The sequence below is a fragment of the Natator depressus genome, chromosome 10 (assembly GCF_965152275.1).
Source record: "Natator depressus isolate rNatDep1 chromosome 10, rNatDep2.hap1, whole genome shotgun sequence".
NCBI classification, from domain to species: Eukaryota; Metazoa; Chordata; order Testudines; family Cheloniidae; genus Natator; species Natator depressus.
Genome location: NC_134243.1, coordinates 68330986 through 68403074, shown reverse-complemented (window position 1 = coordinate 68403074; position 72089 = coordinate 68330986). Strand labels below are relative to the sequence as shown.

The 72089-nt window shown below is 42.2% G+C and overlaps 1 long non-coding RNA gene across 1 annotated transcript; it reads right to left on the bottom strand.

Annotated features, from left to right (window-relative positions):
- Positions 1-47862: 47862 nt before the first annotated feature.
- On the bottom strand, positions 47863-55203 carry LOC141994565 (uncharacterized). Its single transcript, XR_012641168.1, has 3 exons — positions 55086-55203; positions 51470-51597; positions 47863-49249 (listed from the first exon to the last, which is right to left on the bottom strand). It is a non-coding gene; the product is annotated as an uncharacterized LOC141994565 (long non-coding RNA).
- Between the last annotated feature and the right edge of the window lie 16886 nt (positions 55204-72089).

Genomic DNA, 72089 nt, shown 5'->3' with positions numbered 1-72089 from the left:
TGAACTGGTTGCTGCAAATACTGCTTCCGGGGTTCTGTATTCACACGTCAAATGTTTGAACAGTGATTGAGCACATGGTCACATGGCATGTTTCTGACCCTTAAGTGCATGACCAGCCATCTAAGGATATGTCTACAGTGTGTTTTAAGACCCACGGCTGCAAATCTCAGAGCCTGGGTCTACAGCCACTGGCTTACTAAGCTATGTAGATGCTCGGGCTCAGAGCCCAGGCTGAAACACCCACACTGCTCTTTTGAGACTAAGACTTGCGGCCCTGGGTTTTAAAATGCAGTGTAGACATACCCTAAGATGCTGGGTTGAATACCTACGGCTGTGAATCTGAAATAGACTGTGCAAATATGCCCTTAGACTTTCCCCCACGACTCGAGCAAGGGGCAGTAGCATGCTATTGTGTGGTCTCAGGAGCAGCCTGGGAAGCAGATTGCAACTCTGTCACAATCTGTCTCCTGGCTTCCTCCCCTCTTCGGGGAGAAATGTTCTCTACACATACCCTACACCTGGCCCAGCTCATGTTTGTCAGCATGCTGGTGCCATGGGGAAGGGATCTGAGCCAAAGCACCATCCGCTTGCCACCCAGCTCCAAAAAACAGGGATAGTAACTGCTCTTGCGGAGGCTTCTTCCCTCAATGAGGGTAGCTGGTGCATGGGAGTAAAGGGGCACCATATACCTCCCTGCTGCCCTGAGCAGTCCACATCCAGGCCCTCTCTAGTTAGGTGCAAACAGTGAACACTAAAGGAGCATAAATGCTGTGCAAATATACTTAAATTCAAACAACTTCTTGTAGTGCTCTGACTACAGCTGCTGCCTGGGCATCCAGGGACTGGGGTGAGTGCAGCATGACCCCAAGACTACATCATCTTGACAAACATTGGACAGATGCCCTGCATGGAGGGTGAGGTCAGGTTTTTATTTTCCATTACTTCAAAATGCTCCCCTCTGTTATCTAACTCCTATCTATTTAGCCTGGCTTGATTTTGAGCCAGCTGCTCTCCATTCAGGTCCTCATTTCACTCAGCCACAAGCATATGCAGAAGACAGCACAGTCCACAGTGCCAAGGCAAAGAGCTGAATGTCAATGGCACAGTTTGTAGCATCTTGCACATTCTTCTGAAACTTGATAAACCACTCATTCACTCCCTCTCCTCGATTGTTGTTGGTCATTGGATATAGTGTCCTCCTGCATATGGCCATCGAGCTGGGTCTTTTGAAGCAGAGGAAGTTCTCAGCTTGTTGGCGCTTACTCTTTGGAAGGATACATGTACCTCAGCCCCATCACACCGTTATTTGTTATGTTACAATTTATTTGTATTACCATAGCACCCTGATGCCCTCATGATGACCAGGACCCCACCCATGCGAGGTGCTGTACAGAACAAAGACAGTTCTTGCCCCAGAAAGCTTATCATCCAAGTATTAAAACAAGAGACAGATGGAGAAACACAAATAAACAGTATATAAAGGGGTACACTTTCTGTGATGAGAAATTACAGTGCAGCATTCATGTTCCAATAACTATCTTGGAGGGGGGAGAGAGAGACCACCCAGGTCTTGCTTGAACTAATGTCTCTACCACATTTACTGCTAATGTGCGCATTCCACACAGGCAAACCCACACCCCCCTTGGACTTCAGTGGAAAGAAAAAAAAAAAAAGACAGTAGCATCGGGCCTCTGGCATGCAAAGCAGCATTTTTGACTTAACATTCCCTTGGCACACAGTGGGTTGGATTTGTTCTTTTTGATGTGTAGTTTACATGGGGCTTCATTTACAGGGCCACCCTGGCTTCAGTAGCAAACCACAAAAGAACTATTAGCGTTGTGGCACAGTGTGCGACAAGATAAAAGTCCAGCATCCCTCCATACAAAGAGCTACTGCTGGGATCATTGATATCGTACTTTCCGAAAGTAAATGCTGCTGCTTGTGTTTGGGCTGCAGCATGTTTAGCTGTGCGCCTGACTCCACAATACGGCAGAGCTCTTATCGAATAGTTTGGGGAAGTGCCATTAGGAATAAATGTCACGATTTGAATTGTGCTGTTAAATCACAAGGAGTTCCAATGTAGGATGACAAATTTCTTTGATATCAAATGTCTGTCTAAACACTCATGTAAAATAGACAGTACACCAGAAGTCTTATTTCGTTTCACAGTTTCCTGGAATCGAGCAGAGAGCAACATCCAAGACACGCCCAGCTACAGCGTAAGGATAATGCTATGACATGGCTGCCAATTCAGCTCGAAATTACTTAAGTTATAAATATGGGGCTGCTTTGAGAGTGGGCGGTTCCCAGCCCTGTAGGATACAAAATCTCCCCTGTAGCATGTCCATTGCAGCAGCCCTTGATGGGGCACAGTGTACTCCTTGCTGTGCACTCAGCCAGTTCTGCTGGCCATTGTGCACAGGGGTCGGGCAAGGGCTCTGACTTCTCTCTTCTGGCAGTCTTCCACTCCTGAGTGAGCTAGGAGGGAGCATTCCCTGTGCTTGGAAGAATATCAATACAGAGAATTTACCTGACTGCTGTCTAGGGGGTACTTGTGGTTGGGGAGCTTCTTGACTATCTCTAGAGTAGGTTGGTACAATCTAATCCTAAATCAGTCTTACAAACTCTACTTTATAACTTTAGTGAGTTGCACAAAGTCACTCAGAACAGTCAGCATCTGCACCTATAAAACCAATTGGCAATTCCAGTAAACATATGGCAGTTTCAGTATAAGTGTCAACAACCCATACATAGCATTATTGGAATTAGAGTGAACTACAGATTTTTTTAAAAAAAGTAATAAGCCTGTGAAACTAGGAGAAAAATCAGATATGGAGGCAATGATTTTTAATGCTTTTACAATGCATCTTCCTGGCAAAGTTTACCTCTACTTTTCTTCTGATGCATTTCATAATTATTGTGCTTTTTACTACATGTAGTTTGAACAAGCACATCATCTTCAGCTTCTCTCCTTTCCAGCCGCTGCAGCTGCCTCTCCTTTAGACTACCTTCTCTGTACAGTCAGCCCTGGGCATATGGTCAGACTCCTCAATTGCTTCTGCTTTGTGATGGCTTTATATTCCATTACAAAAGCAGAGTTTCAAAATTCCAAATGTTTTTCAGAACTCATCAGCCAGGGCACCTAATGGTTTGTGATTTTTAATGTGTTTGGGATCCTGTAACACACAGGTAGCCATTTTACCTTGGATCATTTGCCTAAGTAGAGTCCGGAAATGAAATGTGTGGTAAACTACCCCTTTCCTATTCCTTTTGTAACTCAGTGCTTCATATCATCTCCCAGGAAAGGGATGTTAGTCTTTAGTGAGAAAGTGGTGGGGTTTAGAAACTCTGGGACAAATCCTGGCCCTATTGAAAAAGAGTATTGAAGTCAACATGAGTCTTTCCATTGGATTTCATCAGGCTTCAGAGGAGGCCCATAATTCATAGGGGGCAAAATCCAGGCTCCACTGAAGTCAATGGGAGTTTTGCCATTGACTGCAGAGAGGCCAAGATTTCACCCATGATGTGCAATTCCATCGCACAGTATTAATTCTGCCTCTGATCCTACAAAACTTTACACAGGCAAGTAGTTCTTACTCACATGAGTAATGCATTCATTTCTGTGGAACTGCTCAGGAATAAGGATTACATGGGGAAAGTAAGGGTTTGCTACATTGGGCTCTGTCATGGGATGGAATTTTTAGACAACAACACTATTCATGATCTCTTATCCTTAAATATTCATAGAATGTATTACAATACAGCCAGAGAAAGCGTCAGTGAATTAAAGTAAATCAACTCACTATAGATGGAATTGACAGCAAATAATTATTAAAAAGATCCATCCTAGACTGGATGACAGTGAAGTGTCTTCAGATTTATGAACTTCCAACTCCCAAATGATTTCCCATCCCCCTACACTTCCCAAAGCCTTCACAGCTACTGTAAACATGGTATTAAACTGAGAACAGGATTTTTCATCTGAAATCTCTATTGCTAGATTTACGTGAAACCAAGAAACTAGAATGCACTCAAAAATCCTAAAATACAAAAACCAGTAATCTGATCATCATTAGAGAGACAAAACAATTTATAGGTTTCAGAGTAGGAGCCGTGTTAGTCTGTATTTGCAAAAAGAAAAGGAGGACTTGTGGCACCTTAGAGACTAACACATTTATTTGAGCATAAGCTTTCGTGAGCTACAGCTCACTTCATCGGATGCATTCAGTGGAAAATACAGTGGGGAGATTTATATACATAGAGAACATGAAACAGTGGGTGTTACCATACACACTGTAACCAGAGCGATGACTTACGTAAGCTATTACCAGCAGGAGGGGGGGAACCTTTTGTAGTGATAATCAAGGTGGGCCATTTATGTTCCTTCATGACTTGCTCCCATGTAATTAACTGGTGCATTTTCAACTTTCTACTCATCAACTCCATTAGCTGTATCTACAGAGGCAGTCATAAGTCCTAGTGTCTTCTTGATGTCAAATGAGGGAAGGATTGAGGTAAACACACATGAATGAGTTAAAAAAAAAAAAAGGAAATAAATATCCACTCCCAAAATCCTTCATGGAGTCATGAAATACTCCAGTGTTTAATCTCTGCTGCTTTATATGCTAGCTTCAGGAAAATCAATTGTAAACATACATTCTTTTGTGTGTCCTCTTTACAAATTGCTTATCTGGAACCTAAATCAGAATTTCCCTATAGACTCTGCAGTCAATAAAATCCTAGGTCAGCACTGGGAAAAATACCACAAAGTTGTTATTTGCTTGAATTTAAAGTGTACTTTGTGATTACTGCATCCCTTTTGTGGTAGCTTTTTTGAAGTTTCAAGCAGTCACATTTGACAGTGGAAAGTAGCACTTAGTCAAAAAAATAAAAGAAAATTCTACTGACTTCTTCCATTTCTTTTGGTTGTTGAAATCTGTTGTTATTTGGAAAAATTCAAGCATTTCTACAGCTGGAAAGAAAATGTCACCAAGTGTCTGTCTGTAGACATTTGAAAGGTCAGTGAAAATGTGTGAATTTCTTTAAATGAAAAAGTAAAGAAAACCTTTCACATTTTCCTAAAATATTCTTCCCATTTCTCAACCAGAGATAGAGATGGAAGAAATATTTCATGTTTTGACATTTTGTCAGTGATGAAATTTTTCCAAAGAGTGGGGAAAAAATGTTGATGAACAATTATGCACAATGTTCTTCAAATCAGCTCTACTGTTCACTAGCAAAACTCCATCACTTGAAACTTCATTGAAGAAGTTTTTAAATTAAAAAAAAAAAAAATCTCAACCAGCTCAAGTGAAATTTGAGATTCAAGCTCACGGGCGGAGGGATAGCTCAGTGGTTTGAGCTTAGGCCTGCTAAACCCAGGGTTGTGAGTTCAATCCTTGAGGGGGCCATTTAGGGATATGGGGCAAAAATTGGGGATTGGTCCTGCTTTGAGCAGGGGGTTGGACTAGATGACCTCCTGAGGTCCCTTCCAACCCTGATATTCTATGATTCTATGTATTTATTGATGCTGGAAATTGTACATTTCATATCGACAATGCAGGGAGTCCCCAATGCCTCTTATCAGAATATACATCCCAGAGGCAATTAACTGAGGCAGGTAAAGATCTGACCACCTGCTACTCAGCTAGGACTGTGCCTACATTTCAGCCTCTGAGTCTGTAAGCTTATTACAGATGGACATGTGTGTCTATGTAGACCACCTTTGATAGGGATCCATCTGCATATAGGGTCTCTTGTCACTTTCACATACTCACTGAGACCCTGATGGATACAGGCAAAGTCAATCTCTTCCTGCCACACGCCACCAAGCATAGCACTGGACATATGAATGATGTATCAAAGTATTTCACATTGATTGGACAGCTGGCAGCTGCAGTGTTTGCACAATATGCCCAGCAAGAATTAGCTGAGATGAGTGAGGAAAGCTGGACAGTTTGGCTTGTCTGCAATTAACACCTTGCTACTTTTCAGAGGAAATGCTGCCTAAAGCAGTAGAGACCTAAACAGAAATGCTGAATGGGGAAAGTGGGAGAAAAGCAAGGAAAATTTAAAGGAACAAATGCCATTAATGCAGCAGTGGTATCCCAGGCTAGGCATAAGTTTGCTTCGTAGTGTATGTAGCATGACACCTTTGTTATGTTTCTCCTGATTACCTTTGAGGCGGTTCTGAGGCATGCATGAAAACTATATTTGTGGCCTCACTATTATCAATAAAAAGCAAGTGACAAAAATTTGGCCCCAAGGAAAAATACTTCAAGTGATTCAAATAGTTTTTCAAGTATTCAGAGCTAGAATAAGGTCATAGCTTATACAGCTAGAAAGTTTGTTTCTGTTCAAATCAAAGAAACCGGAACATTAGAAAAAATTTCTAATTTGCATTCCTAAGATGTGAATTAAAAAGGCAGAATTCTTAATAGAACCTTATGTTCAGAGCAGAATAATGAGAGCTATGCAGGACTGCCCAATGCAAGTGTGGCACTTAGAAATTACAAGACTTCCAACAGAATTAGAGAATAAATAAGAAAAGAATATTTAATACCCTTTCTGGAAAGTTTCAAGGGCACTGACAAACTAGAGCAGCTGGAGGTTCTCAGAATAGAAATTAAACTCAGATAAACAATCATAGCTACAAAGAGTTAATACAAGGGTGCAAACACATGCATCATTCTCATACAGGTCCAGAGGCTCAATCCTGAAGTCTGCTCAGCACTGTGAACAAGCCAAAGTGTCAATGTTCAGAGCAGAGTGCTTATTAAGTATCTGTACAGAGAGGATTCTGTATAGGGCTGAGAAATCTGTGCCGTGCTCAGTAGTGAGAACAGGTTTCTTTGCTGCTCTTTGGCCAGTGCACCACACTGAGTGTGACATCCTGCACGACCAAGTCTCTGGCTTGTCCCCACTCAGTTGCTGAATATGGGTCATGGGAATGTTACTGAAAGTCTCCATTGAGGAGGTTCATAGTTTTCTATGACTGTTGTGATAGTGACGGTTTTTCTTTGGAGCAGTGTAGGTCATTGAATAGGGCTCATGCCTGGGAGTAGGGTTCTATTCTCAGCTCTATCATGGACTGTTTTTGTGACCTTGGGCAAGTCATTTAGCCTCTCTAGGCGCAGTTTCTCCAGCCATGAAGTGAAGACAATGTTGCTTACCTTCATTTGGTAAGCCCCTTGAGGTCTATGAATGAGAAGCACTAAGCAAGCATTCAGTGGTCTCTATCATTTATACCACTGCACTGGCAAACAGGGGGAAAGATGTCAGACAGGCTGGTGTTATTGGGAAGGTCAGGTGGACCAAACACCCATGTTATCCTTTTTGACCCAAGTGGCTAGTCAAAGTTCTGGGCCCTGGACATGTTCCAGCTGGAAGTAGCAATTGATGGTGGAGTCCAGTGTTTTGATATGTTCCTGATCAATAAACAACTGCACTAACATCCAGCTTCTCTGAATGCAAGAGGAATCAAAGGGAAAAGAAGTAGTTTCTTAGCTTACAAGTTCAAGCTTATTTTCAGCCAGCACCCCAGCTCTGAGAGAAACCTACAGGCTTCTGCTTGGATTTCTTCAGGCTGACACTAACCCCCCTGCTCACAGTTCAAAAGCTCCTGGGCACATTCACATAACCCTTTTGTCTTAGGTGGAGGACTGCGATTAATTTGTCCTTACTGTTGTGTTAATTGGAGGGTGTCACACCCATCAATCTCAACAAGGTTTTAACTCCACCCACAAAGTTTCACCAGCTCATAATAGCCTTCCAGTGATTTGATGGGTCAGAAGGCTACATGTATTTGTGCTTTTTAAAATTCTTCTTTATAGTATCTTCCCTCCCCGCCCAAGTTTTGATGTAACTTTAACCAGAAACTTCCAGTTACAATTTTAAGTTTACAAGTTTAAGTATCTACAGAGTACAATTAGGTAACATACTGGCACGTCCCCCGCACAGTGGGTGTTCAACTAGAGAATAAGGCCTACTACCAGCTGAAACAGAAGAGGGCTATACTGTGATGCTACAGGTTCTAGGTCTGAACACTGCAGATGAACTGGTGGGGGAAGGGAAGGTCATTATTCCATAAGCCACCATTTTGGAGATTGAGGAAGACGTGTCTGGAACCCACTTCCTGCACTTTCTCAAGTGAAAAAACAAATCAATTTTGCCCTCAGACTGAGATCTGTGCAGAAACTTGGTACACACACAAAAACAATTTTTTCCATCAAGTTATGAAACCTGAAAAATAGGGGTTAAATGGAAAGTGACTTAACTACCATATCACATTCTTGGATCTGCATGGTGCAAGTCATGTTTTTAGAGGTAATTTTCCAAAGGAATGAACAGGGATTTAGCTGTGCAGCCATGTAAAATTGAATAGGATTCATACTGCTAAAGTCTTGGCTCGCCATATAGCAAAAGCACCGAAGAAAACCTTTAAAACTCAAAAAGGAAGATAAGCCATTTTTTCCTCTCTCCTTCTTTAGGGAGGAGGAGCAAGCAAGATGTAGGGAGCCTGGGCTGATTGTGTGTACCCTGTGGTATACCACAGAACAGTGCTTCATTAGGGAAAGAGGGATGGTCGTGAGGCAGGACAGGACAGGCAAGCAGTGGACAGGCTTGGCCTGGGAATCCATGGGTGTCCAGATCGTCAGTTCAAGCCCCCTGAAAGGGGAGAATGGAACACTCAAAGAACCTATGAAGCTGCGGCTCTGTAGTTGCACCTTTGTAGTCTACGGGTGGAGGTTCCCGTCTCACTCCCGCATCCATCCCATTTGTACTTAGACTACACCTGGGGACTATGGTTTGGTCTCAAGGCCCTTACCACCCCATAGTCGCTGCTCTTTTTAGCCACAGATGCATTAAATAATCCCCCAGTGTTCTTAGTGTTAAACTGGAGTCTGTTCTAAGCCTTGAGAACAAGAAGGGAGCCATTTGATTTTGACTGCCTTCTGTAATGAAGCTGGAGCTTTGAGAAACTAATTTTCCCCCCGAAATGCTCTGATTGAGACATGGTATCACATTTTGACATTACACCAAGCTTCACTGATCACATTACATAACATGATGCTGGTTAATGGTCCAAGATAATATATTCAGCTTTCACTTCCTCTTAAAAAATAAAGCTACAAAATATTTCCCCATAGTTTGAACTGTGTACTAAAGGAGAAACCATTCTAAATACCCAGAGATCTTCTGCTGCCCAAATACTCCATAGGAAATAATTAAACTTAAACAAGCATAATGGACCAGATCCTCAGCTGGTGTAAATCTGCACTGCTTCATTGATTTCAGTAGACCATTATTTCATACCACAAACAACAATGAACAAAGCAGTAGTTAAAAGTTCTTCAATTCAGAGCAAGTTCCTACATTAACATCACTAACATCAAGCAAAGAGCTGCACTCATTGTAGATTAATAGCAATGCTCCCATCAAAGCTTCAGAATACCTCCAGAAGGGACTCTAGGTGAAATCGAGCAGACATCAGTTAGTATTAGTGAACACAAACTGCAGGGGCTCATTAAGCAGGTTGAACTTTATAACAAGGATTTTGCAGATTACGTAAACAGTGGCTCACCTTCAGTTGCCCTTGAGACCAAAGCTGCCAGTGAAACTGGCAATCTACCGTACCTTCAATGAAACTCCAAAATGTCAGAGTTTGGCTGTACACTAACTTTTGCAGGCAATAGCAGACAAAAGAGAATCAATAATATAGGGGAATTGAGGATATTGCAGACCTCATGTAAAGAAAAGAAAAGCATTCATATCAGAACATCAGTATGGTCTGAAACTTTTTCAAGGGGAAAAGTGAACAATACAATCAGGGAGCAGAAAACAGTGTCGAAATAGTGTCCAGTCAATAACAAATGCATTCAGAGAAATGCAGATTGGTTCACAAATGATTCAAGAACAGGAAAAAGAGGGCAACATTTCCAATGAACATCATTTGCAGTGAATAATTCAGACAGGTCTACCTAACATCTTCAAAATACTGTACAAATATTTATTTCGTATACACAAAATAATTACTGTAGTCTACTCAGTAATCATGGAAATATACCTATGAGTGTGCCTGGAGTAAGTGTAAAGTGCTTACTTATGTGACACCATAAACTTTGCACTCAAAGTAGAATGTATGCTCAGAGCTGCTTTATGGTGTAAACTCTTAAACCCTTTTTTATATTTTCCATTGTTATGTACACAGTACGCCCTTGCTTAGATATGGCTAAATGGTGGCTTGGCAACTGTTTGTAAAACACACGACAGCTACAAACGTGTAACTGGAGTGAATGCCTATTGGACCAAAGTAGCTTTCCAGCTTCAGCCTTGGATCTTTGCTCCCTTGAATTCATTTGAAAAGTCTCTCTCTTGGTGCCTATGCTACTTTGAGTGCTCTAATTATTTCATCCCCAGGGGTATGCAATGGGACAGCCATTATTTTCAATGGTTCTAACATGGATGCTGAGCAAAAGTAACATTGACAAGACGAGACTCCTTTACGAGGACTTGAGTCATGAAGTGTACCTGCCTTTTTTACACTACTGCCCCCTCTATGAATCCTGTATACCGCCAGTTGAGGAAAGCACACTTAGGACAGCACTTAAGCACATGCTTAAACACAGTTCTGAATGGGGAGCATCGCTGGTCAGCATGGAATAACTAGATGCACAGTCTTCAGCTGCAGAGAGGACAAAGTTACTTTGCAAACAAGATTACGAGGTCAAAAAGTTTCCTCCAGTCTCCCTGTCCATCTCCCTAGGGTCAAGTGCAATACCACTTACTCTATACAGCGAGCTCATTAGGTTTATTTAATCTCTGGGAGGATGGACACAGATCCTGACATTTAGCAAGGAAAAGCAGTTCTCCAGCTCCAGTGCAGAAATTAGTGGGTGACATTTCTGTCCTTTTACCCCTCTGATGTTTGGAAGGAGGAGAAGGGTGACAAAAAGGGTTGTGGATAACCGCTCAAGGAGTTAGAGCACCAACGTGGAGAGGCATATGCAGAGCATAGCACATCAAGCTCCCCCGGAGTACTAACAATCTGCTGATCATTCTTAATGAGAGCAACAGCAGTGAAGAGCAAGGTGAGATTTACAGGGTCCATCTGAGAGGGAGCACGTAAGAAGTGTCAGAAAAATCCTTCATCTAATATTTCCCTCTGAGCGCGTCTCTGCCAAGGAGAGCTCCTTCATTTGAATGCACATAAGGAGCCAAGACAAAAACAGCGAGCACTGTATAGACAGCCATCCTTTACCACCTCATCCTCTTTGTATCTCCAATGTCTTTTGAGCTGCGAAGCAGTGGAGAGGTAGGGGCAGAGCATGAGGGATGTTAAGGCCACTCTAAACACCAGCAACATGCTGGATCAACAGCTGCATATTTCACAAGAGTAAGGAAGATAAAATTAAAGAACAAAAAATAAAATCACCACTTCACAGTCAAGCTACTATACTCAGCAACACTAAGGAAAGAGAAACTAACGGGGTGACATGCACAGACATCCTGGTCCCGCAGGAGTCCTTGACAAAATTCTCATCGACTTCAGTAGGGACAGGATTTCAGCCATGCTGCTTGGGAAGGCTCAAATATCAGCTTAACAGCCCCTCTGAACAATCCTGACCTTCAAACCCTAGTTTCAGACTGCTTGGACACATGGGAAGATCAGATTCAATCCTGAATAAGAGACCTAAAATGGGTCCCTTTTTTGATAATGGAGCTAGCCAAAATCCTGACACCAAAAAGTACCCCAATTTTTTATTTTTCAAAAGAGAAGTTTGGATCTACATTCCAAACTGAATTCTGTAGCTCAGACCCAAGTCCAATGACAACAGACAGGGTTCATAAAAAAGGGAGCCCAACATTTTAGAACTAGATAAATACAACACACTTTCTATGACCCATTTACCCGTATCACTAGAATGTTCCCTATTTTAAGCCAACTAGACTGTCCAGTAGATTCAGTCTTCAAAACCAGCTACTTTTACAGCTGCTCAAATAGGTATAAGAACGGAACAAGAAGATGGTAGCTCAATATAATGCATAAACTAAATCAGTCAGCCTGGCAGCAAAGCCAGGCAGTCAAATGGATTTAAAGTTCTTCAGGGTAGGAAACAGAGGGAGCAGGAAGCAGAACATGAACAGTGAAGTGATACAAGGAACGGGAGTGAAACAGGACCCATTTTTTTATTACCCTGCACATATAATCGCAAGCATGGCCACATTTGCTGCTGGCATGGAAAGGGAGGTGACAACAAAGATGATGTAGTGTCAGGCTTGTTCTAGAGTGAAGACCCATAGAGTTTAGTGCAGCAATGTGTTAAGTAATGAGACGAGAGAGGGAAAATAAAATCAGGCAACATGCTGACTATGAAAAGTACCAGAAGTGATTAAAGGGAATCTGTGCCATGTACAAGATACCTGGCTGTAGAAAAGAGGGGTGGGGGAAGGAAGGCATTTGCTCTGTGTTGATTCTTGATATCCCCATTTTGTGTATGTGTGTGCACACTCCCAAATTTATTAATGTGATTTTGGCACCACCCACCCAACCCCCTGCCCAATTCTGCCCCGCCAGCCTTACCTGTGCTGTGCCTGCAGCTCCTGGAGTTCTTCACCTCCTCTCCAAGGCCTGGGAGGGGGGCTGCAGCAGCATCTCCTCTCTCCTTTCCAGGCTGGGGGTGCAGAGAGGGAAGGGGAGAGGAGCAGTCCCATTGCTTACAAGGAGGGGAGAAGGAGGAACTGCTCTGAGCTGCTGGGCTTCTCTTTCTCGCCAGTGAGGCAGGGCTGCTGAGGAAAAGTGGGGGGGGGGGAGGGGGAGGGGTGGTTGGGTAGAGGTAGATGTCTGGTTTCTTTGTGAAGCAGCTGATTGGCTGCTCTTCCCCCTGAGGGGAGAAACAGGGAAGGCAGCCAGTCAAAGGAAGTTTCCTCCCCCAGGCAGGGCTTGGGCTGAAATTCAGGATGGGGCTGGAGCTTGTCACACCAACAGGAGAATGGCAGCAGCTCAAGCCAAACTGTAGGACTGGTGAGAGGTCACCGGACCTGGCAATGCTGGATATGTGGTGCTTGCCCAGTAGTGCTGTCAGGCAAAGCATTAGTGAAGCTGTATGAGACCTTGGTGCATACAGCCAAGTCTACACTACAAACTTACATCGGTATAACTAAGTCACTCGTGGGCATGAATAATCCACACCCCTGCATGACACAGTTATACTCGCCTACCCCCCAGCATAGACAGCTCAATGTCAACGGGAGGACTTCTCCCATTGATATAGCTACTGCCTCTCACAGAGATGGGTTAAGTACACCGATAGGAGAAGCTCTCAAGTCAGTGTTGCAGTGTCTTCACTGAAGCTCTACAAGAGCACAGCTGTGCTGCTACATCATTTTAAGCCTTGACCTACCCTAACTGACCCCATTTGGGCTGAACTCCAGACCTTCAGTACTGAAAGCATGAGCCTCGATTGCATGAGCTAAAGAGCTTACTCCTCTGTGTTTAACAGAAGAAGATTCATTACCTTGCTATGTAGACAAGCCGGGAGAGGGGGACAAAGACCCACAATCTCCTAGCGAGGGTCTTGCGCAATTCTAATCACTACCCCACAGGAAAGATTTTAATAAGACTTGTCTAAGATTCTGGGGGTTGCAGATTAGTAAGAGGCAGCTAGATGTGCCTTATTTTTAACAGGCCTTTGAGAAAATACAAAATGGAGGGGCAGTTTCCTCTGAAGACAGAGTAGAACTACTGTTTTATTGTAGTTTCATAAAATCTTTTCTCTTGCATTTCCTGCTGGGGTTCAGCCAGCGCAGAAGATGCCAAAGCAGCTCACTGCCTCCAACCATGACTGTCAGATACTATTTGTGGCACAAGAGCCAAACCTTCCCCCCCAAACAACAGATGTTTGCTGCCTGCATCCTTTTAATACTTCCCTGATCAGTCCATGGAACACTGCCATGAGACAGTTACCGCCTGAAAGTCAAACAGTATCTTCTGTGCATAGGCAGAATATGTGGTTGTAACAATACAGCAGTGTCAGGTGTATTCATTTCGTGATAAAATAGATGGTTTGGAATAATGGTGTTTGATATTCTTTAACACAGGAAAATCCACTCTCTTGCTTGTGTACAAATCTTTAAACGCACAAGAAAATTGTCATTACCATTATTACAGCAGAAGAGAGAACCCTGTTGGACAATACATTAGTGGTGTTAGTTACTGCCATTAAACATTAAGCCAATATAAGTAAAGTCTTGGATTCTTTCCGGGCAGATTGATAAGTCTGCCAGGAGTTGGATTGCTGTCCAAGCAGTGGACTTTAGATTTCTGTAGTAATTTCTAGCTTCCCTGTATGTAGGAGGAGAGGATAGACCTGCCAGTGTATCATCCGCAGGAGAGTTGGGTTCAAATCTTGGCTCGGCCACAGACTTCCTGTGTGGCCTGAGCCAAGTCACATAGGGTTGGTCTTCACGGCTGTGTTAGCTCGAAGTAGAACTTGAGTGGAGCCCTTAACCCAACTCCCATGCACACACACAAATCTCTAGCTCTACTGAAGTGGTGCTTTAAACTCAATCTAACTGACCTGTCAAATTGTGTGGGGGTGAAGCATGAGTGCTGCTCAGGCCGGAGCTAGTTGTGCAGTGGGGACTCAGCTGCTCCGCGCTGCTAATCCAAATACTCCATGCAGCTCAAGTATTGTGTTGCAGGGTGACAGCTCTCATTCAAAGCCAGGCTAATTCAAGAGACATTAACTCAAGTGTACATAACTTGAGCTAACCCTGCAGTGAAGACAAGCCTCTTTCTTTGTGCCGCAGTTGTAAAATGGGGATAATACATCCTTGCGCCTCACTCCACCCTGTTGTTTAGTCTTTTAGAGTGTGAGCTCTTTGGAGTAGGAACTATCTATTATGTGTATGTTCAATGGAACTGAGAGCTCAGTTGGGCCATTAAGCACTACTCTAAATATGCTTCATAATTTAGTCCCCAAGCAGCTTAACTTCATCCAATTCAGGGGAAAAAAAACACCACACATTTGGTTTCTGTATTAGCTATAGCTTTAGTCAGACACACAGTAGTTAAGTCTTGTGACTCTAGCCTGTGTCTTGTCTCAGAGTCACATATGAACTAAGCCGTTCACCTGCCATGAAAGTACAGTTGTGCCAGCTCTTTTCTCTGAATAAAAAACTCATTTTAAATAGTATCCAAAAATTAATTCCCATGACAATACCACATGGCAGAGATTCAACTGCTAGAGCAACCTGGTCAGTTAAAACGATACCCCAAAAGTATGGAGATAAAAGTCAAATACCCTGTTCCCACAGAGCTGCACAGAGCATTCGAGGTGCCCTCAAAGCCCAGTCACAAACCTGTGCTGAAGTATAGCTTTGGGGGAGGGCTGCCTGTACATGCTTCCAATGTGCTGACAGAATATTAAGGGAAGAGGACAGAACACCCATTTGTGCAGCTGCTTTATGTCCCTGGCTATCTGAAGGTATACAAGAGAGAGTTAACTGTCCAACAAATTGCAGGAGCGAGAACATGGTAAAAGGACAGGGTCATGGAGGGGAGAAGGTTGTGGGCAAAGGGGCTGATCCAAAGCCCACTGAGGTCAAAAGGAGTCTTTCCATTGACTGTAATGGGCTTCGGATCAGGCAGAAAATCAATAGCATGCAGTTCACCATAAAAATCTCAGTTGGCCATCAGCTTTCGCTAGTAGGTGGCCCTGAACACAGGAAATGAGAGGTTTGGAAGTGAATCCTTGCTTTGTGTTGCAAAAATAGATTAGGGAAAAACAAAGGCAAGTGCAGTTAGAGGTGATGTTTTATATGAATCTTACATCAGATCTTGTTAGGTCTGATTCAATTTCCTTTTAAAAAATATACACAAAACATAAGTAGAGAGCTAAATTCTGCTTATTTATGCTGATGCATGGTAAGTAGCATAAAATTCAGTTCATGGCATCCTCCTTGAGTTTATTTATTTATTTTTCATCTGTGCTGCATCCTTTTGTGTTTCTGCTTTTAAGGAAGCAGCAGCACCTAGAAGACCCACTTCATTTGCTTCTAAAACAGCTTGACTTCAGTTGATAAGTTCCGCTATCTGCTCCCTGCTCTCACTTGAGCAATCTTGTGGCTGCTGGACATCACTGAAAGCATTTAGGGCAGCATCAAATCTAAATGCAGGTGCAGCGTGTCCCTCAATCTCAGCAGTGGAGGCGGTTTGAGCAATAAAGAGGGACATTGGTAGACTAGGATTTCTCACTGCCACCTTTTTTAAAAGATGGATTCCTTTGTTCAACACATATTTCTGTTCTAGGTAGCAACAGAGCACTAACTGAGACAGACATGACAATTCAAATTAAGCTAAATGGCATTTAGATGAAACTATCCTGAAGGGAAAACTATTGTGTGGCAGTGAGATCAAACAGACATTTTGCATACAAACCAAAGGAACAAACACTTGCAAGGTAGGAAGGGAGGGCAGTGGTTTTACCTCATACTCTACTTTTGCTTTTCAAATGTTTTCATTTGGTGCCAGGCTGAGATATATCCCATTAAGTTGGGTCAATCACAGACAGTGATGTCACCCATCCCATAATTTTGGTGAATAGATGATGCTTCCAAAATTGTGCTATCCTGAGAAAATTCCTTTCAAAGGGTTTTAGTCAAGATGTTTAATTGATACAACAGTTTGAATGTTATTTAGTATTTATAATAGATTAGCACCTAGAGGCCAGCCACATCAGAGCCCCATTGGGCCAGGTGCTGTACGAGTATATCTAACATATCAACTATAGCTAGATCTCTGATATTCCCAGTAATATCTCCAAATTTATTCTCATCATTTCTGGGAGGTGATTGAGTTGAAAATAATTCTTCTATCACACACTGTAGAGCAACACTGTCCTAAAGGTAAATTGGAACTCTGAAGCTGTTAATTGCACAGAAAAAACAAACAAACAAACAAACAAACAAACAGTTTAAGGACACAAATGACTGCTTTCTCTAAGGTCCCATTTCAGCAGAGCACTTCAGCACATGCTTAACTTTAAGGTCTGGCCTTTGTCCTGGAACTCAATGGGACTTAAAGAACATACCTAGAATTAAGCAGGTGCTAAAGTCCTATTGAGTTCTGGGACTCAAGCCCATGCCTTAACGTCAAGGAGGCGCTGAAGTGCTCTGCTGAACAGAGATAAGCCCTGATTTCGCAGCCTAAACTGAACGTTGTGTTGTCACAATATGTCCCAAAGTATGTTTGCACTTTTGCGCACATATGTCTAATGCAGACAAGACAGGGTCACATGTGTGCACAAAATCAGGGTTGCAGGTGTGCATACACATCAGGACTCTGTGTGCCTATGGTGGGCTTGTGCAAAAGCACTTAACATTTTGACCATAATGTTTCTCAACAGGAATTTAACAACCCAATAATAAATGGCCTACAGACGCTCCCTGACTTACACAATTGTTCCGTTCCGGAAAGCCTTGCGTAACTCGAATGTTGCGTAAGTCAGAAACTTATACCCGAATGTTATACAACAAACAACCCCCACACCACTCTTATTTCTAGCTTATGGAACTTTTTCCATAAGTGTGAATTTGCGTAAGTCGGGTCTTGCGTAACCCGGAGAGCGTCTGTACAAGGAAGTCAGGCTGGGATGTACAGCACATGGATACGATGTTGAGCAGGAACACAGAGGCTTCCTTAAGCAGCTAAAGGAAAGAGGAATGAAACGTTCTGCTCATAAATGGCTACTGCAATGGCATTTTACCATATAAAACACTCAAGAAAAACCCTAGCAATAGTGACACAGCAGATGGTGGATGTGATGCTTTATGTCTGAAAATGACCATTTGTATCATTGCTGCTACCACTGTTATACAAACCATCAACTCTTATACAAAGTGCATCACGTAAGGGGTCAATGGAAAAGTTACAATAGCTCAGTGGTTTGAGCATTGGCCTGCTAAACCGAGGGTTGTGAGTTCAATCCTTGAGGGGGCCATTTGGGATCTGGGGCAAAAATTGGGGATTGGTCCTGCTTTGAGCAGGGGGTTGGACTAGATGACATTAATGTATCTGAAGTTATGAACACTGGCTACATATTTGTATCTCAAAGGTATTTGTTCCTGGGTGATGCCTCACAAATAGATTTACATCAAGGCTAGACACTTCACTCTAACAATGGGCCATAGAAGAAACTCATTCCACCCAGATAGTTCTCCCTGAGGATGCCTCAGACATGGAGGGGCCAATGGCCAACCCCTATGAGTCAGCATACCATGAAAGGCCATGTGATATGCTCATGGGACCCTGGACTCCATCTTGGGCCAGCAACTTTCCACAAACAGGAGCTGTGGGCTTTGTTTGGGATAGTAGAATTCTATCCACATGGCAGAGGATCTAAAGACACACCGGAGACATCTTCATTTCTTGCTTCATTTCTCTGGACTGGATTTCTAATAAGGAAGCTCTAAACAAGGACTGATAACCCCCCCAATTTGTTTGAGTGATTCCAGAGAGACTTTTGCAAGTTAACAGTTCATTCCATCACTGCAAGAAATATGATATAAGGACTTTGCAATCTCTTGTATGTATAAGATTCCTTAAACCATTTAAAAGCACTCTTCTTTCTTTTTCTTTTTAATAATAAATCTTAGATTTAGTTAAGGATTGGCTGTATGGCTGTATTTGGGTAAGACCAGAGATTCATATTGACCTGAGGGTAAGTGTCCAATCCTTTGGGATTGGTAGAATTTTAAGTATAGGATTTTCTCTAACTCCTGACTATACTAGACTTGGTTGTCTGCATGGGAGCCAAGGGCTGGAATGCCTAAAAGGGACTGAGTTTGGCCACCAGTGTGGTACTGCAGAAGCTCTTTTGTTACTGGCTTGGGGCATCTAATTATAGAACACACACCAGTTTAGGGGATTGCCTGCCCCATTTCTTGCAGTCTGGCCTGAGTGTAGCATTCTCAGTGTGGCCCACCCAGGCACCAGGTTACAGAGGTCTACTAGGGAGCAGTTTTCCTGAGGTGTACCATAGGCCAAGCAACAAGAAATGGAAGGTAAAAATGGGCATTCAAACAGATTGTAGCACCAACATTGATTTCCTGGTGAGGTAGGGGAAATCAATCTCATGTCACTTAAAAACACACACACACACACCCCCAGCAGTCCTGAAGGTCTAATTTAAAAAATGGCTCTGCCTTGAGGGCAGAAGTAAATCAGTTCCCATGGTGGGACTGAGGGAAAACAATGACTTGCAGGAGTTGCGGTATAGGCTGGAGGCCAGATGTACAGTATGAAGCTGTTGGCTATGGGGCATTTTCACTGAGCGAACCAAAAATCAAGCTCCAACTGGGAAAATCCATGTCACTTATTTCTGAGAGCAAAAAACAGCCTGGAGCGGAGTATGGGGAGAGAAGACCGTGATATCCAAAAAAAATAATTAAGCTATGCTCTTGCTCTGCTTTTGTCAGATGGAGACTGCAGCCTTAGGTCAGAAATGGCAAAGGTACAAAAGCCTAGTGAACAAGGATATGTTGTCAAAGAGAAGCCAGACTGGGAAACTAGCTAAGAGCTAGGAATGCATGAGTGCAGGGGATCAGAGAAATAAGATATATGTGGACTATATATTGTGCATTCAGGGTCACGGTTATTGCAGAAGAAAATTATTTCTTGAGAGGAGCTGGAAGGTTCTTGTAAAACCATCCAAGAGGGAGAAATCTAGGGCATGAGAGGAACATTACCCATAAATACAATGATATTTCCTCTGGGACTTCTATACCTTAAAAATGAACTTGTCTGTGTTTGTCTCCCATGTACATTATCCACTGCTGAAATAATGTTAATTAACACAACAAAAAACTTATATGCCTTTGATATCTGTTTATTACTGCCACCCAACTAAACAAAGCCAACAATTTCTATGTTAAGTGGAATTCTGTATAATAGCTACAGCAAGAGCTTTCTTCTGTTCCCCCAATAAAGGCCACAATCCATAAAAGCACTTAAGCACACGCATAACTTTAAACTGGCGAACTTAATGACTTCAGTAGGACTACTCACTTTCTTCAGGGGATTCACATGCTGAAGCACTGTGCTTCAGTGGAGCACATATCTGAAGGCAGATGTGGAAGGAAGCTCTCAGGGACACACGTATTTCCCTTTTGAATATGCTTATTACAAGCTTATTGGCTTTACACAGCCACACCAAAATTCCTTATTGGTTTGCATTCAACTACTGCCAAATTGTTGCAATCAATAAGTGAGAGGTAGCAGCATGTCTGAGTTGAAAGAACAAAGCCAGGCAAAGAAAGAGAAGTTACTAAAAAAGTTCAAAATGCTGCTTACGATGGTTGCCTCCCCAGCTGTACTTTTTAGTATTTGTGCATGTGCCACATGGCCTAGGAGCCAAAAATAGGAGAGAAGATTTAGAAAAGGGAACTAAATAGAGGGAAAATTAAATCATTAACTAGGCAGGGACAGCTGCCATCCTCCTTCATTTGGGTAGATCTCTACAGTAAGTGCTACAGTCCACAGCTCTGGCGAATTCAAGTAGGTAAGGTTAGAACACTGATGACAGAGTTCAAAGAATGAAAAGTAAGTAACACTGCATACAACGTGCAACCGTTTCCTGTTTTATTGAAAGGCAGGAGCTGCTGGTGCAATACTTTGAAGGTCAGCATTTCAAGAGCTGTGTGCAAAAACTTAAGGACAAGGAGACAAATCTATTTTTTTGGCTTTAAAGAACTCATAACGCTGGAATATCTAGACATTATACATCATAAATACTTCCAATAGTCAGGTGACTTTATTTTTGCCAAAATGTTAACTTTCAGCTTGCCACATTAGTAATATTAATCTATGCAAATTTCATAGTATCCTACACACTGAACATATTCAACTTCTCAATAACCCATTTTGAGAATGTAATTTGAGAATCTGTAATTTGTTTGCAGATGAAAATGCTCCTTATGAAATGGGCTCAATCAACATTTGCAGAAATTGTACTTTTTTTAATAGAGCACATTTATTAGGATTATTTCACATTGAAAACAAAAAGAAATCTAATAAGAGCCCGGCTTCAGGTACTGAGTCCCCTTAATTCCCAGTGACTGCAGTTGAACGTGCTCTATTGAACATGAAGAACTGAGCCCTAAACTGCTGCTGTAAGACAGTGTGATGGGCACTTTAAGGGAAGGGGCTGCCACCTGGATGTTACTAGGACTCATAAGCAAGAGCATGTTGGGAGATGTACCTCCCAGGAAGAGCTATGTAACTATTGTTACATTTCACAACCTCGAACAGAGAAATTAGATTAAAAATAAGATACTCTTGCTGGAACGTTGCTACTTAATTTCTTAGCATTTAGAACACATGGGAATGTTCCCTTTCACCCCTGCCCCCTTGCAAGAGAAACAAAGCAGGTTGCTCCCTAAACAGAGGGGCACAACTCACCCCATCCAAGGCTGTCTGCAGATCATCTGCTGCTAGGCATAGCTCACATGCTTCCCTACAGAACCCCCTAGTCTGCAAGTAGGACCCAGAAACCCCCTGAAATTTAAAGCCTACAATTAGAACCGAGTTTTCAATACATCACAACTAGTAGGACTATTTAAGAAGGCGCTTGTGGCTCATTTAGAGAATCCAGGTGGAGAGTAACTGTCAGCCAAGGGAGCTGCGAAAGCCTTAGGAGGGGCTGTAAGGGTAACATGCAGGAAGCAAGAGGTACTTGAGGAGGCAAGGGGTTGAAACCGGGGGAAGGGGCTTTCCATCAAGAGACAGCAAGGATGAACAGAAATAGTCACAAACCCGCTCCTGGGGGGGACTACATCTCTCAACATGCCCTTCCTTAAAGGTCTATGCTTCAGGAACAGCCAGGAAGCCGCACCTTGCCCTTAAAGGGCCCATCACACCTTGTAACTAAAGTAACTTCCATTACAACTTAAAAAAACAAAACAAAACAAAAAACCACACACAAGGGTTGACTCTTACAGAAGTCCCAGGCTAATAAACCAGCAGCACACAGAATTCTCAGACAGGGCTAGGTTACAACTTGGAGTCAAAGCCTGCCAAGGCAGTAAAGGAGAGTAAGAACCCCCCTTTGCACTCCTGGATGGGGAACCCAGACTTTGGGTCCTGAGACACAGGAGCTAGGGGAGGCTGCACAACTGCCCACTTGCCACAGAGCAAGCGGGAAGGTAGTGAGCAGAGCCGTGGCTCTTCTACTTCTACTCAGAGGGCAGCAAAGCTGAGCAGACTCTTGGGGTGTTAGAGTTAGCTGCTGGAATAGGTCAACAGCAATGTTTCTGCTTCCTTCCCCAAGAAAAAGGAAGCAGGGGAGGACTGTGCCTCACAGGGCTTACACATGGTCTCTTTATTCAGGGGAATGTCTCAGGGCATTGCCTGCCCTTTAGTGTTACACACATCCATCGAGGTAACAAAAGAAAGCTTTATAGACTATTTCTATTGGACTGTCTCTTTTTTTTAATTGTTCAGTGAGGATGAAAACAGCAGCACCCGTGGTATAAGTACATCAGTGATTGATATGTGCTGCGGCATAATAGTTATGGTATCATGATTCCATTTGACAAAAGATGATTTTTTTTCAAAAAGGAGCCAAGAGCATCATGTCAAATATTATGAGACAACAGCAGCCTATTAGTTCCAGTGCCGAATTTTAAACCTCATACCGCCTAGAAACCGGAGGATTGTTTTTATTTTTTTCAAGGCAGCCCGTTACCGCTTCAAGGTATAAATAAATAGCATAGTGATTGGTTCATCTCTGCCTGTCTTCAGACCAGAAAAAAAAAAAGTCAGTCAAGAAAGAGCTAAAATTTCCTTTATATGTGGAGTCTTTTCTCCTCTTGATAAATATCTGCAGTTCCCACTGGAATGCATAGAACACACACATGCATATGGGGCCTTATCCTCTAAAAGTGGTGAGCACCCTCAGTTATACCAAAATTAGAAAAAAAAATCACTAAATCGCTGCAGTTGACAGTGGCCAATGCCAGGTGCCCCAGAGGGAATGAACAGGTAATCAAGTGATCCATTCCCTGTTGCTCATTCCCAACATCTGGCAAACAGGCTAGGGACACCACCCCTGCCCATCCTGGCTAATAGCTATTGATGGACCTATCCTCCATGAAGAAAAGGAGTACTTGTGGCACCTTTTCTTTTTGCGAATACAGACTAACACGGCTGTTACTCTGAAACCTATCCTCCATGAATTTATCCAGTTCTTTTTTGAACCCTGTTATAGTCTTGGCCTTCACAACATCCTCTGGCAAAGAGTTCCACAGGTTGACTATGTGTTGTCTGAAGAAATGCTTCCTTTTGTTTGTTTTAAATTATTAATACAAACCCTTTTGCCATTTAGTAACCATTTCAGGTCAATAGCTGTTGCTGCAGTTATTTATGTGCAATGAATTGGTAGTTTTAAGACTGTTACTAGAGGACAAGTGTTTAATTACAAAATCTCACTACCACCCAGAAGACACTCAATGGCCATAGACAATGAACCACATTGCCCCTATAGACAGAGGGCCAAATCCTCAGCTCGTGTAAGTCAGTCACAGTTTCATAGAGTTTAAGGTAATAAGGCACCATTAGATCACCTAGTTTGACCTCCTGTATAACACTGCCAGTAGCATTTCACCCAAATACCCATACTGAGCCTAATGACTTCAGTGGAAATAGACTCATTTACACCATCTGGTCCATATTGATCAGGAAGTTGTCTCCAGTTACCTGCACATCCCATTTATCTGAAGTTTTTTTAATGTCCCCAGACAATTTTTGTTGAGCAAGATTGTGTGGAACTTAACTGACATGAAAACCTTCCCCTTTAGCTACCTGCTCTCAGCTTTGGTTATTTTAGGCACCAAGTAAAATGAATCACACATCCCGCCCTTTTTTCAAGTGTTTTACATGCTTATCTCTCCGGCAGCCACACTCCAACTCTCCTCAGTGACCATGACTCATGTATATCAGATTCAAGAAGAGATCAGTACATCCAGTCTGAACTATGGGGACAGCTAATTTGTCAGTTGGCTATGAGCTGGAAGTGGGTGTTTTTATGACTCAGATGCATTTACTTAACATTATAAATACAAATAATACTTTTCATTCAAGGCCACTATTTGGGTTACTTATAAATTGCTGTACAAAATATCACCCACTTAGGTAGTGTTTGAATACTGTATATATTAATGATGCATCAAAAATATCTCATTCAGTCAAGATGTCTTCCACTAATGAAGTCCCTAAAGAAAATCACAACAGACTTCCTTAGCTAAGATATTCTGACTGCTTGGTTTTATCAAGAGATAATTAAAATAGCATTAGATATAAGATCTTCCTAGTAACATTCACCAAAGAAGCACAAACATCAAAGAGTTTTAAGTATTAAATTATTCTTATGTTTGCATTGATAAGAAAGTAGGGTAAAGCCCTATATGCATAACTATGAAATGTGCTATGGCTCTTGAACTTGTGTGACTTTCATAAAATGTGAATTTTAAAACCAGTTAATTTTTGCCTTATATCTAATAGAAAAATGGCATGCATAATGTATCTAATATCATAGCATGCGTGATTGCTCACTCTTAATGCACTGACACCAAATATTTTCAAGGAATTACAGTTGTACATGAAATTCAGCTAACAAACCTAGACTAAATTTAAGCACTAACAAGTCATTTCGCAGTTCCTTTTTGTACATGTATGAGGAAAAAACATGGTCAGATCAGACTATAGCTTTAAAAATGTATATCAATTAGAGATCATTCCTTATGATAGAAGCATCAGTTCCCAGTTTAATTTCCTCCTCTGAAATAATTAGAGCATCTTAATTCTGTACCAAGAGTCAAATGATGGCAAAATGCTAGAGATTCAATTATAAATCTGATTTTACTCATGAACAACTCGTGTATTAATATCACTTTTCATGTACTCTATTGAAAAGTAAGATGCATATTTGAGGACTTTCCAGTAACTTCACCGAGTTCTGCTTGAAAGCTTTGCTCTTCCATGGTCAGAAATGAACACCACACTAAAATACTTGTCTTCCATATTGCGTATAACTTTTAATGTATGTACAAGTTAATTGCACATCCATTAAATATTATGACAATGCAATTATAGAAAACACATTTCTGTAGCAACCTTCTCTCTGGGCATTTTACAAAGGTAAAGGATTACTGGAATAGTGACTTCTGATGTCAATACGCTTGACCACGACAGCACTGAATAAATCAAGAGGAATGAGCTGGGTTTAAGGGAGAGTCTCTCTAATTATAGATGCTGGGTTATCTGACTAATACCGCATGCAACCCCATTAACTTATACTTAGTGAAGGAGCTTCAGCTGAGGTTGTTGCTCTGTTATTATTGGAGTTATCAGTAAAGCTAAACCCCTGGAAAAGGGCAAGATCAGACAATATGCCGTATACATACACTCTGTCTGGAGCAAAGTGGGGATTCCATCATCTTACAGTGACATAATACATGGTGATCTGTGACATAAGATACTGGCACTTAACCTGCAACAACAATCCATTCCCCACCCCTGCTCCCCCATTGAAATGGGGCAAAATCCAGAGCCCAGCACCTGAACTAAATAGTTAGGCAGAACACTAGGCAGGTGAGAAGGGGGACAAAGCAAATGCACCTTGCTGTCAAGTTGTTGAGAGTAACAGAGCCACTCCATGAATCTAGTTATGAGTAGCCCATTAGGAGCCCTTATGGCCCTCCGCCTTGGCCTCATTTCTGCTGTGCAGGGGAGCCACCCAGAACTGTGCTATGCCACCCAGGGAATATACACCCCTTGCATGGCCTATCATATCCAGTCCCCCTCTCCTCCTGCCCCTAGTTCTGCTGCAAGGGGAACATCCTCCCCATGGATCAAGTTCTGGATTTGCCCCGCAATAGGTGGATTTGGCATGCTGGGTAAGTGTTCCGAATAGATTGTTTGCCACCATCTCACAACCCAATAAGTTTTAGTTTAAACACATGGCACTTGAAAACAGAGTTATCAGAATTAGCCTTTTAACTATAAATTGCAGGTATTAGAGATCTGTGATAATTGTCTTATCAAGCTCTAAATGTGCTTACAATGCTAAGAGAACAAATTGGTTTAGGTTCTAGACAGGCTTTTCCATTTTCATAAATTGCTCTGGGAAGCAATAGGACTTCTGAAATGTAGGAGAGTTGCTTTTGACAAACGGGTTTTATTCAAGGACCCTTGTGGAAGGGAAAAAAAAATCCACCAGGGCTTTTTAAAAGGGAGGGATGGATAGGAGATAACAGATGTTATCTTAAACAGTAGGGGCCTAATTCTGCTCTCAGCATCCCCACTGCCAATCCAAAGGAAGCCCACTGAATTTAGTGAATTTACACTGGGGTAGCTGAGAGCAGACCTCTCTCCTTGCAGATTAGGGTGACAAGATGTCCCAATTTTATAGGGACAGTCCCGATTTTTGGGTCTTTTTCTTATATAGGCTCCTATTACCTCCCACCCCCTGTTCTGATTTTTCACATTTGCTCTCTGGTCACCCTATTGCAGATGGATATGCAAGAAGTGTGCAAGCTAGACTAGCACAGGGGAGGTCCTTGTGTTTTCAAGGGCACAAGTCTAAAATGGGATTCTGTAGGTCAGAATGTGCAAAGCGTGACAGGTAATGAACACTCGGCATGATTTGGAGAATGGAACACACACACACACAGAGGGGAGGGGAGAAAGCCACAGTGCAGCTCTGCAGAAGCCTAAGCCAAATGCTGCCCTCTCCGCAATGCCATTTTTCTTGCTCTAGAAAGTATCCAGATGGCCCTGTACTCTGTAGAAAAAGTAGACAGGGCCAATGTTTGGAGGGAAGGAACCATACTAATAGCATGCTTAGCCCCTCCTGCTCTCCCCAAGGCTGCTGCAAACCTGCAGCTAATCTGTGGTCTTTGCTCCCACTTCATGCCCTGTGACTCCCCAAGCTTGACCCTGACACATTGAAGTCAATGAGAGTTTTGCCATTAACCAAATGGGAGCAAGATCAGACCGACAGACAGCCAGTGACAGTATATTTACGAGTGCTACCATGTGACTTTGGCTGCAGTGAGGGGAGTGTAGGGCAGCATGGAGAGGGATTGTCTCTGCCTGGAACATACATTACACGGTACTGGGAACTCAGACAGTCCATGCTGTGGAACAGTTTCTTTCTTGATGCCTCTGCACTTTGGGTTATATCTTACCTCCCTGCTCTGGCTTTCATGGCAGCAGAATGTATGTACATTTGTCTGCCCCAGAATTAGAGGCTCTCAAATTCAAAAAACCTGAGATGCACACATTTTGGATTTTGGTGTGTCTCTCTGTTCACTCTCTGAAATGGTCACTGCCATATGCAAAACTATGGACCCAATGTGCTTGGTGTAAGAGGGTGCAACTGGGCCTCAGTAGCATGTTACTCTTAAAATTATACTTAATTTACATCTTTGTTTATATTCCCTGAGTATTTTGAGGAGCACATTGTTATTCTGTGCACACTGGACATTTATGATGGTGCAATCTGATAAAGATCTGAAAACAGATTATCCTATAAGATATTAAGATGCTCTATCCAGATCTATAATTAAATTATAGATTCCCTTTCTGAAGTGTCTAATCTTGCGTCCAAAACTCCTTCAATTGTACAGTTCAGACAGGAAAAAGATGTAGGGATTGTATAATCAGAAATGGATTGGTCACATATCATGAATATACTGAGTGGGGGTAAGAAATGCAAATTTCAAAGTGATGCAGTGTTGATTGCGACATACACTGCATTAGACTTAATCTGCATTTTACTAATTGGGAATAAAGGAAATAGGGGCTTGAATGGGAACAGTCCCAACAGTAGGAAGTTATATATTTGTGGGAATGCTCAAACACCACTTTTTGGAAGCCAACTGTTCAGAACATTTCAGGTGGAATTATACCTGCTTTGTCCCAAGTATATTTTCCACATGATTTCTCTGAATTGCAGAATACATCCAAGATTGGTGCCACTAGAATTTTTAAAAATATTGGACCAAACTCATGCCTGGTGTAACTACTAAGGTTAGTGGAGACAAATTTGCTCCATTCTGGTTTACCAGTGGCAAACAGAGACAAAATCTTCTTTAACTAAGGGAGGCTCTCCTGAAAGAAAAATAGAAACTCTGCAAAATAATGGTGAGAAATACAAAAGCATTTTGGAGCCTGGGACCATATTAAATCTTTAAGGTGTTTGGTTAAAGATACTGCCATATTCCCCGCTTTGTAATTTTTTAGTGTCCCCTTCTTTCTTGCGCCTCTTTTCACAGAAGAATGGATAAAATATTTATCCCAGAACTTAGTCTCTGACTCTGTGGGTGCTTCAGGGCTAGAGCACCTAAGGGGAAAAAAAATTGTGGGGGCTCAGCACCCACCAATCAGCTCCTCTCCCTCCCACCCACAGCCCCATCAATCAGCACCTCCCCCTCTCTCCCAGTGCCTCCCGCTCACCGTGATCACCTGCCTGCAGGAGGCGCTGGAGAGGAGGGGTAGGAGCGAGGGCGGGATATGAAGAGGTGGGGCGGGGTGTGGGCAGGAAGAAGTGGGGCAAGGAGGGCCTTGGGGGAAGAGGTGGAATGGGGGCAGGGCCAGGGGTGGAGTCAGGGTCAAGCATACCTGGGGAAAGTGGAATGTCAGCGTGTATGTCTCAAGAATATGCTGCCTGATGCATAAAGATATCTTTTATGTTATTTCTCTGTCAGAAGACGTTCCACGGGAGATCTGATGTGGATTCCCCCCTCCACTTCCAAACACATATACTCTTTTTGTTTATTCACAATGGCTTTTGTTGAAGTTTTCGCACATAAAATCAATAAGTACATTTTAAAAGGGAAGCTTAAACAAAAGTGAGTTGGTATTAAGGGACATAGCAAAATAAATAAAAATCCTCTAAACAGGAGAGGTTCTAAGGTTTTAAGTCACCCTGGTACTCTCCAGTCCTGCTCTGGATGTATGCTAGCTGCTAAGAGCAAAGATTAAAAACTGCACAAAGGGGAAGCCCTTTGCAGGGCACTTGTATTGGTCCTAGAAAAACAATGAACAATACTGCATAAGATCTATCGGGTCTTCAGCCCGACTCCAGATTCACTAGTCCACTCCCCTTCTATCAGGGGGATTTCTGCCCCACCTTCCCCATTAGGCTGGTAGGGGAACCCAGGCCCTCCTTCTCCAGTGGACTCCAGTCCAAAGCCCCTTTAATAAGCAGCCAAGGTCTATCTAGATAGGCCTAAGACAGGTGAAGGTAGGAAGTGGTCCTGGGAGGCAGCAAGAGGTCTTTCTCACAGCTTCTTCCCAGACTCACAATGTACCACCATGTCTCCCCTCCCCCCGCAGCTCACTGCAGAGCTTCCTAGTGTTTTCTACTACCCAGCTGGCTGTACAGCAGGAGCGTTTTCCCTGCTCCCCTCACAAAGTAGTCCTTAACCCAGCAGGAATCTTCCTGATGCCCACAGGCCTCTCTGCCAACACACAGAATCCTGAGCAGACTCACTTCCCACCCCCCTTTCCCTTAACAGCTGCCCGAGGCTCCCCTCTGCATGCCTAGCTTCCTTGAGGAAGGCCATGCCTGCCAGCAGCCTAGCTCATCACCCCAGCTCCAGACAGGTTTCTCTCACTGAATGAGAGCCAGCAGCCTAGTCTCTTTCCTAGCCAGCCTACACCTGACCTGGGTGAGCCCCGTTAAGCTTCCCTCCAAACTTGACTGTGTACTGCAGGTGTAGCAGGGCAGGACTGATTGAGCACACAGGCTCTCATTAACCTCTTGTGGCCCAATTCGGGATAGGGTTAGGATTACCTTTCTAACTGCTGGTAACCATACCCCTGAGGTCCCACTCAAGGCCCGGCCCGGCCCTGCCCCACCTCTTCCGCAAGGCTGCCCACCGTCATTACTCACTGGATGGTTTTAAGGAGCTTGCCCGCAGGGAGGAGACCTTAAGAATAAGGCTGAGCAAGGGCTGGCGCAGGTTAATGACTCGGCACCTCCTCCAACCCACGATAACTGGACTTTTGGTTCGGGTGCCATAAAAAAAACAGGCACCTGGCAACTTTAAATGGCACCCAGACACAGAAGCCAAAAAACAGAGTGTCTGGGTAAAACCCAGCCGGGTGGCAACCCTAGTTTGGGGTTGGTACACCCCATTACAAGAACACAAAGAGAATTTCTTGAGGGAACACTGGTTAAATCTTGATACTTTGCTGCCTTCATTCCCCACAAGGCATCGCCTTTATTGTGGATTTTGCTCCCACATAAGCCACATCATTATAGTTGTTTACATACCATCACTAACAATAATAATAATGGATACATCATAATTCCTCATTTGAATGTGACAAACGGCTTCTTCTCTCAGTAAAAATAAATACACAGGGTAAGGGAAAATACATCAGTGTTACCAGCAAATGAGGCATAGTGCAAGAAATTAAAATGTCTGGCTGATAGAAAAGGAAAAAACTCCCTTGGATGGAAGCCTTAAACCAAAAGGCAGAAGGATCATTTACTGAACACAAGAAAAATTAATAGGGAAGAAGGCTAATTAAGAGAAATGAAAATGTTTGCTGAAGTTCTGAATAGCTGAGTACACACAGGCACATAATCAGATTCCGAATAAGAACACAGTTTAGGATCAGACAATTTACTTAACACCCATTCACAGGCAACCTGTCTGTGTTTATTTTTTTATTTATAGGTTTCAACAATAAACAATGCCCATACAAAAATGGCTTATCCAGTGGTTAACCTTCCCATGACATAAGGTAGCAGCTCAGGTTAATTTTCACTTGACTGAGACAGAACAAACTGAGCCCTTCACTCTCCCCTATTTGTAAAAACAATGAGTAGTACTTGTGGCACCTTAGAGACTAACAAATATATTTGGGCATAAGCTTTTGTGGGCTAAAACCCACTTCATCAGATGTTAGTCTCTAAGGGTCTCCTATTTGCGTTACAGCTGATCTCGCTCTCATTGAAATCAAGGGTAAATTCTCATTTAGTTCAATGGGAGTGGTTGAGGGGCCCATAACCCCCATGTACATTCTCTATATGTACACATGTGCATCACATAAACTCCATTTATTATGCACCTTTGGTTGCCTCAACTGCACTCTGCCAGGTCTATGCTGATATCCCTCTCCCAACCAGTTTCAGACAGATGCCATTTTTTAGCAGAAAAGGAAAAGAAAAATAACCCATCATAGAAATGATTCCTAATTCCCTTGTGTGACTGGGTACACAGGTCATTTGGTGTTCACAAAGTCCCAAAGCCCGGGCCGGTGCATCCCACTAGTAGAGTCTCTAGGAAGTTTGGCTGAGCCCGTCAACAACCTGGGATTTCAGGGGTTAATTCCTTATCAGGAGTTCAAAGGCAGCACAGGGACGCTACCAGCTGGGAGCTAATTAGGCAGCAGCTGAGCTTATTTAGGACCAAACACCTTAAAAGACAAGGAGAGCGAATGAGGTTGGCAGTAGGAGGGAATAGTGGGGTAATACTTTTTGTTTTGTATTTGTAAGTGTTTTATTGCCTGCAAAGCAAGGATATGCAGCTACAGAGGCATTTAAGAAGGTGGAGTCAATTTACATTAGGCAAAGACTCCTTCAATAAAATCCTACATGGCGAGGTTTCAGAGTAGCAGCCGTGTTAGTCTGTATCCGCAAAAAGAAAAGGAGGACTTGTGGCACCTTAGAGACTAACAAATTTATTTGAGCATAAGCTTTCGTGAGCTACAGCTCACTTCATCGGATGCATTCACTGGAAAATACAGTGGGGATATTTATATACACAGAGAACATGAAACAATGGGTGTTACCATACACACTGTAAGGAGAAAAGGAGTACTTGTGGCACTAAGTACTCCTTTTCTTTTTGCGAATACAGACTAACACGGCTGCTACTCTGAAACTCACCTGACCTGATCACTCTCCTTACAGTTTTCAGAGTAGCAGCCGTGTTAGTCTGTATTCGCAAAAAGAAAAGGAGGACTTGTGGCACCTTAGAGACTAACGAATTTATTTGAGCTATCCTTGATTATCACTACAAAAGGTCCCCCCCCCCCCCCCGGCTCTCCTGCTGGTAATAGCTCACCTTACCTGATCACTCTCATTACAGTGTGTATGGTAACACCCATTGTTTCATGTTCTCTGTGTATATAAATCTCCCCACTGTATTTTCCACTGAATGCATCCGATGAAGTGAGCTGTAGCTCACGAAAGCTTATGCTCAAATAAATTTGTTAGTCTCTAAGGTGCCACAAGTACTCCTTTTCTTTTTACATGGAGAGGGTGATTTGTGCACTGTTCTGCCCTGACCTTGTTACAGTCCCTTCTCTTCCCCTCTTTGCTGCAAAATAGATTACACGGGGCTCAGGCCAAGGATGGGCAATGTTCACAGTGAAACCAGTGATGGTTTTATCTGAAATCTTAGGGCCCTTCAGAGTTTTAGTCACTTGAAAGTCAGAAATCTCTTCACTTCCAATGAAATAAGGCTTTTATTTCTAGCTCAGGCATCTAATAAGATACTGAGCCTTAAACTCATTCCATTCTTATGTAGGCAAAAGCTATTCTACCTAGACAAAAAGGTATTTTATAGGATTTTGGAGGTTTTTTTTTTTTTTTAAATGTATCAGTCAGAATTTACCTCTCCTTCTGAAGGCTTAGACTCATTGTATTGAAAGAGCTTACCTGTGCCAGTGTAGGGGGAGGTGTACAAAAACTAGTACTTATACATTCTTTAAAAAAACAAAAATCTCTAAAACAGCCTGTCCATAAAATGTGGCATATCCAGACTACATGGTGGTGTGAAGTAGGATAAAAGTTTTATTGACATTTGTCTGGGAGAACTTGTTACATAACTCACGAGGTTTGAATCTAGCCACCCCAAGCTCAGACTTATGGTCTCTCTAGACTATGTATATAAAACTTATCAATATTAAAAATGTTTTATTATGCTTTTAAGATCTACTTTAGCAGCCACAACAATAATTTGCCAATGTCTGTTCTGAATAGTTGGGATTTAGTTTGACACTGAAGCAGAAATCTAAGACTTGATTCATCAAAAGGAGTCAAGGTTGCCCAGGTTCTGATTTTCTCCACCTTTTGTGCAGTTTCTTAAGCTGCTTATAAATCCCTGAGGATTTAGCTGCTGCCTTTTGGCAATGTCTCTGGCTTGCTGCTAAGCCTGCAAAGATGGTGAAAAGCACACTCCTTTTCTAAAATGTAATTCTTTTTGCTACTCTAACAGTAATGAACAATATTGCTGAGAAATAGGCAGTGGGGCAGTCATATGAAACCAAATGATAATAAGTGATTGCTAATTTAGTTAGTTGCTAATCACTAATAAGTGATTGATTAATTTTTGGTGTCAGATGCATGGGGTGTCTGTGCAACAACTCAAAACCCTGATTCTCAGAAATGTTGGACCCATTCAGTTATGAGACTGTAGAGCATTCAAGCAACCAGCTCCTTAAAAGAACCTGTAATCTATTTTTTAACCACTATAAAAGGGATATTTAAGTTAAGGAGGCAAAGTTTTCATTTCAGTGAGATGTCTTACGTGACCCTTACTTTGAGTTCATGTCCACCAACTAACCTACACAAGATTAGCTAACATCTGAAGAACAACAAACACAGTAGTTTCTCCTGCTCTTGAGACAGGAAAAACAGCAGCAGAGAAATTGACAACTAGCCCTATCTGAGCAGGCTTATTCATTAATCATTATTGTTGCTATTATTTCATGTGTATTTATGTACACGCATGTACATACCTGAAAAGAACCTCAGACTTGTGTGTCCTGTAGTGCACAATGACAGAGCGAAGAAGGCATCTATATTTAATGACATTCCATTATATTATTACTCACTCTTTTTCCAAAGTGAAATGTTTTGACTTTGTTTTTCTTTTATATTAGAGGGGAGGAGGTATCTCTCAATGTGCATATAATTAATCATGAAATACTGTGCTTTGTTTCAGCCTCATAGTGACTCAGAACTTCCGTGCTCATTAAAAACTAGTTCAACCTTTACCTTTATTTCCGAGTGACTATTAATGTCACTTGTGTGACACGCTGCAATGAGGAAAGGTCCCTTTAGTTCGACAGTAGTGGAAAGGTCTGGATCATGTAGCCAATGTCATTTCACTCTAACGGTATCATCCATTATACATTGTTCTAATGAAAAATGCACAGGAGAAATCAGTGTGAGGCTCTGGCAGTTGTGATTACTTAACAAGTCTAGGTATCATGGGAGAAAACTAAACTTCTGTTTAAACCATGAAAGAAGATACATGATAGAGGGAAACTGAGCCTTCCAGCCAATAAAAAGGGGACAGTGCAAAGTACTGTAGTTGGTAAATACTGCTCAGCAATATTATTCAAAAATAAAAGCAGAGACTGGAAGTTTTATCTTTCTGTCCTGCTAATAGCTCCGGTGTGGGGGAAATTGCTACAAGGCCATTGTAAAAGAGGATGGAATTAAATTCTAGGTGGAAAAACAACATACTGGCTGCAATCTTTTAGAGAGTACAGACAGAACAGGTATAGGTACGAACCCAAGTAATCCTCACTACCAAGTGGTCATCTAGCCTTCCGACACTAATGTACCCATCCAACTCCTTTTGGAGTTAATGGCAAAAACCGTGTCAGGCCTTTAGTTAAACACAAGCTTCATTGGACCACTTCCCAGTAGCCTCTCCCAGTGGGATTCACCATCCTGTCATGTCAAGAACTGCTCCATCTCCCAGCAAACAGAAAGACCATCACCTCTCCCTAACTCTATTCCAAAATAGCTATAGATATTAACTCCCTGTGAGAGTCATCTAGCAGTTGATCACATCAATGATTGCTTGACTGGCACCAAGTGCAGCCATTCAAGAGCAGCCATCCCCTAAGAAGGAATGTATCTCCACGCTGAATCTCTGACCTCAGGGCAGAACAATGCTGGGCTGTAGTAAGAAATACTCTGCATCTGTGTTTCTCGCCATATATTTGGGTAAGCTTTCACATTTCAAGGGTCATGATCTCCTCGGACTGATCAGTTGTGATGGGAGAGATGGCTCCCAACCCCTCAGCTGTGATAGCATGTCCGACCAAGCCCACCTACCCCAGGGAAATAAAAGCCTAACATGAATCCAGTCTCTCTGACTTTAAACAAAAGCCCAAACCCTGAAATGTGCACTGCCATTACATGGAAAAGGGTCACAAGGAGCAGGAGAAAGAGACTTTGTACATCTAGCTGGAGTTGGTCCCATTGCTTGCTCTTCATGTACTCTCACCTTGTGTGAACAATGTTTAAGTTGATGCTCAGCTGTGTCCTTAGCAGTTTCCTGCTGCTCTCCTCCAAATTAGACAGATGACGGTGTTTAGCAATCTACCTGTGCCACCCCTTGTTTGGGTCTCAAAAGTGTTAATAAAAAAAAAAGGGTGGAGAACTAACAACCAGGCATGTGAACCTATCCTTCAGCCTGAATACAAGACCTGCCACACCCCATCCCTCCTGGTATCCTGAATCGTGCAAGTGTGGGAATGAACAAAAGAGACTGATCCAGCTCTAATTCAGAATAATGGATGCTGAAATATTGGAGCATGGGACTCAGAGGATAAAATCTAGTAGAACTCTCCCCAAAATTAGAAGTAGGTAAAGGATTTCCCATTGCCATTGAGGAATAAGAACTCTTCCCTGGGGCGGTAAGAAGGCAGTATGCTTTCCATAGTGTTATCACAGGGCACGCTTGCCTAGTGAGGTGCTTCTACAGTGTAACATTGGGCCCCGCACTCTTATGGTCTGCCATATTGCTTACTAAGTTATGTCATCCTGATAAGGGCACATGCTCTCCCTGTAGCTGCCTCTAGCTGGGCATGCCACTCAGCCTGCCCTACTGTCATGCAGCACTGAGCTTAAGCATCCTGGCCACGGAGGGGATAGAAGCTGCTATATGGTATGAGAAAATTATGCAACCAGCATTTCCTCTCTCTGCTCCATCCCCGTGTGATCAACCCCCATCTATATGATAGTTCCTCAGTTTTCCTTCCCCTGCTCCCAGTTCTACATGGCAGAATAGATCATCTGGGCCTTATGTAATAGAATCATAGAATATCAGGATTGGAAGGGACCTCAGGAGGTCATCTAGTCCAACCCCCTGCTCAAAGCAGGACCAAGCCCCAATTTTTGCCCCAGATCCCTAAATGGGCCCTCAAAGATTGAACTCACAACCATGGGTTTTGCAGGCCAATGCTCAAACCACTGAGCTATCCTTCCCCATACTTAGGACTTATTATTGTCCCTCAAGGACTTTACAACCAAAAACCCAATAGTTAGCTATTAACAGAGGCCACTGTATGAGAGAGAAAGGGCTAAGAGTAAAACTGGGTCTGCAAATAAGAGCATGTAACTGCAATAATTCTTTAATTTCCATGACTGATGAAATGAGACTGCACTGCCAGAGCTGGAGTGAGGATGGAATATACTACACCATACGTTTATAAAAGAGCAGGTTTGCATCATCCACAGGGCTACAGAAAGACAAAGATTTATGCGAGCCAGAATTTTGGCAGTACCTCCACCTTTGTTCTATTTTTCCAGAATTGTTTGGCCTATGATTGTGCCGAGCTCCAGATGGTGGATTCACATCCACACTATGAGAAATTAGGCTTAGATCCCATCACGCCTCTAATTTATACAAGTTTTTGATTCAAGACGGCTCAGAGTAAACAGAATTCCGCAGCTGAGATATTTGGTAATCCAAGGTGGGAGAAAATACACAGAAGCTTTCAAGAAACTACTGTGCTGTGATTATAGATGCTAAATTTAACACTGCAAGAATTTAAAATACATCAGCTGCCTTGGACAAGACAAGAAAGAAAAATACTCCAGACCACACCAATATGTAAGAAAAAAAATCGTACGGACTAAGGCTCAAATTCAGCCTCAGTGGCCATAGGCATCCACCTGGCAGCACATATATCCTGGATCCCTCTCCATCAGGTTCATGGCAAGGCATGGCACGGAGACAGCATTTGCTGCTTTGGTGGGTCACCTACCACTTATCTGTAGGCAAAAGAAATACATCCATATGTATCTCACTTTACCTGTCTGGCATATGGTACTGTAGATCACCTACTACTCCTGTCCCACCTGCAGGGATGAATGAAAATGCCTTTAAATGGCTCAGGTCTCTCCTCTCAGACCAAACCCAAGAAGTCAGTAGGGGCAACTCTTCTTCTAGCTCCAATAGATCTCAGACAGTGAATCCCACAAAGCTCAGTCCTCTGCCACCCCTTTTAATTATTCAACATCTAGATGAAGCCAGTGGGAGAGCTAATGAAACAGCATGGGCTGAAATGCCAGCAGTATACAGAGCTCTCCATCTCCTTTAAATTGAACCTAAACAGCATCACTTCTCCAGCTTTCTCAGTGCCTAGCACAGCAGTTCCCAAACTGTGATCCATGTACCACCCATGGCTGGTCCTTCAGCACCTGCTGGTGATCAGTGGGTAGCAACCTAGACTATGGTGGTGTCTTCTACCCCTTGTTTTCACACGCTGAGTTGCATTAAAAGACAGACACATGAAACACTTCCCTGATATTAATTCTCCATGTAAGCAATTGCTATATTACCACTGGGATGTTACTTTATTGCCACAGGGAGGGGAGGGGGCAGTCTGTGTGACATCTTTATTAAGATGTGGCCCATACTGTGGAAGAGCTTGAGAGCACCACTGAAATCAACATGTAGATGAAGAGCACACAGCTAAAGATAAACCTGTGCAAGACTGATGCGTGTAGACAGAGGGAAGCATTTTGAAGAACTTGCCTCCTCTGCAACATGCTCAACTATTGAGAGGATCTGCATTCACTTTGTGATGTTAAGTTGCAGCTTTGAGGTCCTTTGGTTCTTGTGCTCAGAACTCTCAGAACAAACGTTGCTGGCACTCCAGCTCTTGTTGTCTCACTTGATTTGTACCCTTCTGAGACATTAAAGACTAATACTCATGTTAATATTGCTTTTTTTTAAACCACTAACCAGATCCTATTTTTACTCGTACAACTCTGTTGAAAGATTATCTTTGGAAACAGCTTAGTCCTCTCTGCTCCCAGTTGATCTAAAGGCCTATGATCCGTTCAATCTTGAATGAGCAAATATTATAAGTGGCACAGTTCTTTCACAGACTCACTCTATCCTTTTGATGTATCACGCTCCCAAGTTTATAGAGGTGCTCAGAGATTAGGCTAGATGGAAGGAAATGGAGATGCAGAGCATGGCCTCTGGCCTAACCGATCATTTTGATATAGGAAAGGTGGTCTGATAGTTAGGAAGACAGCCTGGGACAAGAGACCTGCATTCAATCCTCTGCTCTTCTGTAGACACCCTGTGTCAGCAAATCACTTAGGCCCAGATCCACAAAGGTATTCAAGCTCCTAACTTCCACTGAAATCAGTAGAAGTTAGGAGTCTGAATACCTTTGTGGAACTGGGCCTTAGTCTGTCTGTGCCATAGTTTTACATGGTAATGAGAACCATATAAGTATCTAAGGTAGATATGGAAGAATCAAATTAAGGTGTCTAAAAGAAAATTAAGGCTGGCTTCTATTTGAGTTTGATGCTGAAGTGAAGAAATTGCTCTGCATCCTTATTTCAGACTATTAATTTTCTCCTTAATCCATCCTCCCAGTTGTTCCTAGGCATCAAAAGATTTGCCACAAATTTTAGTCCTAGCCTTTTCAGATTGAAAGGGAAGATAATTGGGATAAATATTTCTTCCAGTTTGACAAATTGTAGTGATCTGACTTTATCTTATATTTCCTTGTATTCTGGTAACTCTGATCTCGGTTAGTAAAATTTGCTTCTTGCTGATGATTTGCATGAAATTATCCTATAGCCCAGATCAACAGCTTCCAGGCTAGATCTCTAGTGTTCCTCTCACAATTCTTTTTGGATATTTTTCTTAGGCTCTAGACATAGGCAAAATCCAATGGTGAAGAGGTTCTGTTTGTATCAGCAATAGTCTAAAGTTTGGCTGCTTTATCTCACCTTGCTTCTTGTCCCAGCTGAAATCAGGAAATGAAGAGGCAAAGTGGTTTATTATTATTGTTTATTAAAAGAGAAGTTAAAAAGTTATCCAAAAAAAAAGATTCAGGTAGGGCTTGATTTGGAAGTTTCAGTCAGTTCTTATTTTATCTGGAGCAATTCCTCCATCCCATATTGTAAACATGGAATCCATATAGTTTTTATCAGAATCAGTTCACCAATAGTCTTAAACCATATAATTAATCTCTCTTTGGCTACTTGAAAACTGCGAGCAAATTTGAAATCTTTCATGAAAATTTCAAGGGTAAAAAATTTAAATATAGCAGGAGACGTTGTTAATGATCATGCCATTACTAACCTTTCTTACTTCACTTAAGATACTTCCTAAGTTGCATCCATTCTGTTTTAGAGCCACATGGATCATCAGAATTTTAATTAATTCTAATCAGGATGGGTGACCCAGGACTGCACAGAGATTGTTCTTCTTGATTTAGTAATAAGTGCTTGTCTCGGCTGCTGTCTTTCGATTTATTAGTTGTATTTGGTACCATGAACCACACAGTTATGATGGCCTCCAGTTGGACGCAGGTCTTTCTGAAATGATTGTGGATTGAGTTCCTTGCATTTAATTTGTATCATTAGTGAAGTTTGCATCTTCCCTTTATTATGGGTGTTTTGTAACAAGCTAAATCCTGTTTGGAACCATTCATTATTACCATTAATATTACAGCCAGACTTGGAGTCTGAACCTAGTCCCATTTATATCATAGCCATATTCCGCTGCAGACATTTAGATTCATTTGTTTGCTTCAGCAAATGTCTTTGTAGATTCTCTCTAAACTGCCCATGTGTTTGGCTGGTGTTAAACTTAGATAGCCAAACCTTCTGAGACCAGAGGCAAGAAAAAACACTGGGAGGAACCTTGTATCTTGTAACTGATATTCTAATTATACTTTGAGAATTCAGGCAATTGAATAACACCCACCTCGGTGTCAAAGAATCCTCTGTGAAATATTCAGCTTCACTCTGACAGACCCAACAGTTGGGCACTGGTGTTTCTCCATTGACTTCTCCTGATATGTGTTGATGTAAGGGAAGGGAATCAGATCTCCAGAAATGCTGTTGGCAAGTGTACTAGTATCTTAGAGGGAGTATGGTGGTCTCACAGATTCCAAAGCATTCAAGACTTTGTGGGTTGAACCCAACACATTAGAAGCAGATTGTAATGTAATGGATTTGTCCATGAGCTTGTCCTCAAGTAGCATGCCCACAGGTAAGAAGAAAGACTGCTGCCACCTAGTGCAATGTCCTTTATCTCATATGGTAGAGGCCTGTGGTTTTGGAACTGAAGGAGTAAGGTTCTTGTGCCCCATGCCCAAGTTGTGGGTTTGTGATTTATCTAGTCACTGTGTCTGTGCAGAATGCCAAGGCCAGCAAGAGAGAGTGAGAGAGCATCATGGATTGCCAAAACATGAAATTAAAAGGCAAGACAAGCCTTTACTACAGCTACTGATAGGAGTGTTGAACATTAGAGATAAGAGGAACCACCGCTGCCCTCCTCCCCGAAAAAAGGGTTTGAAGTAGGACATTCCTTTTTTATTTAAAAACAAATTATATCCAATATAATAGAGAAGATAACACTCAGTATAGAGCTGTGCAGAGGACAGAAGTTCTGCTTTGTGAAGGATTTAGCTCTAGTTCTACAGATTCAGCAGGAATAGGGGCACATGTGAAAGAAAGATAGCGGGTGGTTTGGGGAGTCAGGCTTATTAGCTTGGTTTGTCCTCTCAAGGGGCCAGCTGTGGAGTGCTTGAAACATGGGCAAAAAGTTTTATGAGGCGAGTATTGAGAAGTGTAGTGTTCTCTGAAAATTATGCAAATACAGGAACGGCAAACATGTTCTGCATAGCAGGACATCATGGCAGTATGATATTATACGACTGCAGAAGTGAAGTTCCCTAGGAGCTCTCTGAATTTAATGAGCAGCATCATATTACTGAGGCTCTTTATTAATGATATTTAGGCTAACAGAAAACATGTTGTGGGGATAATAAACAATCTGAAGTTACACAAAAAGCAGTTGTGGTAATGCTTCATGTGAAAAAGCCAAGGCCAAGATTTCCTGCAGATAGACTCCTAAACATCGGTGCTGGAACTAAGGGTGCTGCCGCATTCCCTGGCGCAAAGTGGATTCCACCACATACAGGGTTTACAGATTGGTTGAATAACTCTCAGCACCCCTGCTCCTAAATCAGTACTTAGGTATCTAAATCTGTGGTCTGAGCTTTCACTGAAGTCAATAGGAAATGTTAAGTGCTTGGCCCTTTTGAAAAATCAGGTAACTTATTTAGGTGCCCAAGAGTTTCAGTGTAGGCACCTATTTTTGAAAATAATGGCCCAAATGTCCTTTGTGACAGTATCAAAACATTTTCATTCTGAATTCCTGCTTTTAGTAGTACAGCAGTATTACTTACATTAACCAACAGGTGTCTTGTTAAAAGTGATTCTGAATAAGCTGATAAATGTTGCCATTCCATTCTCTGAGGATAGGACAAGAAGCAATGGGCTTATATTGCAGTAACTGAGGTTTTGGTTGGACATTAGGAAAAGCTTCCTAACTATCAGGGTAGTTGAGCACTGGAACAAATTGCCTAGGGAAATTGTGAAATCTTTGTCATTGGAAGTTTTTAAGAACAGGTTAGATAAACACGTCAGGAATGGCCTAGTTAGTATTTAGTCCTGCCTTGAATGCAGGGGACTGGATGAGATGACCGAGTGAGGTCCCTTCCAGTTCTACACTTCTATGATTATCATCCTCATCAGCTAATGATCTTAAAAGCAATGTATTTCCATTGAACAGAAAATCCATGTTGTGACTCTGGGACAAGAAGTCCTGGACAAAAATGCTCTTTGCATATCATATGTTGTGATACCTTTTGTATTAGATAGGTAGGAAAGATCATTTTAATCAGAGAAATCTGTTGTCTGCAAAGTAACATATTAAGTCATTTTTACCATTGATAAATGGTTCCTGCTGTTTTGTTCTATTCTCAGTTCCCAGTTTAGTCAGCTGTAGTTTATTAAGTCAAAGGTTGCCTTATAACATATCCCACTGTTCCTCTCCATGACAGAAGCAAACATTAACCTTTATGGATGCATCCATACAATTTTGTCAAAGGAGACATCAGACTTTCAGGCTGTAATAATCCAATGTGAAACTGTAGAGCTTCACATGATGAGGTATTTGAATGTGAGCATTGATTGTTCAAACCTGTTGGCTGATAAAGCAAAGTATAATTTTTTAAGATGCTGTTGCAATATTTAAATTCCCAGAGAAAGCTTAGTATGTGATAGCATCTTCTTCCTCAACTTATTGACATAACCTATATCAACTACAGTGCCTGACAATACCTAGAGAGAAAAAGGAAATAGAGTAGTATTTTTAAAACCATATTTAGGCTTAATTTAAAAACTATCGCGCCAAAGCTGGAAGTCCTTATTCAGGATTTACTCCAACCATACTCAGGCAAGGGGAGCGGAGTGGGCTGAAGCCAGTAGCATCCATGAATAAACAGATTCCACCACTCAGAGCTCCCACTGACTTCATAGAGAGTTTTCCCTTAGTAAATTCTGTCTAACACCAATTCTAGATTGTGAGCTGCCTGGAGCAGGGACTTTGTGTTATCTGTACAGCACCTAATACAATGGGGTCATGATTCCCAGATAGGGTCCTTGGGTGCTACCACAGTAGAAATAAAAAGAACAAGTAATAATTTCAGGATTTGGCCCTGGATCAGTAATTTGCTCTTCTGTAGGGACTCTTCTCTACGTCTCAGTGCTTTACAGATGTTACTGGATGGAAGCCCACCGTGCCCTGTGTCATTCTGTGGGTAAATCATTTTTATTCTAATGTACAAAACAATCCACATTGGTGTCTAATGCCTGGTACTGGCTGTTTATATCCAGGTTTCTGACTGTTTTTCCCAGGGTCTGATCCTGCATGTGCTTATTTACAGATAGCAGCCTTATTGCTTTCATTAGGATTCTTACAGGTTTGATTTTCAGACTGCGCTCCAGGCTGTAGGTACCACTTTGGGCCCCCAATGAATTGAACCTTTAATTCCAAAGGCATATTTCATGCCTTTTCCCAGCAGCGTATTGTGGGCATAAAACAGACTGTGCAGTTCAGTGGCAGTCTCTGAACTCTACCTGTGTAACTGGAGGTCTACTTTGAAAAATCAGACATTGAGTGAGGACTGCTCCCATAAGGACAACTCCTTACAGGAGTGGACTCACTTTCTCTACCGTGGGCCTAGTTACTGCTGTTGTAATTAGAGCTTCATCACTAACTACTAGCTGTTGGAAACTACGTCCAACTATGACTGAAGCAACACTGTAAGCCCTTGTCAGACCAACAGGGGAAAGAAAAGCCTCCTTAAAAGAAAAGGCTGTGACAAATACAACAATACATTGCAATATCCTGGATAAGCCTAACTGAACTGAGTTTGATATGCTGGGGGTCCGTTATATTAAAAATGCAATTGTTTGTGTGTTATCGCATATAACTTCTCGAGGAGGAGGGGGTACGCTAATGTATTTGGCTCTGGTTATCAGCCCTTTGAAGTGATGCCTGGGATAGGTTTGCATCTACTAATTCAAACCGGATTCTCCAGGGACCAACAGAATTTTTGGATAAAAAAAACAAACCACCTGTTTAAACTGACTCAGGGCCTCCTTTCTGATCCAGCAAACGTACAGGTCCAGGGTGGGCCCCAATCTTTAGGGAAGAGTTGGAAGGAGTTTGGCCTACTGAGGCCCCAAAGGCAGAGTGCTTGTTCTGAGCCAATGCTGTGATGAACTTATGATCACAGGGAAGACCCTGTGTGCGGTTTGAAAGACTAATTACCAACCAGAGTCCTTGTTGAAGGAGGGGGAGGGGTCATCTTTGGTAATCTTATTAAGATGCATATAGGTTCTTTTTAATATGTTGTCTCTACTATACTTTTACCTTAAGAATAAATCTGCTTGCTTAGAAACAGCTGTGTGGTAACTTATAACTGTGGCAATCACTCTGCGTACTGTCTGAGGAAAGACGCAAAGCAGGCCTGCTTAGACAGTCTGTCTTTGGATGGGAAAAATGACTGTATTGTCAGGGTACTGTGAAGCCCAGAAATAGCCTTATCAGAAGGGAGAGAGACAACGGCTGGTGACCTGGAAGCCTAGAGGAAGTACCCTTGCTGGACAACACAGAGGGAATACAGGTGCAATTGCCCTGAACTGTAACAAAGACTACACACAGTTTCCAAAGCATCTGAGTCAGTGGTGTTTTGCAATTCTCTCACTGGCCATTGACAAAAAATAAGACACAAATTGGAAGCATGAATCATAGCTTGATTTAGCTTGTCTCTTACTAATAAGAAGTAAGTTACTCAACTATTTCCCCTCCCTATAAGACTCAGCAGGAGAAGGACTAAGAAGCACATGATGGATCTAGAAGAAGAGAGAATCCAACTGAGTCATCCTGAACTTTGCAATCCCCTATTTTATTGTCTTGCTTTTACATTTATTTATGCAAGAAAAATTCCTCTAAGGATTTCTGTACAACATACTCTCCTAAATTGGTTTTTAGGATCCATATATCATCCAGTCATTGGGAGGAAGGGGGCCTTTTGGCTAAGGCACTGGACTAGGATTCAGGCTTCAGTTCCTGACTCTACTACAGATGTCCTGTGGGACCTAGGGCAAGTCACTTAACCTCTGTGCATTAGTTCATCTGCAAGATATAGATAATACTACCTGGAATTATAGGCATGATGGAAGGATAACTGATTACTGTTTGTGAGGCACTCAGATACTAAGGTGATGGGGTAAGCAGATATATAAATAGCTCTCTGAATTGTAGCTCTCTCTTCATAAATAAAGAGATCCGTTTCTTTCAATTTCTTATTTGAATGTATCAGAAACAAAATCTCCTGAAGCAGCCAAGGAAAGATGCATTAGGCTGTGGATGTAGTTTATCAATGTCATGGTTGTTGTAGGACTCCACAATAGAACTGAAAGTACAAAAAAAAAATCACTTGTAGGAACATAGATATATTTCAAGTAGCGATTACATGCAAAATAGTGGCAGTATTCTAGAGGACATAACGTAGCCCAGATGGCACATGGAAATAATCCAAATCTTTAAAAAACCCACATGCATATTTTTATGCTATTGCAACATTCTATGTAAACCTTTTGTAGTGTTCCAATATATCAGTGGGGTTATGCACCTTATTGACATAAAATGCCTACAAGTGCCGCCTGGCTAAGTTACAAAACTCTGTACTTATTTCGCAGAAAGGTGCAAAATCCAAGCAGACAGGGTCTACTTCAAAGGAAGAATTTGTTATCAGTGAAAACAGATGTGTGGTAACAAAACACAGATTAAATATTGATGAGATCCAAAGTTCCCTGTGCTAATATATCAACCTTTGCTACTGGGACAGAACAATGACAAAGCTATTTGGAAACAGTTCTGCAGAAGTGTGCTGAAGAGCTGTTGCATTTTGAAGAATTTAAAAAAAAAAAAAAGTCAACTAACCAGTACCATTCTAGAATAGAACCATTCTATTCTTTTGCATCCTTGTGAAGTAGAAAGCAAATCAAGGCACTGTCATGTATTGATGATCTATTCTATTTCTGTTCTATGATGCTGATATCATTTTAAAGGACCAAGAATGTTTCAGTGTTGTACATAGTGAAGTTTTACAAAGGCTAAAATTTGTTTTTGTACAATATAGCACTTTTCATAATCCAGGAGTCCCAAGCACCTTTACAAAGTGATTATGTTAATGCTAGCAGAGCACGAAGTATATAGGCAAATGGTGTAGCAATGATCAGTTTAGCAATAGCTTCCACACAGCCTTGGACTGTAGAACCATGAATGTAATTTTACATTCATATTGGTACTTTTGGGTACTGTAATGGAAAAAAATCAAAATAGATATGTTATTTTTACTAAGAAGTTAGCAATATAGCATATTATGCCTGGCATGATTATGGTGATAGCCAGAGGATTTGCTTATAATAATCAATAAACCTTGAATAAGTATTCTAGATCATGATGATCAATGGATCTATAAAGAGTTCAAACCCATCCCCTAAGTCTAAGGAATATCACCACAAGCAATCTAGAAAAGTTGTGCTCCCCATAGGAAGACCATAGAGGACTTCTTGCCTGTGAATTGTTCTATGATCAGATAAAGTTAGAAACAAATGAAGATAACTTGCCAAATATATTTCTCAAGATTTGTCTATTTGATACCCATCCTGATATTCTCTAATTCTCTGAACAGCAGCCCTAAAAGCACAAACAGGAATAAACAAACTTGTGGGAGACAACATGCCCTCCAGGATGTCCCACAATCTGGACCTGACCAAATCTCAAAGCCAAAGAAAAGATTTCCCTTTACTTCTCAGGTATTTGTATTAGGCTCTCTATGAGCCTTAAACATCCCAGTAGAATAAGAAGAGAAATAATGACATAAATCAGGTCTTTCCATTTCCCAGCTGACAGAGTACAGTCATTTTGTAACCAACAGGTAATAAAAAGAGCAACTCACATTAAAAGTCTACAAACCCACATGGTTATTACTAGTCAGACCAGCAGCACCAGCTAATAAAAGTTGCTTTATGAAATATAGCTCCCATTTTATAAGGTAATACTCAACTTTTTCTCCCTTAAGCTGTTTTTCTGACAACTGCAACCAACACTCCATCCTTCACAAAGCCTTTTTCAGGCCTGGGACACAGAATATATTTTATACAAATATTTAAGATGTTATGCAATATTTTACTTGAAGGGCCAGATCCTCAGTATAGGACCTTTAATGCACAGTACATTTAGAAGTGGGACCAGGAAATGCTCTTTAAGGATCTCTGATCCTTACTCTGTTGACCACCAATTCAGCCCTGAGTAAAAATTTAGAACATTCTCAGGGCTACTCTGAATTGCATCACTTGTGATGACCTCCCCCAAGATCAGAACTCAGCAGTACTTCAGTCATACCCCTTTCCTTCCAGCCATGCCCCTTAGGAGTGGGGTGACTGAGGCCAGCCAGGGTAGCAGTGAATTGCAAGCAGATACATCGTCTATACATCACCTGGGGATTCCCCTCGTGCAGGGTTTCTCAAACGTCATTGTACCATGACCCCCTTCTGACAACAAAAGTTACTACATGACCCAGGAGGGAGGACCAAAGCCTGAGCCTGCCCGAGTCCCACAGCCCCAGGCATGAGGGCCAAAGCCAAAGCCTACTACCCCAAGCAGGGGGGCCAAAGCCAAAGCCCAAGGGCTTCAGACCCATGCGGGGGCCTGTAACCCTTGGGCTTTAGCTTTGGCCCTGGGAGATGAGGCTCAGGCTTTCACCCCAGCCCCCAGCAAATCTAATGCCAGCCCTGGCAACCCCATTAAAAAGGGGTCGCAACCCACTTTGGGGTCCTGACCCACAGTTTGAGAACTGCAGCTCTAGTGCATGAAACAATCCACCCTGCCCTGCCCAGCCCTCAGTGGCAACACTTTACACGTGCTTTTCACAAGTGTAAAGGCAGTAGAGAATAAGGTCCATATACTGCAGTGACAAATGAGGCACAATGTACATAAAAAAAAATCACGCATTTTGGGTTTACCACACAATGGGAGAGAGAGACAGACAACCAAATTGCCCTGGGAGAAAAATAAAAAAGCTTTCTAAATCAGACTGTTGTGTTTTTATTTCAAGAGATGTTTAAACCATCTTCTTAGCAAGTAAATACATCTGATCCCATTGTCTGACATGGGAAAAAACAAAAGGGAAAAGTTAGTAGGTAGGTGGGTTGTCAAAAAAAAAAATCCGATAACAGAATGTGCACCATGTTGTGGGAGCGGAGTTCCAAAATGAGGAGGCAACAAGTCTGGTTTTGTTTCCTCCTGGTTTCAATGATCAGTTGAAAGTAAAAATAAATGCTAAGATTCCTTCTGAATGTGACCATTTGAAGGTACCTGTAACTTCCTGTTTAGGCCCCAAATCTTGTCACTTGAAAGCAGTCATGCCTGCCTCTGGAAGCATGACAGAAACTTACAGCTGGCAGGCACTTACATTTCAAATTGCCTGTTTGTTTCCTCAGCAAGTTTGTTTCCTCACAGATCACAGCTGCACTATCACCTGAAGTGTGAAGGGACACAATTAGTCTTTGGTGAGGAACATCCCATTCTCCGAACTGGCACTTAGTGCCAACAGAACACCATACATCAGTTCTGAAACCCCTCTTTCAGTGAATTGATTGATTCCTTCCATTGTTCACAGAACAAGTGCTCAGTCCAGTTCTTGTGCTTCTGGCCGTATGGTCAGCATGATGAGGCAGTGGCAAGTTGGCAGGGTGATTTTTTAAGCTTCTTGGTTAGATCTTTCAGCCACTTGTATGTAGCAAGGGTTGGAAGCGGGGCCTGGAAGTTCACCCCATTCCCTAGACTTCAGAGCTTGAGCTCCATCCCAAGCTGCAACTTCAAAGGGCTGTCTCTGCAGCCTGGTGTCCGAGGCTCACTCCTATGGGCTGCAGAACGCTGTGTCAATAGACTCTGAATGAGCAAGGTAAGGCCAGGAAACCCCTGCTGCGCAGGTCCACCAGCCATTATCTTCCCACCGAGTGAAGGTGCAGTAGTGGCAGGGAATATGGAAGCCTAAATCTGTAGCAGTAGTGCCAGGGAGAAACTTCCCTACCACTCCACAGCTTGTGAGGAACTATCCTTTCCTCTCTCCCCTGCTGTCCCTATGGATGCCCTCAAGCCATGCCTAGCTATGGTCAAGTCAAGTCATGACACAAACGTGCAGACACCTGAGCATCCATGAAAAAATATGCAGGTGTAGCACCCTGGTAATTAGGCCTCTGATAAAGTATAAAAATCACCCCGATATTTACCATGAAGTTTTGGGTTTCTATGGGGGGGAAAAGTTACAAAGAGGAAAGGATTCTTCTGTCTGGGCTCTTGACTCACGTGGGATTATGGGTTGGGAGATTGATTCATGAGTCCTGGAAATCATTTGGAGTAGCTTCAGGAATGGTGCCAGTTTAGCTACCGGTGTTGTATCATTTCCACGTGGGTCATCCTTCCGAAAAAGGAATGCAGACGAAGGGAAGGCTGCTCCCGCTGCCTGTAAAGGTTACAAACACATCTGTAATTTCTTTCCTGGCACTAGGGTGACCAGATGTCCTGATTTTATAGGGCAATCCTGATTTTTGTTTTTTTTTTTTCTTATATAGGCTCCCATTACGCCCCACCCCCATCCCAATTTTTCACATTTGCTGTCTGGTCACCCTACCTGGCACCCCTTTAAAGGTCTGTAGATGCAGACTCCAATAACATATCCAGCTTGCTGCCGAAATCAGTAAGATTTGTATGTGGTCATTATTGCTTCCCAAGCAAGCACTTGATAATGTTCACATATTTCACTGAACAAATTTAGAAGCAAACAAACAGTCTCAGAGACAAGAGATGAGGGAAGGTGGTAAAATTAATGTAGACCCAAACGCAGTCAATGGTGCGACACAACTTATTTGTTCAGAAGTTCTGGGCCAGATCCCAGCTCATGCTAATGTCCCTTTGTAGAGCTGGAGCAGTGCCAGGGGACCTAAAAGAAGCACTAAAGGGGGTATCTTCAGCAGGCACAGAACTGGCATAGCAGGTTCTACTGCTGTGCCAGGTACATCTCAGGAGCAAGAGAGCATATCAGAAATGAAGCACATGGCACTCCAGAGATCATTGGCAGCATAGTAGCTCCTCGTGGTTGTTAGAAGCCAGGGCAAGTTAAAGCAGCCTGTAGGCTGCTCTAACTTGTACCAGTGTGACCCCTGGATAGCCCCATAACAGCAAGGGGAGGAAAGGCCATTTAAAACTACCTTTGTCTCCCTGCAACAGCTACCTTGATCTCTACTCCAGCACAGCTGAAGATTTAGCCCATTAAACCCTATTCTTCTGTTCTTTACTCTGGTGTAAGTAAGGAATGATGCCATTGAAATTAATGGAATTATAGTGATGTCAAACCCGGGTACACAAGTGTCACTGACTGCTCTACTCACCACTGGAGTGCCTCCTTCTGGCCACATCTGGGGATTAGCTCTGCCAGGCCAACGCCCCTTCCTGTGGTTGCACTCCATCACTCTCTCTGTGTCGCACTCTCCTCAGGACTTAACTGTTCTCACTTCATGGCTTGGCCCTCCAGCCAGGTCACTGTTGATCTCCCCTTCTGGGAAATCAAAGTCCCGCAGGACCCACTGTCCCAGGGAATCTTTCCATTCACTGCCCCTTAATGGCACCACTACCCAGTGGCTGGTAGAGGGACCAAGACCTGCCCTCTATACTGGGTTCCAGCCCAAGGACCTTACAACAGGCAGTCATGGTTTAGTACAGTCCTGAACCTTACTGCTGTAGCCTTGGGCTATTTCCTATCTTACTTTCTCTCCCCCTGAGTGTGACTTCAGTTTCTCTCCCTGCAGCCCTCTTCTGCTCTCAGCTACTAGGCTTTATACAGACCCTTCCTGTTCCTGTCCAGCTAAGCTTTATCTGTAATTAATTCTTCTTGCTCCCTGGCTCCTCCTCCAGGTGCGGCCCAGATGGTTAATTGGCCCACATAGCCGCCTTAACCCCTTCAGGCTCTGTGTGGGGTGGACACCCCAGCAGAGTGAGAAGGAGAATCAGGCATGTTTTCTCTTTATTCAGTGTGTCATTTTTGATTAAGATGAGCACATAGACACAGAAACTTTTTAGCAAGACAAAGTTAAGGGTGTGTAAAGCAAGCAAAATCAATGGTAATCAAAAATATCTAGGGAGACCAGCCATAAGTCACACACTTCTTACAACGCCGAGGATATGAGCTGCACCTGTGTTAGTGCTTCTGTAATATTCCGAGTTAGTCATTCCATTTCAGAACTTCAGTTTTAGAGCTAACCTACAGCAAGGTTCCATCTTGCTGCATTTAGTAAAGCTGATTGTACGTATGAGTGATCAGTATATGCCATAAAGTGGCAGTGATGCTCTTTTCCCTATTAGCTGAACACAGTCTCCGTCCATGTAAGTCTCAAGCTGTGAGAAACAGACTTTTAGATGCTGTAAACCAAGGTTAGACATTTCAAACTGTAATCAGAACTGGCATCTTCCAAGGAGCTCCTTTGCTATTTAAAAGCAGAACTGATTGTAAAGTAACAAGGTGATAGTATGAAAGAATGATTTCTCTAGCAGGAGCCCTCCTGGCATAACTAGATGACCTGCTCTAAAAGCTCTCATTTTAAAACAGCAGGGTAGACATTAAACATACAACTCAAACCTGGAGAAAATCTCCGAATAGTCAAATAAATATATAAATAAACAGCATTACCTCCCAGTTGGTCCACCGACTTCCAGATCTGTAATTCTTGCACTTCACTCTGTAATCTGTTTATCTAGCAGATTCTACTCCTTGCTCATAGTTCAGATTCATCGGGGTCAACATCTCCTTCCACTTCTCTGGAAACACAATGTTCTTCAAATGAGCAACCTGCAGCCTAATGCTCCTCACATATTACCCTCTCCTAGTATGGTCACACGTTATATTAGGGTTCTATTTATAAATGGTTTACAAAGAGTTACTAGGTTATTAGCAGATGTTAAAAGCATCTTACAGACATGAGTAACGTGTTAGGAGCACCTCAGTTAAAGGTGTTGCAGATGGTATAAACCAAGATCACGACCAACCTATTGACCTGTTGGACTCTAGACCAATCCAAAACATTTAATTACCCATTTCTTGAAACATCTATTAATTCTTCATTTAGCCTTTATAAAGTGTCTATAAAGGTAGCCTGGACATACACTGTGACTGTAATATTAAAGACCGATAGTTTACCTTTTCTTTACTTAAATTTCAATTTGGCAAACTGGGAATATAATCTGAGCAGTAGGAAATTTGCCAGATTATCGTTATCTGACCAAAACATTACAGCAATTCGCTGCTTTTGGCCCAGTGATTTAAATGTAGACACCTAAATCTGTATTTAGACATGCAGAGCTCAATCCTGCATGATGCTGAGCATGCTGCCTGGCTCCAGCAAAGCACTTCAGCACATGCTTAACTTTAAGCATGAGAGTAGCCCCATGAATTTGCTGAATCAGTGCAGGATGGAACTCCTATGTGTGTGGATTGATTTTCAGAAATGCTGAGTACTCACTACCTTTTCTGAAGTTAATGAGAGCTACAGGCTCTCAGCACCTTTGAAAATCAGGCCATTTTGGTAGGCACCTAATTATGGAGTTAAGTGCCTGAGTTTAGGAATAGAGGGTATAATTTTTGCCCTTTATTTATACATCTCCGGCATAATACAGTACAACAGGTGTCTGCACAAATGCATAATGTGCAACCTTAATGTAGTTACATATTGGGTCCTGTCTTGCAACTGTCCTTTTGTGGAAGCCTACTGGGTGAATGAGGGTGCATGAGCATTGATGGTCCAGCTAATAGATCCCACTGCAAGAGCAGAGTCCAGATGAAATTCCTTCATTGAAACTGCAAAGCTTGTGAGTGTTTTTTTTTTAAAACAAACCTTTCATGAAAATAGATCCTTCCTGCCTCTTTTATGAACCAGTTCTTTTTAATAATTCATACTGATTTAAGAACATTTTATTATTCTCTGTAGTGTTAAAAGATAGCCTGACTGCTAAATTAGCAACTTCCTGCAAATTGCAGATTTTAATATCAGTGGTCACAGTTACAGAAAAACCCAAAGAGAATCCAATTAATGAACTGAATCAATTAAAAAAGACTAAAAGAAACAACATTAAGAACTGCCACTGGCTTTCTGTGGTAAGAAATGATGGGGCAAGTAAATTATGTAAGCCATTGATAGGTGTGACAAGCAGACCTGGCAGATATGAGTTAGCATCCCAAATAATTTCTTAATATCCTATTTTGGAAAAAAATCTTACAATGTTATGTGATTTGTTACTATTCCATAGCAATTGTTATTTCTCTAATGCCAATAATGAACAGACAGGAAGAAGGTAGGACTCTAACTATATTATGTTGCCAAGTCTAGCAATTTTCTAACAGGTTTCGCAGTATTTGGTGTTTTTTGTTCAAGCCCTAACTCCTGAAGCTGAGCAATTTTGAGACAGTTTCTGCCTTCATTTTTTTAACAAAGTGTTTAGCTTTCATGGGTGCAGAGAAAAGCTTGAAAACATGACCCGGGTGGGGCCTAAAGACTCAAAATCCGAGAGACAAATAAAAAGAAACCCAAACAGATTATTGTAAAAAATCTCCTGATTTTTTGGAGCCTGGTTCATGATTTTTTAAACACTTGCAATTGGCAGTAATGATATTCTGCTCTATCGGGTAGGCATTTCCTTAGAGACTTTACCTGTGCCTGAGCTGCTTTTCACTTGGTATTAAAGTTTGTACACTAAGTGAGGGACTAAGTGTGTCGTTTTGCACGGACCTGCGCTGGAGGTGATGCAAACCACCCCACTCCATGAGCTACAGCACAACAGGACCCAACTTGGTTGCAGATTTGAAGGGCTACCTCAATGTCAATATTAAATAAGAATAATGTGGAGGTATAATCCTTCGCCTGGCAGCCAGCTGATCTGGGTATAAATTGGCCATGAGTAAATTTGGGCTGGGAATTAGAAGGTTACTAAACCTCCAGGAGGGAGGTTCTAGAGTAGCCTTCCAATACAGTAATGCGGGGCAAGAAACCTAACTGATTTTAAGATGGAGCTTAGTAAATGTGGTAAAGGGACGACATGATGAGGTTGCCCATGATAGCAGAGGACTGGAATCAAGGGCGCAGGACGTCCCTTCCAGTGCTATGTTCTTAGGAGGCTCCACCATCCTTTGCAAGCTGTATGGACAGAAGAATGGAGCCATGTGTCCACCTACCTGAAACTCCCCACCCACTCTGGGTGTTCACCAAAGGAGCAAGGACTGGCTCCTGTGTGGAGTGCTCAAGCCAGATTAACTTCCTTGCACCCTGCCTCCTGTGCATCCAGTCAAAGGTCAGTCATGGTCTGGCTTGATTCACTGAAACTACCCCCAAATAGGGTGACCAGATAGCAACTGTGAAAAAACAGGACAGGAGGTGGGGGGGTAATAGGCGCCTATAAAAGAAAAAGTCTCAAAAAATGTGACTGCCCCTTTAAAACAGGACATCTGGTCACCCTACCCCCAAAGAACTGAGTGTGCGACTGGCATGCCTTCCCCTTATTTTTAATGTGGTTGGGACAGGTGTATTTTGGGAAATGCAATTTCAAATGCCTGCTGGGCACTTATTAAAAGGTTGTTTGCCTTACACTAAAGTAAACTGTCTCTCTTTGGCTCTTAATAACAATAACGCTAGAGATATACAAAGATGTATGAAAATAATCTGAGCGGCAGTAAAATAAGTGCTTGCAAGCTGGGCACTGTGTACTTCATGGTAAGCTTGCATTTTAGTGCTCCTTTTGCTCATCTCTGCATATTATATCATCGTTAGACTGCAATGTGTCACAACGTTACACACCACAAATTAAGCATTGCGTCAAGCTGTTTTTGGCTTGAGATGTAAAAGAAATACATTTGGGTGAATGTATACATGCAGCAACGTAGACAGGCAAAGATTCCAATCAACACAAATGCTCCTAACACAGTTTGGTGCAATTTATAGACTCAGGGACAGATCCTCCAATGTTGTGCAATGCTGGTTTAAAGCTCAATCTTTGCTCTCTTGGATCATGGTGCTGTTTTATGCAGGCTGGGACCTGAGAGCTGTGTGAGAGTAGCCTGAGATTCCAGTCTGACCTTGTTCCCACACAGGTGTGCTAAGAGACTAGAGTTTCTCTGTGCTTGGTTTCAGAGTGGTAGCCTTTACCCCCTGTCCCGACTGTAATCCAGCACCTGAATTTAAGGCATTGGGGGGAATGATCTGAAATATTCACAGAAGGAATACAGTAAAGAAGGCAAAAGACAATCTACTGTAACATACAGTGGGTAGTTCCCCATCAATGCATCAGCAAACACACATATTATGGCAGCTAGCAGATGGCTAAAATGGAGCCATACGCTTGTATCCTGTGATGCATGGCTGTGTCTTCCTTTTCTTCATGCTCTTCTTTATCCCCCCCTGAAACACAGAAGTAACATGGATTATATTTCTCTGCTTGTTTACTATCGCACTGAGACTGCTGCCGTCAGTGCTCAGGTACAGATATGCATTTGGGGTGGATTGAAACTACATAGTGTCCATATTCAATCCTCCTTTCCCCTCAGAAAAACTATGTAGCCACCTCCTTCTCTGTGTGCTCTCTGCTCACCTTTTCCAGGCCACCAGCCCCCATGACATTCCCATCCCAGCACTTTCAGATAGACACCTGGGTCCAGATTCAGAGCTAGCAAGCCATGTCCTCAGCTGTTGTAAGTCTTCATGGCTTTGTGAAATGATTTTAACATAGTAATGTGATACCTACCCTCCTTTGTAGAGTGATTTGAGATCCTTGGATGAAAATTGCTATCTTATACTGTACCGTAATGGTCTCCCTGTTATCAGGCAGATGAGCATGGGGTCCAATCAGAAACAATTGCTTACACCAGTCATGCCCTGCTACCTGCAGTTGGTGGCTGGACTCTGCCACCAGTCGGGAAAAACTGTGAGGGTCTGGCCATGGGCAGCCACCCAGAAAATTACATTGCTGCTGAGAGTAGGTAACCATGCTCCAATTAATCCAATTAATTCCAGATTAATTTGGAGTGCAGTATGAGGTCAGATAGCTGCCCTTTATGAATCCATGGTCTGCAAATAGAAAAGACTTTCACAAGGACTGCTGTTTTTTGAGGGAGGGGAGGTTAGTTTCCCCAAAGTATTAGTTCAGACTATCTGCCTCTAATGTCACCTTTTCAAGTGATTTCCCTGGCCACTTTCATTAACAGGACTTCATCCCTGCTAGGACAGTGAACTGGAGATATGCTCCATAGGAAAAAGAGAGATACACGGTATTCAAGCGCTTGCTCTCACTAAAACAAAGTCCTTCCTCTTTACAAATTACTGAACATCAATAAGGAGAAAGTCACAAAGGCCCAGCCTTTAGAATTATCCCATCTCATTAGTTACTTGGCTAATAAAATAATCATAATGAATAAGACTTAGCACTTCTACAGGAGTTGTCAAGCAAGGATCTGAAAATATTTCACAAAATATTCCTATAGGTAGGAAGATAATGAGTGTTACCCTGTTTGTTTGATGGCTACACCCAGCCATGTAGTCAAAAATTTCAAAAGTGATCTTTTTTCTCTGGGGTTGCCCATTTTGAGACATCTTGGGCCTAGTTTTCAGAAGTGCTGAGCATCGACAGCTCTCATTGAGTTCAGCGAGAGCTGGGGGTGCTTACCACTTCTATCTTATACTGCTGCCCATCCCTGTAGTATCTGGGCCCCATGTCAGTAAGTCACTATTGAGAATCAGGCCTTCAGTGCCTCGAGCTGGACACTCAAAAATTACAGCATCCAATATTAGTTGCCATGCTTGAAAATTTTGGCCCAAGTGACTTGCTCAAAGTCACCCAGCAAATCAGTGACAGAGGTAGAAAAAGAACCCAGGAAACCTGATTCCCCAGTCCCTGTTGTAACCAGTAGGTATTACTCTCTCCATGAGTAAACCTAATTCTCCCTACTTTCGCTGTGATGCCTTACAGCTCCTCTTTAGCTTGAGGTCCCATAGCCATCTAGAAAGATACCTCTCTTTATGCACAGCAGATGTGCTACAATATACAAGGGCACCTTTGGGAGGAATGCACATAGACTTAAAACTGCCATCCCGGTCTTCACAACAACATTTCATTTGTCTTCCTCTGCTCATGCAGTATGCATCTGCCACTTCCTGGCACTGCCCTGGGTTGTAGTGTGGGGGATTCCCAGCTTCCAAACATACACACTGTATCCCATTTGTTCCTTTTGGATTATTTTCCCTCACGAGCTTTCCATGCCTTTGGCTGGCTAGCACTCTATACCCACGGAGTCTTGAAAATGCACTTGCTGAATGGTGTATAACAGAAGAACTGGAAACAATTATGTGGCCAGATCAAAAGCTAGCCCAAATCCCTGCATACATTCTATCTCACAGCTGAGGGTCATCACTAAATCACCACCATCCAGGTGGAGGTGTCAGCTGTGGATAGACCCAAACTATTCCCTGTATACAAACCTCAAGGCTGAGTACCCTTTGCTGACTCACTATAGAATTTTGCTGAATGCTCAGTAACTTCTCCCCCGAAAATGTCTTTTTCCCTCATCTAAAGGATCAATGCTTAGACTGAGTTCAAGATTTAAGGCAGTTTTACTTTGCACAGCCTCTGAGGGATGATTATTGCCTAACTGTACAGGTATTTATATATGCCCATCACCACAGCATCTGGACATCTCACATTATTTCTAAACAGCTCAATGAATATAAAGCACAATAATCTACACTGAAAGCTTAATGCACTCCTGGAAGGTGCTAGATAATATGGTGATGAGCACAGAATAAGAACCTGTGGAGAAGAGAATAGACAGTCATGTTTCCATTGCTCTTTCAGCACAATGATGACTTGCCTTCACCAAAAACTCATCTGAACAGATGCACCTTCTGTTTTGCCCTGAAGGCTGCTACATTCTGACTCTAACTAACAGCCAAAGGAAGTCAGGAGGACCCTTTATTCAGAATGCACTACCACTGGCCCAAGAAAATTCTCTCTGGAATCAGAGACCTCACAAATCCAGGTGATCTTGACTGCTATGGAGAGAGAGAAGAACAGAGGAGGTTTTTCAGATTATGATGTCCCAGACCCAGTCTGTTCAAGTCTCTATAGCCAGCACCTTTAATTGCGCCCAGAAACAAATGGTAGCCAGAGGATAGCGAGGAACACGGGTGTAATACGTGTGGCAGTTTTATGTACTCACCCACATGAATGGTGGGACACTATTCCACACCACCTACTGTATTTCTTTCCTTAGTGACATACGCCTTTTTTGTTAAATGTAGCACATTTTAGAATGTGTAAAAATCAATCTTCTCGGCACTGATGGAACAGTGATAAGAGCACAGAGAAGCCTTGTGACAACTGAAAAAAAAAAAAGTTCTCCAGAGCAAAGAACAATATCAAATAAGCTTTGAACTGACAACTTCTGCTGCTGAAATCCAATGCACTGGCAAAAAGCCACCACCATGTACAGACAGCAAGCAGCAGCCAATAAAATACGAGTGCATTAGAAATGCATTAAGTAAGCAAAGTATCACCAGAGCAGAATACAGTAGGCACAATTATCTTGTAATTTATTTTCCTGAGGAAAGTTAAACTTGTATTCTGGGCCCAATTCTTCATCACTCTTGACCAAGTTATGAACTCCTTTGCACCAGTGCCAAGTGGGTATAAAACGCTGCCAAATCAGAATGATAGCATGTTATACCCCCCCTGCACTGGTTTAAATGGTGACACAAGGTTTGGAGCAACAGAGAGCAGGTCCCCCATGTCTAGTTTACAGTGCACCCCAGGTTTTGCTCCACTGCCGTGTTGATTACCTGTGATGTTCACAGGTTCCCAAATCATTTCAGCTGCACCTGCACAATCAGTGCATGCACGCACACACACACTGTCTGAGCTCCTATTCCTGTTGCCTTTTTTTGTTTGTTGCTGGGACTGGTTTATCCAGCATTGTATAGGTGGCTTTCAAGGAACGGAGACCATCAATCATTTGTCAATTCCCTGATTGAATAAAGATAGCATGTGGCCGAAGGAGAAGAAAATAGGAAAGAAAATGGTTGTAGGTGATTCCGAAGCCTTGTTTGCTATGATTTAATACGTTTTTGATAATTGACACATGCTTTTTCAGAGTAACATTTCCTTTAAAAGCTTTGTACTTTCTCCAGGCACCATATCCCTTTTATTTTCAAATAAAATACTGTAGATAATCGGAAGATGGCTGAGAGCACAGGTTGGATTAACTGCTTAGCGACTGGATTGTGATTCCCTTACACGTGTTAACGGCCCCTGCCTCCACAAGTACACTCACTGATTTCAGTGTGAGTGAGGGGATCCAAATCTGCCCCTAAATATTAGTGATAACACCAACCCGTGCTACAGCTACATAATTGTCCTGTGCTAAGGTCACACCAAGCAGCATTTTGATGAGTTTGGTTTCCAAAATGAGCTTGGTTACTAAAATTTCCAGAAGCAGGCAAAGCGGGCATTGATTCTGCAATACAGCATGCTTCTGTCAGCACAGGTAGCGTGTCGATATTTTTTCCAAAGTTGAGAGCCAGTTAATGAAAGCTTTTTTTCAAAATCAGCCACGTTTATGTTTTATATTGAAAAGTCATATTTATGTTTTACTTATAAAAAGCTTAATCTTATTAGTCATGTTTTACATCCACAGAATACAGAAAGACAACAAAGGGCAGAACTGGGGCTGCCTAGATATTTATGTTAATGTTTGGGGAGGGGATTGCCTCCAAATCTAGTGAGTTTCAGATCTCTGGGCTTGAATCAGCTCCCACCTATGCTGAGTAACTCCACTGACTTCAATGGAATTCAACCCATGTAATACCAGTGTAGGAAGGAGGCGGCTGTGGTTCACTGTACTGTTATTGTTGTTGCATCCACTTGCTCTTTCGAAGAGGCATGAGTCCAAAGAGCTGTCACTGCAAATCTTTAAAACTGGTATAAGTTTGATCTCTTCCTAGATGAATGATCTAGCCTTACAACTTTAAACTGTATTAGTCAGGAGAACTCCATGCTAAAACCCTACAGGCTAATGTAAGCTCTCCCAGCACTCCACAATAGTGTACAAAGCCATTTATATTAAACTGCAAAACACAGGTGACTAAATGTAATTAAATCTCAAAATTGCTTAGTGAGGGGTTGCAATGGGTGTGGGTGAGAAATGTCCATTAAGCATCTTGCTATACAGCTCTACAGCTTTGTTTCTCTATTGCCTAAATCCCCATCACTGAGACTGCTGAATTTATCAGACTTTATGGCATGCAACACCTTAGAAATTGGGCTGAGATCTCTCCGCTATTTACAACCACTGTATCAGAATAATTTACACCTTTCCCCCCATCCTGGAGACATTCAAAACTCAGCCTTCCAGGTGAGACTTCATTGATTTAAAACTAGCCATACATCTGCTGACCTTTTTGACCTGTGCTTTTTGTTATGGGGAAGGGTGGGGGGGAAGACACCCTGACTTATTTGATGTTATGAAAAAGGGATTGAATTTCCAAACTCTGCTGTTAGAGATAAAATCTTATCACACGCTCATTTTTTCTCTGCAGGCATCAGATGTCTCCTCAGATCCTCCACATTTGCACAGTGATTATATCCTTCTGCTTTTCTAATCTATTTTTTTCACACTTTCCCACTCCTCCAGAGCCATAATAACCTTCTACAGCAGTGGTGGGCAACCTGTGGCCTGCACGCAGCCCATCAGGGTAATCTGCCTGTGGGCCGCCAGAAAGTTTGTTTACATTTGCACAGCGGTCCGCAGCTCCCGGTGGCCGCGGTTTGCCGTTCCCAGCCAATGGGAGCTGAGGAAAGTGGTGCGGGCTGCAGGGACGTGCTGGCTGCCACTTCCCTCACCTTCCATTGGCCGGGAATGGTGAACCATGGCCACTGGGAGCTGCGGGCGGCCGTGCAAATGTAAACAAACTGTCTGGCGGCCCACCAACGGATTACCCTGATGGACTGCGTGCAGCCCGTGGGCCACAGGTTGCCTACCACTGCTCTACAGTCTCTCATGCCCAGCCCCTCTACATTTTCTCCCTAAATTGTTGCATCAGAAAGAGAATTAAAGCTGTTTTGATTTCTAATTCTCTTTAAGCAAGAAGAGTAAACAACCACAAAACCCAGGCTCCTGCATCTATTAGTGTGTTCAGCATGTTTTGATTCCCTGAATATGTTGGGTACTGCCCTTGAGCTATGCACGGAATTCCCACTGACATCACAAAGAGTTTTGCAAAAAAATAACAAAACAACCCCTCCAGGGTAGAATCTGTACGCAAATAGAATATGCAATGCTACGTTCAGGCTATGTGTACACTCCTATGTACAGCCTGCACAAGGCTTTTACCATTTTCATTTTGAGGGCTTGAGTGGTAGTGTATGGACTGTTGTTTGGGAGTGAATTTCACCCACCCTGAACATGTGTTGTATTTGGTCTCGTTGACCTGATCTGGTGTAGTGATGCTAGATGATACAATTGATGTTATCGGCTAGGTATTTTTCCTCTTAGGAGACATTGCTGTTGTTTTGTGGGGGGATTTTTTAGTAGTATTTCACTGATTATGGTGTTGATTCAGGAAAGCATCCCCATTCAGGACAGCATTTAAGCACTTGCTTCACATTGACTGCCTAGTAAGCACAAGCTTAAATACTTATGAATCAGGGTCTATACCGTTGTGGCCTCAGCATTCCTTTGCAACATTCCCTCCTTTAGCTGTATCTTCAGCTTGGACAATAAATAGATCATCCATGGTAACCAAAGTATGTAAAATCTTTAAGTTCATTTCACTGCTTTATTGGAATGGAAAAGAGATTTTCATAATGTGGGTGCATTAATATGTTCTGATTAGCTCTTAACAGCGATAGGAGTAGATAAAATAAGCCCTCTAACATACTTCAGAAGTGCGCAGAAATGTGTTAAATTGGTTTAACATATTTTTTAAATGAGGCTTTTGTTGTGGGTGTGAGTGTGGGTTTTTTTAATGACATTAAAAAATTAGCTCTCTGGTTCTTTAATGGCACATTCATTTATATCACTTTATCTTCCTTGCTACCTTCACTTTCTTACAGGCATTGTTTTCAAAGTCCCTGCATTATTAGGATTTAAGTTAAACAACTGCTGCCTCAGCCAACCTACTGATTTAAACTACGTAGCTTTTCTTCATGTAGCACATTAGGTGCACACGTGAGTTGTCTGGACAATCTGTACAGCGCCTAGCACAATTGTCCGTGACTAGGGTTCCCAAGCACTATGGCAATATTTGTAGTAATAACAATAATAATTATTTGGACCATGCAGACCTAAGCCATTTTCCTGATACCTGCTATTTTCTGCACAGCTTGTGTTGTCACTTTAAACCACACAGAAAGTTGGGCTGATTTGAGATTTTCCAGACACGGTTCCAATCCCTTTCCCCACCAGACACCTCTTCCAAGGCTCTGCAGTAGGACTGGGTGGGAAAAGATAATTCTGTTTTATGGAGAATTTCAATATTTGGTTCCATTTAGATTAGGAATTAAAATTAAAAAAAAAAAAAAAGAAATTCTCAATGAAAGAGAATGGAGCCTGGACTCCAGGACAATCCTCATGGCTGGCTGTCAAGGAGACAAGCAGGTGAGCTGGCAGCAAACCACACAGATTGAACTGATGACTGGGTTCCACTGGAACTTTGGCCGTATCAGGCCTTCTCTGCAAAATATTTCAATTTTGCTGAATTGGCAAATTCTGACCAGTTCTGCTCTGCACTTCCTCTCTGGACAGCAGTGTTTTCCCAACGAGTCTGTCTTATTCAGTTGATCAGTCTCAAATCTGCCTGATTGACTAACTGATACCAGGGATGGACATACACTTATTGCCTATTGTTGTATCTTCTGAAAAGTTGAGCTCAGCTGACCAGAGACAAGGGTTTGGTTTTGGGAAGAACCAGGAGGTTCACTCCATCCTTGCACTTCTTTGTACTTATTTTTTTTCTAAGGCTCTCAGAGCCAGAGATCAAACATAGTTGCATGGTCCCAACCCCTGGGTCATCTCAGTTCACAGTAGACAGCAGGTCCAGATAACTTGCAGTCAAGAGTTTAAAAAGAGCTGGCTGAGGAACTTGCTGTGCCATTAATGCTGATTTTCAATAAGTCTTGGCACACTGGGGAAGTTCCAGAAGACTGGAAGAAAGCTAATGTTGTGCCAATTTTTTAAAAGGATAAACGGGATGATCCAGGTAATTATAGGCCTGTCAGCTGGCCATTGATCCCAGACAAGATAATGGAGCAGCTGATACAGAACTCAATTAACAAATAATTGGTGGAGGGTAGTGTAATTAAAGCAAATCAACATGGTTTTATAGAAAATAGATCCTGTCATTGGATCTAATTGGATATCCTTTTTGATGGAATTCCAAGTCTGGTTGTTAAAGGATATAGTGTTGATGTAATATACTTAGACTTCTGTAAAGCTTTTGACTTGGTACCACACAACATTTTGATTAAAAAAACTATAATGATATACAGTGAACATGGCACACATTAAATGGATTAAAATCTGGCTCATGGATATGTCTAAAAATGCATTTGTGAACTGGGAATCATCATCGAGCCGTTGTGTTTCCACTGAGATCCTGCATGGATCAGGTCTTGGACCTATACTATTTATTTTTATCAAAGACCTGGAAGAAAACATAAAATCATCACTGATAAAGTTTTCAGATGACACAAAAGTGGGGGAATGGTAAATAATGAAGAGGACAGGTCACTGATTCAGAGTGATCTGGATCATTTGGTAAACTGTGCATAAGCACACAATATATGTTTTAATACTGGTAAAAATAAATGTATACGTCTAGGAACAAAGAATATAAGCCATGCTTATAGGATGGAGTGGGGGAGTCTATCCTTGGAAGCAGTGATTCTGAAAAAAAACCTGGGGGTCGTGGTGGATAATCAGCTGAACATGAGCTCCCAGTGTGATGCTGTGGCCAAAAGAACTCCTGTAATGTGATCCTGGGATGCATAAACAGGCGAATCTGGAGTAGGAGTAGAGAGGTTATTTTACCTCAGTATTTGGCCCTGCTGGAATACTGTTTCCAGTTCTGGTGTCCACAACTGAAGAAAGATGTTGATAAATTTGAGAGGGTTTGGAGAAGAGCCATGAGAATGATTAAAGGATTGGAAAACATGCCTTATAGTGATAAACTCAAAGAGTTTATCAAAGTTTAACAAAGAGAAGGTTAAGAGTGATTTGATTGCAGTCTATACGTATCTACATGCAGGACAAATATGTAATAATGGGCTCTTCAGTCTAGCAGAGAAAGGTATAATATGATACAATGGCTGGAAGTTGAAGCTAGATAAATTCAGAATGGAAATAAGGTGTAAATTTTTAATGATAAGAATAATTAACCATTGGAACAATTTACCAAGAGTCATGATGGATTCTTCATCAATGACAATTTTGAAATCAAGATTTAGGAAAAACTATTTTTACTAGGAGGGTGGTGTAGCACCAGAATGGGTTACCTAGGGAGGTGGTGGAATCTCCATCCTTAGAGGTTTTTGAAGCCCGGCTTGACAAAGTTGGGGTTCGTCCTGCTTTGAGCAGAGGGTTGGACTAGATTTAGTCGTGGTTTGTCCTGCTTTGAGCAGAGGGTTGGACTAGATGACCTCCTGAGATCTCTTCCAACCCTAATAGTCTATGATTCTATGATTGGATATTTTTCTAAAGCATATGTTCTAGGGATTATTTTGGGGGAAGTTCTCTGGCCTGGGTTAGACAGGAGGTCAGACTAGATGATCACACTGATCTCTTTTGACCTTGGAACCTATAAAACTATGAAAACACACACATTGCACTGGGTAACGCAAACAGGGACTCATTCCAAAAAGACAAACCCTCAGATCAAGGTCTATAGACAGACTAAGCTCTACCAACAATAAAGTACTGTCCAATTTGGTAAAAATGCTTTAGATTTTGTCATATGTTCTGTAACATGTACTGAAAAGCAACCTTAGCTTTCATATCAGAAGTTCCTTCCATGGTGATAGATTCAGAGAATCACAGGGATTAGAAAAATGAAAGGAACAAGACCTATTATGATAGGCCACTTTGTCCATCACAGGGTCCTTCCCTACAATATTTTTATTATTTGCCATTATTATTTTGTTTTTTGTAAGAAATACTTAGCTTATAGGAGAGGCATTCCCTTTTCCTTTTTTGTTAGAGAGAAGCCAAATATAAACTAAATAACTATATTGTATGTCATTTTCAAACATCTTGTTTCAACTATCCCCAGCGATGACACTTTCCCCCACTCTCCTGGGGAGACTATTTCACAGTTTAACAAAGCTTTTGTCCTGATATTTCCTAGATCTGAACATGATTACCGTGCTCCTAGTCATTGTTCATCCAAGCTATATATATTTAGTTCATAGTCTTTTCTCATGTATCAATCCTTTTAGCCCCTAATCATTTTAACTGCTCTTTGAGTTGTCTCCAATTTGCCTAGCTCTTCCTGGTAATGAAGTGGCCTGAACTGAGTGCTGTATTCCAGACAGGCTGCCACCAAAGTAATAGCAGCAGGTGGATTTCCATTATCCGCTCTTCTATACAGTACTTTATTTGAATACTGTAAAAGCAAAGAGGGAAAAATCCACCAACTATCCTTAAAAATGTTCCAACAATGAAAACAGATGATCTGTATGCTCTGCAGTTATAGCTATAGACACATAGCACAGACGTGGTTGCATATTTTAGACCTGTGAAAATTAGACTGAATCTCTCATTCTTAGTATTTGCTATTTTTATTACGATAGCTCTAGGCCAAGATCCTGGCCCCACTGCACTAGCTGCAGTACATAGATAGGAAGAAAGAGTCCCAAACCCACAGAGCTTACAGTCTAAATAGACAAGTCAGAGAAAGGGTGGAGAAAAAGGAGTTTTATCAGTCCCTTGAGCACACAAGGACCTAAGGCCCAGAGAGATTATGTGTCTTTCCCAAGGTCACTCAGGGTGTCTGTGGCAGCACTTGGCAGTTAAAATCCCAGATTTCCTGAGTCTCCTGAGTCCAGTGCCTTAACCACAAGATCATCCTTGCTCTCTGTTAATTGCATTGTGCTTGGTGGTTCCATGCTGGGACAAAATGCAACTAAATGCACAAAGTCAGATTCTACCTGGCCCTGATTTGAGTGAACAGTGAAGGGCCAGGCAGAATGGGAATCCCTGTGCTCCCAGGGCACATACAGCAAACATAGTTCAGACAGATCCGGCCAGCTTAGGGCGTGGAGGAAGCCAGGTTCTGTGAAACTGTTGTAGAGTGCTTAGTTTTAGAGAGGGGGCTAGAGGAGGGCATCAGGAAGTCTGGCTTCCATTCCTGACTCTGCCACTGGTATGCTATGTGACCTTGGGCAAGTCAACTGACTTCTTTGGGCCTCATTCTAGCTATGTATATAGTGGGGGTGACAATACCTATCTCACAGAGTTGCTGTGAGGCTGAGGGCTGGATCCTGCTGCCAATGAAGCCAATGGGAGTTTTGCCTTTGACCCCAATGGGAATAGGATCAGACACTCAATTAGGTCAAATGCTCTGAGATCCTCTATAAGTGCAAACTCTTGCCCTGAAAATACATGGCAAAGCACTTGACTAAGCCAAAATCCTGTTTTCTATTTGTATGGTGTCAATGTGCATTAGAAACAGAGATGGAGCCATGCTGGGAAATTCAGATCCAGGGCAGGATTTTAAACCCTCCAAAGTCTGGTGTTCCAGATTAGGCTCTTTAAGAGGAAGGGGCACCTGCAAAATTCAGCTCCAGATTTTACTTTGGTTCTATGGGATTACACTCTCTCTCTCTCTCTCTCTCTCTCTCTCTCACACACACTCACACACACACACACACACACACACACACACACACACACACACACACAAGCTGGAAATATGGATCTGGATCCTCTTTTGGATATTAAACGCGAACGCTTCCCCTGCAGCCACTTCCACACAGTGACCAGGTCTTGAGGTTTAGTTCAAACGCAGCTCTGCACTTAAATCATTTGTTTATCCATTTTTATGATACAGCCATCACATAAATATAGCACAAAGTTCTCCATATGGCCATCTGGGGACTTGGTAGCCAGCCCAGCAGCCTTGTTATTTTGGTGTTAAATAGAGCAGTAAGAATAGAGTGAAAACAAAATCCAAACAAAAACAAAGCAAAGTTCCCTCCCACCATAACAGGATTTCGGGAAATCATTTCCTTGCATTAGGCAATTGATTCACAATGTGCTACTGAGCCAAAGACAAAGGCTTAATGTGTCTCGCTCTTTATCACAACAGTAACCTAGACACCAAAAAGAGATATTAGAAAAATTGGATCAATTCAAATAGAAATGGCAGGTTCGTTTAAAAATATTTGGCAGGGTGGATTTAAAATATGATGCCATATGTGGTATTTCTCCGGATCAACAGCATGTGCTGTGCATAATGCTGGTCCCACATCAATAACATCTGCTGATTCTGCTTTCTAAGCAGAGTAATCAATCCTTCCCAGCAGGCTGCGGGGCAGAAAAGTAAGCTTGCAAACTGAGACTGCCATCTGTATTCCACCCGCCGCAACCCCAATTCTGGCAGTGCTCACCCCAAGAACCGGGTCAGTCCATTCCTCAAGGGTCTGTGACTTCAAAAGGTGTGCAATTTTTCAATATAAAGGACATGCAAATAGCATCATCAATAAGCTCCTGCAGTGGTGCTAAACTGGCTATTTACATTTTGCCGCCTATCTGCACTGAATACAAATATTATGTTCCTGAGAGCAGCTTTGTAATTCACTGCTTGATAGGTTTGCCTTGCATGTAATTGTAAACTCAAATTGCAAACTATGAACAGGGTAGCAGCAAAGTAGCTAGGCTTACTGGCAGCATGTGTAAATGAAGTTTGATTCACAGACAATGTTTTGGAAATAGACAAATTGGAGGATTGGGCCAAAAGAAATCTGATGAGGTTCAACAAGGACAAGTGCAGAGTCCTGCACTTAGGACGGAAGAATCCCATGCACCGCTACAGACTAGGGACCGAATGGCTAGGTAGCAGTTCTGCGGAAAAGGACCTAGGGGTGACAGTGGACGAGAAGCTGGATATGAGTCAACAGTGTGCCCTTGTTGCCAAGAAGGCCAATGGCATTTTGGGATGTATAAGTAGGGGCATTGCCAGCAGATCGAGGGACGTGATCGTTCCCGTCTATTCGACATTGGTGAGACCTCATCTGGAGTACTGTGTCCAGTTTTGGGCCCCACACTACAAGAAGGATGTGGAAAAATTGGAGAGAGTCCAGCGAAGGGCAACAAAAATGATTAGGGGACTGGAACACATGACTTATGAGGAGAGGCTGAGGGAACTGGGATTGTTTAGTCTGCAGAAGAGAAGAATGAGGGGGGATTTGATAGCTGCTTTCAACTACCTGAGAGGTGGTTCCAAAGAGGATGGTTCTAGACTATTCTCAGTGGTAGAAGATGACAGGACAAGGAGTAATGGTCTCAAGTTGCAGTGGGGGAGGTTTAGGTTGGATATTAGGAAAAACTTTTTCACTAGGAGGGTGGTGAAACACTGGAATGCGTTACCTAGGGAGGTGGTAGAATCTCCTTCCTTAGAAGTTTTTGAGGTCAGGCTTGACAAAGCCCTGGCTGGGATGATTTAATTGGGGATTGGTCCTGCTTTGAGCAGGGGATTGGACTAGATGACCTCCTGAGGTCCATTCCAACCCTGATATTCTATGATTCTATGAAATACAGTCAGGCCTGTCTAATCCTTCTTGAGTTTGTCTGCAATGCATTCGAAGATCTGGAAGAGTTAAACTATAACCATTTGAAAATAGATTTCAGAGTAGCAGCCATGTTAGTCTGTATCCGCAAAAAGAAAAGGAGGACTTGTGACACCTTAGAGACTAACAAATTTATTTGAGCATAAGCTTTTGTGAGCTACAGCTCACTTCATCGGATGTCTTCAGTGGAAAATACAGTGGGGGGATTTATATACACAGAGAACATGAAACAATGGGTGTTACTATACACGCTGTAAGGAGAGTGATCAGGTAAGGTGAGCTATCCTTGATTATCACTACAAAAGTAATAGCTCACTTTACCTGATCACTCTCCTGATCACTCTCCTTACAGTGTGTATGGTAACACCCATTGTTTCATGTTCTCTGTGTATATAAATCTCCCCATGTATTTTCCACTGAATGCATCCGATGAAGTGAGCTGTAGCTCACGAAGGCTTATGCTCAGATAAATTTGTTAGTCTCTAAGGTGCCACAAGTACTCCTTTTCATTTGAAAATAGGTTTTTGTTAGTGACTGGGTGATATCTACAAGGGTATTTTAAATTAATTTTCATCATGGGGCCAAATCTTTACTTCATTTTTACACAGTCCTTACCGTGAATATGGAGTTTAGGATTCGGTCCATGATTTGGATGAAACCAGATGTGACTATAGTAGAAATCTTTGACTATTCTGTTTTGCACAGCTATTGAAATTCACTGAGATTATGGGAATAGCCACAAAGGTTGGACTCATCTGATCCACAGAGTACACATATCAATACAGAGAGCTTGGTGCCTAACCACCCATCTTCCCCATCACTATTATTCTAGAGCATTTCCATTACCTTAGCCCTCTCAGGCCACAATCAGGACCGCAGGTCCATTGTGCTGGGCATTCCGCAAACATAACATAAGACTGTCTCTGCCCCCAGAAGCTTAGTTCCAATCTAAGGTCCTGATCCTTCAAATACAAACATACATAACTTTACACAGGTGAGTAGTCCCATTGAATTCTGTGGGACTACTCATTTATGCATTAGCAGGATCAAGGCCTTAACAAATGTTCACCAATGTTTGCTGTATAAATTGATAGGTTAAAGACAATTTAACTAAGTGTCAAAAGTGGGTGAAATTGGGGCTGGTGCAGAATTTCCTGCTGACACATTCATGTTTACATTGGTAACATTCACATTCTCTTCTTGAAATGGAAAGTAGAATTCAGGGTAGACTTGCCATCGATTACAGAGGTTTTGCGAAATGAGGCCTTTTAGACTAGGTGAGAAAATGTAGACACTGCAATGAAAAATGGGGAGGAGGAATTGTTTCCCTTTCAGCCCTTCTCGATTTCCTTTTCCCCAGCAATGCCAGCTTTGTGAACTGGCAAAAAAATAGAGGGGGCTTTTGCTTAAGGGCAAAGCAACATTCCTTCTTGCTAAAAAGAAATGGCCTTTCACCACAGTGAAACTACGCGTGTTTGGCCACACACATTTTTTTGGGTGCTTTTCACAGATCCAACAAAAAAGGGATATTCCCCTCCCCCCACTTTCAGTAGACATGGCATCTTTTTATCTCATTCCAGAGGAAGAAACTGTTCCCTCCCCACAGTGATTAGTCTCTGTTTTCAATGCTGAGAGTTGAACAATTGTTTTATTACCTATGGAACAAGACATTTTCTTAATGCTTTGTCCTGCTTCAGTCCTGAGCAGGAAGAGGTGCTTTCTCAGTGTAGTGCTGCTGTGAGTTGCCCTGTACTGTAAGACTGCAAAATGCAGCCCAGCAACTACCAATATAATAGAAAGCAATACCGGCTCCTGTCCAACAGACCAATTGCCCTATCACAACCAACTGTTCTCATTAACAGAGACATGAAATGGAAAGTATCCCCCACATGAGAGGACTCGGGAAGCAGCAAGCACAGCAGGTAGCTGAGTGTTCAAAACAGCACTGAATTGTTCTGCATATCTCCAGTAGCAGCATCTCAGCAGTAATGTGATTTGGGATTCAGACACATGTCCAAAGCTACAAAATATGCATGACCTTTAACAGTCATGCTGTAGAAGGATGGACCCTTTCAGTTTGGGAGTGGGGAGGGAAATCCAGCTAGATATATTTTCATTTGTCAAAGAACTGTTGGGGGGGGAGGGGAAGGCATATGAAGTATGTATTCCAGTCCTTTGTGTAGTATATTACAAAGGCAGTCTATTTTTGTTCTGCCGTTATGCCATGGGTAATTCATCTCCCTGTAACAACAAAACAATAAAGAAAAAATTGGACCTTTTCCTGTGAATCAACTCCAGTACTTTTGGGAAACTTGTGCCTACTTTCATAAGAGCCTTATACAAGCCCATATTTTCCTTTGGGAACCTGGCAGTGAAGAGCCAAGGTACTCTTGAATATAGAATGCGAAATGCAGTGATACAGGACAACTGAACAGGTCTTGATAACAGCCAGCCTGAATTAACATCTGAACCTCAATGGAAATCAATGTGAGCTTTGGAAAAGTTAAAAAATCTTTTAAAACAGATATATTAAAACAAAATCGCTTTTGCTTCCTATTTGCCTCCTTTAATTTCTTCAATGCAAAAATGCAACATTCATTTTAATTTTGATTCTCTAAGTACATTCTGGCTGTGGTAGGTCTCCATGTAACTCAGAGGAAAGGCCAAAATTCTGAAGGAGAGAGAAGAGAAATCAGCCCAAGTATTAAAGGGAACGAGACCTGTGATGATCAAGGATGACTATGGTAAAAATTTATGTCATGCAGACCTCATTATTGATTAGAAGTGCTAGCATTTGCTTGCAAATTGTGATATATGCCCTGGTGGTCAAACGGATAAGACCAGAAGTCTATTTCATACATCCTAATCAGGTTAGTCTGCAGCCATACAGAATAGAAATTATATTTTGCCCTATGTCATGCACAAGGTCACGGCAAGAGTCAGTTCCAGACCTGAGACTCAAACCCAAATCTCTTGCCTCTCTGTCTTTTGTGCTAATCAATACTTTCTCCCAAATAAGCAGGCACCTTACTGCAAGAATCAGAAACACTGTTCTCATACTATTTCTGTCCCGGAGCAAACCAGAGAGTACCAGAAATGTCACAAGGAAACCTAATCTCATAAGGCCTCCAGCCTAACTTCCAGAAGAAGAGCAATTAATTAACACAGATAAGCTTTGGTTTCTACTCTGAGCCAAAGAGGAATGCCAGACCTTTAGAGGTTTGTCTGTGACTCATAATGACTTATTGTTATTGCAGGTAGCTATTGTTCAAGCTGCAAGTTCTACAACACGCTATCCTGACCAAGATGCTGTGTAATAGAAAAACATTGACTAGTCCTATAGTGCTGCAATTGCTTACATGCACCAAGGTGACTAACCAAAGACTTCCTAGTGAAAAATTGTGAAAAAGGTTAAAATAATAGTGAGAGAATATATT